Genomic DNA, 65,860 nt, shown 5'->3' on the forward strand with positions numbered 1-65,860 from the left:
CTTTGGCAATCAACCACCTATATAAAATATTATAAACAAAATATAATAATGCTTACTATATTAAGGTTATTGAGCCGGTGGTTGAAATTTTTTTCTAATAAACAAAAAAAAGTTTAAGTTTAAATAGTTTAAGTCTTTATCTCTCGTATTGTGAAGTTTCGATCAAAATTCAAAAATTATAACATTTGTTGGCTGTCTTACGAGAAAGTAAGACCCTACCAACTTTTCTTGAATTATACTACCAGTTATCGATTAAAAGGAGTGAAAATTAGTTTTTCGAGATATTCAGATATCTTTTTGCACTAAAATATATAATTAACCGTGAAATATATTGAGTTAAATTTTCAATTTTATGGCAAGAAAGCGTGTTTATTTTGCCGAAATATATTTTTTTGTGGCTCTTTATTAGCAAAATCAACATTTTGAAGTGCTTTTTCAATTCCAAAAATTAGTAAAAATACCAATTAAAAGTTAAATATAACTCATGATTTATTGTAAATTTTATAAGATAAGAGCGCTGCAGTTGATTTAGATGCCCCTTCCACCTACTATGCTCCCTGCCAATAGATAGTTTCGTTAAACATAAAATGACAACAAAAACAATACAATTGGCTAGTGGCTGCTGTTGCTATAATAGGTAGTCACTCTATCTATATTTATAGTAAAATGTCATTTTAAATATTTTTGTTTGACATTAGTTTAAATAGCACAGCTGTCATTTGCATAATGTTCTCTCATATAGAATAATAAATATTTTTATATTTAGTCACTGTCATTTTATATGTAGAGAAAGTTATCTTGGAAAGCCGTTCTCATCCGGTCGACAAATTCCATTTTTTTCCGTTTAGCTATTAGTGGAGTAAATGAACCGGATTTTGATAATCAATTCGGAAAATTTTGGGAGAAGGCTACAGAGAATAGGAGGTTTGGGTTCCAGAGTTTCCAAGTTAGTTATGAATTTTGCATCATCTTGCCTGCTAACGAGCCCTGAACAAAGCATAATAGCCTCAAGAAAATGGCACTAATCTCATATTTTCTGGCACTAATCTTCATAGTTTTTAATTTTTTCAATTGAATTTTACTGTTATTCATTCATTATCCAACCAATTTCGGGAAATACTTCTTTTCCCCAGACCGTTGCAGTAATATGAAAAACGAAAACTATGGAGAAAATTGGGGCCGACCTTGACTACTGTCCCATGCATACTATTTCATTTTATATTTATTTTTGAATATATTTCATTTTATAACAAATTTTGATATTGTTAATTTTTATTGTTAATAATATTAATGCAGTCCATATAAATAATTTTCCAATGAATGATGTGCGGTATTCTAGTAAAAGCTAAAACGAGAATATGGGCCACAAAATATGGATCCTATGTGGAGCTATAGCTCTGTTTCTATTACAATACTTTTAGGGGCGAAGAAAATCTATTCTAGATAGAAGAACACTTTAATTAGCAAAAGTAATATTCATAAAAATACTGTACAACAATATAGCTCAAACATCAGAATAACACATGAGCTGTAATTTATAAATTATACTGCTCCATCTATGATCATAATTTTGAACCATAAATAAAAGATTTCAATAAAAATTTAAAGTAGCAAATGTAAAACAATTCATGGCCATCTTTCTGATATACTCAATGAATTATGATTATTTTACTCTTAAAAAAATTGAAAACTGTGCATATATTTTAGCTCTGTAAAACAATTCCTTCGAGTGTTTATGGCAGGGGAATAGGTGGAGATTAAGAGAGGTGAAGGTGGGTATAAAGCGGTGATTTTAAATTTGAAGCCCAGTGAAGCGGGCGGTTATCAAGCTAGTAAAATATAATTATATCAAAAGTTATAATACGAAAACTGTAAAGATTGAAATTTTCGTATATAAAATAAAATATTTGATACTTGAAATATAAATGATTATATTCTAAGCTGGTACTAACATATACATACATACCTACATTTATCTTTCTTTTTATACTTGAATAGTTGTAGACAAGTATTTATACGATTCAATATTTTATCTTTATATATAAAAATCTCATGTCACGATGTTCGTTTTCGCTAAACTCCGAAACCACTTAAAACCGATTTTTAAAAATTTTTGTTGGTATGTAGATTTTGAGCTTGGAAAAAATGATTGAGTCAAAATTTTTCAAGGATAATCGAGGTTCTGAAATTCTAGTTTAAAGTCATTTGACCTTGATCTTCAAAGGATCTTGAAAATTTACCTGGGCTTGAAATAAACTTGAACAAGTGGAGTGGAATCATGGAATTTGATAATGGAAAAAGAAAGATAAGGTTAGGACAGAAAACCACTTGCTAAAGTAATATATAATATATTCATTGATTGTATACAGCAATGCGTGACTGGGTCAGCTAGTTATATGTAAAAGGGAATTATATTTAGTGTATATAAATCCGGAAAAAAGTTATTTTTTTTAATCTATATTTTGAATAATTTAATATCCTGTCAATATTTAGATCTTCATTTATAAAGAAAGCACGTGAAATATTGATCTGAATTCTGAATTATATTACTTATTATATTAATCACTATCACTGGTCAAGTTGTTTGATTCAACTCCTATTAAAATTTCATTTCATCAAAATTTTAAAAGAACTACAAAATGTTTTTTTAATTTAATTTAAATTTAAACTTTTCTTTTACACAGCTTTTTAAGTAGTCCCCCTTTCTGTACGATATGGTTCTACGTCTTCAAAATCTACGACGGTCTAACGTAGGTTTTACACAATTTTTTAAGTAGTCCCCTTTCTGTAGGTACGATGATTTTACGATTTCGAAATCTACGACGGTTTAACGTATGTCCAAACTAAATACATATCTTCTTTACTCAACCAAATACGCAACTTTTAATAAACAATAATATTTTCTTAATCATAAATTTTAAAGTTCTAGCTTTCTCCATCAATATTAATGAATACATCTAACGTGTGTAATGTATAAAATTATAATTTATAATATTATTATTATTATTATTAATATTATGTATCTATATTTATCGTTCCTAATGCAGATAAGTTAAATTAAAATTATAAAGTGATTATAAACTTTAAATTATATCATAATTGTAAATGAATAGTAGAAAGTGTTGTACCTATGCGATACTCCAATCGTCTTAGGGATTCACTTCTTAATCTTTTATTTTGATAGTACAAATGTTGTCTCAAAAGTCACATATGGTCACGTGTGTGCGGCCTTAGGTATTCCAGGTCAAAGGTAGTAATAATTAGAATTTTGATAATGTCTCGTTTCCTTTGAATTCAATCATAGTTCATTGATTATCAAAGTTGTAGAAGATAAAATTGTCTACAAATTTTATCTGAAAATTTTTTTTACCATTTTTTTACCTCACAATTGGAAGTTAAGGTAATGGGTCCGATTTTCGTCCGTAGACAGTTTTTTCGTCGTCGTCATTCACTTTGTGGAGGTACCGATCGAAGCGTATTAACGGCAACATGATCCGAAACGAATTTCATAACATTCGATTGAGTCGTTTCGACCCGGTCGAATGTTTATTTTTTTTTGTATATCTTTTTAATATGCTGAGAAGTTTGAGAAGTATTTGTGTGAACCTCAAGGGTCACACCAGACTCTATCAGACTCTATCCTCTAGATACATTGTATTCGGGGTGTTACACATTACCTTTTCGTAACAAGATGATGTTTGAATTATAAATGTTATAAAATACTTATTTTATATTAATGCATAGAGTATATTAAGGATGTACAAGCGCCAGGACAATTTAAATAAAAAGTTTGATTTTTTTATATGAAGATGTGGGGACACAAATTTAAGAAAAAATTTATTAAGCTACATAGCTCTAAGATTAAAAATATTCTGTAAAGATCTTCACATCATAAATTTTACCTTTGTTCAATATATTTCTTTGCCGTAGGTGTTTAGTCAACATTTATTTTCAGAAGAAAATAATATATAATTTTCACTATTCGATATATTTTTAACATGTTATCTTGTTATAGAAAAAGTTATAAAAAGACTCTATAGAAAAAGCATGATTTAGCTTCTAAGTACGAACGGAAGAAATATAGAAAGAGTCTTTGTTTGAATGTCGTATTTTTTTCTCTTTGTAAATATTGTTGATTCATCTTTAATTGACAGATATATTATTAAGCGGAAATATATATATATATATATATATATATATATATATATATATATATATATATATATATATATATATATATATTTTTTTTTTTTTTTTTTTTTTCATTATTCATTTTTTCACAATATAAAAAAGAAAATGTATTTTTTAAACATTTATCATGAATATTGTGTAATCATAGAAAATGATTTATTTCCCTCAGGACGATGTGGTGTACTACAGGCTCGTACGCAGAAATTATCCAAGGGAGGGGATTAAACTTTTGTTCGCCATGCCAGGTCATTAAGACAATAAAAACAAGAGATTCTTTTTTCGAGAAAGAGAACATTTAATTAGGTCATATTCAGACACTATTTTTAAGTTAATTCTGCAAGCTATAGAAAAATCTTTTCCAAAACTCTGTATCGGATAAATTCTGTTTAGCCGATTTTCAGACGTTGTCTATATTCTAAGGTATGTTCTGAGGCAACGCAAGGTTGAAGAGAAGCTTCCATTCGTCGCTGTTCTCACAGGCAAAGCTGCCAGAACGTGAAGTATTTGGTAGACATTCGGAAACGCATCTTTGTTGCAAATATCGAGTGCTTCGAATGAATTTTTGGCACTCAAAAATTGAGACAAGCAAAATTTTAGAAAATATTATTATCTTCAACTGAATCAGCCAGTGCATTAGAGCGTAGAGTCTGTTATGACATGAACCTTGGTTTCCGCAATTCTATGTCGAATTCATCGCAGATATCGATCATGGTTTCGAAAATTTGCTTGAACTTTTCTCCAGCGTTTCCTCTTCTTTCAATCAAAATATGTTTCGCACCTTTTGAGAGTTCGATAGCTTCGCTGAGATCCAGATTTTCTGTTAGAAGTACTCGAGTGTTTTTTAGTGTTCTTAGCTATCTTGCAGTGCTAGTTTAAGGTTTCGTACTCGGTACAATTAAAAAATAGGCCTTGATCCTCAAAGTTGGCTCAATTTGGAGAAGACTCTAAAGAAAAAGGTAATTTAATGAAGACTGTTCTTAAATATGTTTCAAATTCGAGTTTAGGGTTCCTTACCCGAAAAATTAATCGGGGGTTTCTTAAAATTTTGTAAATTTGACTAGTTTTTTTAAATTTTTTTTTTTAAATTGTAATTTTTGTTACAATACGTTTGTGTAATTATTGATTCTGGTAATATAAAAATATACAATGATAATTGATTTGAATATTTAATAAAATTTGTTTTAAATAATATATAAAATATGCAAAATAAAAGAAAATATAAATGTATTATTATTTATTATTCATTTATTACAATTTATTCATTTTAAAATGAAAACTCACGTTGTGGTGTTAATCAAACATTTATATTATGTTTGTATATATCAAGCCAAGCCAGGGAATGATTGATAGATACATTTTATCCATATTAATACATGATACACATAGTGCATTATAAATGTGGATCAAATAATATAACTTGTCATATATGTATTACATAAACCTTTTTAAATGCATGTATAGGGAACTACAGAACTTATATAGGTAGGACCAGTTTAATCTATATTGGCTAATAGCTTGTTTTGTAGTTAACCAATCAAAAAATCATCAGAGGGGGACATCATCACAAAATAAGAACCTAGTTCTCTTGGCTAGGCTTGGCTTGGATAGTTGATGACTGTAAAAAGATGTTTTTTCCCTGTCATTGACAGTTTGTAAAACATTGTTAATTTTTTTCTGTCACTATCAGACAGTCTTTGAACGCTTAGGCCTGGCAGTGTATCACGACTACTGCAGGAGCTGTCACAGTGGTGACAAGGAGGAAACAATGCCTCATCTTCTCTGTCACTGCATAGCTCTTACCATGTGGAGATGGACTTACTTGAGCCAGCCTCTCTTTGATGACCTCTCCGACCTGGAATCCGTCGACGTCAAAGCTCTCCTGCTGTTCTTAAACAGCTCCAATTGGTTCATGGAGTAGTGGCTGAGGATCACAACGGACCCTATGGTCTAAATGTGTCTCACCTCAGGACAGCCACTCCAACTTAACCTAACCTAACCTAGCCATCAGGCAGTCTTATTGTTGAGATACGCTGAGATTGGCATTGTAAGCCAACATTATTGGTTGTTGTTTTGACATTAAATTTATTGATCGTCCTACTTTATAATACATAACCTGTACTTGATGATTACGTGACCTAAACGTGAGCATAAGATTTTAGTCGCATTAACCACCCAATGTGTGTGTGTTTGTGTGCATGTATGTATCCTATTATTATTTAATGTTACAAATGCGAAAGTTTGTGAGGATGTATGGACATTTTTTTACTCTTTCACGCAAAAACTACTAAACAGATTTTAATGAAACTTTGGTAATATACCACATATATTAAAATTAGCACAAAGGATATAATTTATAAACATACTAGCAGTTACTTACCCATTTCAATTTTTCAATTTTAAAAGCAAAATAATTTGGTGTCTTCATAAAAAGTAACATATATTTCGATTGTAATGAATGGGGAGGGGGTGAAGGACAAAGGAGGTTCAACGAAGCGGGCGAATAGCTGCTAGTTTTATATAAAATTATTATATTAAAATATATAATATACATATTTTGAGTAAAATCTATATAATTTGAATTATAAAATATTTGTTTCTAGCAGCTACACTAGTCCCTACTACTATTCAAACTATTACCTACAACTAACTCGAACTATAACAAAAAGCGTCCTCCCATTTCATTACATGTATTATTTTAATGAAAGCACTAAAAGTTTTCTGGGTTAAGAGATTAATTCAAGTATGCATGAAAACATTTATAAATATATGTACCCAGAACAAGATATGTACCCACTCACTGTTTGTTATGGATGCCATTAACATTACTTGCAAGGGAGCAGATCATATTATTACTATTATTACACGTATAATACGAAAAACTTGTTGAAATATCAACGATACTTTTTTTAAGGCGTTCTTGTAAAACGTTAGAGGTAGAACAAAAATATATTTAGATATTTTTTCGTAAACACCATTGTTTACCCAATAAGAGTGCAAATTATGGCAAAACTTTGATGTTTTGGTAACTCGGATGATTCTAAGTCGAAAAAACGAAGGAATAAAGTTCGAAAAATTTAAGCAGAAAGTCGGATTTGAATGCGGTTTGCGGCATTCGATTCGTTTGTTATATAATCAGTCTAAACTCGTTATACGAGTGTTTTTGGGGTACCTGGTGCAACGATATCCCAGTCGCCTCCTGGTGTTTTCGAGAAATTCGTCCTATAATCAGTTAAAACTCGTTACATGGGGGTTGTTTTTGAGGTCCCTGAACACGAATTAAAAGAAATTGATTTGCCCAAAATACCATAGATTTTGTAAAACGATATATTTAGTAAAAAACGTGTTTAAAATCTCTAACAACTTTATAAAAAGTTAATATTCTTTAATGAAACATTTTTTGGCACCGTGCAAGAGATTTGCAGATAATGGGTGCCTCGTGAATCATTCTGTACATGTTAGTAAAATTTTTATTAAAAACTATATTTCTTTCTGAATATAAAAAGATCGTGCATGCATCCGTCTATCTTTTAATATAAAACTCTGAAAAGAGTTTACAATGTCTTTTAATGAAAAGTATTTGAAATATGTGTTAGTTTTATAATGAAAATTTGCGCCAGATAAAAATAGAACAAAAAAATTTTACATGATAATTTATGCAAAAAATGTGAAAAACATTCAACTATGTGCATCTTGTAAGTTATATAAACTTTTTAGTTTTTTTAAAAGTAGTTAGCTCGTCAAGATTCGCTTCAACCCTCCTGCACATGCGTCCAATATTTCGCGCGTTAAATATTCTTTATCTTTTTCAATAATAACCTCTACATAATTATATACAGCGTGTCCATGGATAGAGGTAACTACTATACTGATAAATTTTCTTATTTTGTATTTTATGAAAAAAGGTCATTTCTTATAAAAAATTTTGAGATAGGCATATTTAAAACAAGTAAAAACAAACAATTGACTGAGTTAATTGTTGAACTACCATGCATAGACAGTATTGATTACTCTGCCACATTACACATACATACATATCACACATATATATAACTGATATTCCCATATAATACATACTATACAATTTGCGCCCTTACGGGTAAACATTGATGTTTACGAAAAAATGTTTCAAACAGAAGTTGTTTATTTTTTTATAAGGAACATTTTTTACATTTAAAATTTTGTTCTAATTAGGTGATTTTATGAAATATTGGTGTTATTCATAGCAACAATATTTTTAAGCGTTACAAACTTGCGACTAAACTTAGTATACCTTGATATATTTCATATACTTGGTATACAAATCTAGATATAATAAGCTTGAAAATATAGGATAATACATGGAATTTGATAAAGGAATAAGGAAGATTAGGGATAGGACAGAAAAAACCTGCTAGAGTTATAATATATAGAGTAAATCGAACACGAAACTATATTAAACATCGAACACTGGACTTTTCTCCACTTTTGTAAGTTGTATAAGTATCTATATGATAAAAGTAAGTAAATACGTAATTTTAGAACTTTTGTGTGTATTTTAAAATATCTACGTTTGTTTGTATTTGTAGGTGTTTTTAGAAATTAAAATAGTGAGATTTTGCTCTCATTATTATGTGAGACATTTATTTTATAAAAGGATGAATTTAATTATCTCTATACCTTTATCTTTATACATTTGTGTTTTCTAGGTCCTTTATGTTTATAGTACAGTATGGACAGTGCAAAATACTATGGCACGCCATTTTACTATTTAATAGACTAATTTTTATCGAGAAAAAAATTAATTAATTATTTTTTTTCAATCAGAAATTTTATATTTTATATTTTATATTTTGTAAAATAAATCCTAGTAAAAGAGAGATTGATATAAGATAAGATGAGAAAAGAGAGACGAGAATTAAAATTATGATGATAACATAATAAAAATGTATTATTATTATGTATCATCATAATAATAATGTATTATTATTATGATGATACATAATAATAATACATTTTTATTATGTTATCATCATAATAAAAATGTATTATTATTATGATGATACATAATAATAAATCAGTTAATTTTATTTGAATTAGATTAAAAAAAAATAATTGAATTAAAATTATGTACATAATGGAAATAGAGAATTAAAATTATGTACATAATAAAAATGATTGAATTAAAATTATGTACATAATGGAAATAGAGAATTAAAATTATGTACATAATAAAAATGATTGAATTAAAATTATGTACATAATGGAAATATAGCGCACGCCGTTTTACTATTTAATATGAATTAAAATTATGTACATAATAAAAATGATTGAATTAAAATTATGTACATAATAAAAATGATTGAATTAAAATTATGTACATAATGAAAATGATTATTATTATGATGTTAACATAATAATAATGTATTATTATTACGATCATTTTTTTTCGGACATTAAATAGTAAAATGGCGTGCCATAAAATACTTCAGTATTGAAAAAGGAATAATAATTAGGAAAAAATAGCAGTGTTGGACGTTATTTACAATTTTGATAAACCAAGTATGGAATTATACTAAATTTGGGTCATACTTTTCAAATTTTTGATCAAAATTAACCTAGCTATAATAGGTTTTGAGAATGTGGTGTCCTGGTCTCAATTATTAGCACATAGATGAATGGTAGTGAAAAAATTCCATCACAGGTGAAAAGTTTGTCCCAAAATTAGTGGGTTTCAAAAAAAATTCCAATAAGATCGGATCAAAATTGCCTGTGTTATTAAAAAAATCGAATTTTTGAACTTGATGACGTCATCAAAATTCAAAATATTTAATTTTGCTCTATAACATCGAAATTTTATCCAATTTTGATAAACAAAGTATGTAATCCTACTAAATTTGGGCCAAATTTTTCAAATTTATGATCAAAATTAACCTAGCTCCATTAGATTTCAAGAATGTGGAGATCTGGTCCCGGAATTAAGCACATAAGTGATAACTAGCGAAAAACTGACATCACAGCTGAAAAGAATAACCCAAAATTAGTGGGTTTCAAAAAAAATTCCAATAAGATCGGATCAAAATTGCATGTGTTATTAAAAAAATCGAATTTTTGAACTTGATGACGTCATCAAAATTCAAAATATTTAATTTTGCTCTATAACATCGAAATTTTATTCAATTTTGATAAACAAAGTATGTAATCCTACTAAATTTGGGCCAAATTTTTCAAATTTATGATCAAAATTAACCTAGCTCCATTAGATTTCAAGAATGTGGAGGTCTGGTCCCGGAATTAAGCACATAAATGATAACTAGCGAAAAACTGGCATCACAGCTGAAAAGAATGACCCAAAATTAGTGGGTTTCAAAAAAAATTCCAATAAGATCGGATCAAAATTGCCTGTGTTACTAAAAAAATCGAATTTTTGAACTTGATGACGTCATCAAAATTCAAAATATTTAATTTTGCTCTATTACATCGAAATTTTATCCAATTTTGACAAACCAAGTATGTTATTCTACTAAATTTGGGCCATACTTTTTAAATTTGTGGTCAAAATTAACCTAGCACTAATACGTTTCAAGAATGTGGAGGTCTGGTTTCGGAATTAAGCACATTAGTGATAACTAGCGAAAAACTGACATCACAGCTGAAAAGAATGACCCAAAATTAGTGGGTTTCAAAAAAAATTCCAATTAGATCGGATCAAAATTGCCTGTGTTATTAAAAAAATTGAATTTTTGAACTTGATGACGTCATCAAAATTCAAAATATTTAATTTTGCTCTATTACATCGAAATTTTATCCAATTTTGATCAACAAAGTATGTAATCCTACAAAATTTGGGCCATACTTTTCAAATTTATGATCAAAATTAACCTAGCACTAATAGGTTTCAAGAATGTGGTGGTCTGGTTTCGGAATTAAGCACATAAGTGATAACTAGCGACAAACTGACATCACAGCTGAAAAGAATGACCCTAAATTAGAGGGTTTCAAAAAAAATTTCATGAAGATCGGTAAAAATTTGCCTTTGTTAACAAGAAAATCGATTTTTTGAACTTGATGACGTCATCAAAATCCAAAAAAATTTATTTTGCTCTATCATCTACGAATTTCGTCCAATTTTGATAAACCAAGTATGGAATCCTATTAAATTTGGGCCATACTTTTCACATTTTTTATCCAAATTAATCTAGCTATAATAGGTTTCGAGAATATGGAGTCCTGGTCTTAGTATTTAGCACATAGAAGAATGGCATCGGAAAACTTTCAACCACAGATGAAAAGTTTGACCCAAAATTAGTGGGTTTAAAAAAAATTCCATTAGGATTGAATGAAATTTGCCAGTGTTATCATAAGAATCAATTTTTTTAACTTAATATCACACTTTTTAAATAATTTTTTTATGTAAATTAATACATAGCAAATACGAAAGAATAATGTTTTGAGTTATAATTTAAAAAAGTAAACGAATACGATCTCAATATAAAACTTATTTAATAACAAAAGTTTTATTAATCTTTAAATATTAATTTTGAAGATGTTTTTATAGGTAAATAAGTTGAGTAGATAAATAAGTTGTATCAAAATATAAATTTAAAAGTTATAATAATGTTTATTACATTCAACAGACGGATCAAGTTCATTTATAAATAAATAATTTTAATCGATTCTTAAATATAAATGTAATTTATAATTATAATTAACTGGTTAAGATAACAACCAGGTCCGTGTGCACCAGAGTGGAGAGGGGGGCTTGTAAAATTTTTATCAATAAAATTTAAAAATATAGTATTTTTCAGTGAAGAAAAGTAGTTACTTGATGTAGGCATCTTATGATATCATTTTAGTTAGCGTAAGTCAATGTTGGTCTGTTAACCAACCGAAATTTGTATCAGAAGAGAGATAATTTAACTAAAAAATTAACAATATATAATTGCCTGCAAAAAACTATTATGAAAAATGATTTTTAGTGAATCTGAAGTACACTTACTAATTTGTCACTAAAACAAGAATCATCGAAATCGGTTGGCGTGATATTGATTTACCCATTCATTTGTCGCGCCCATACTTAATACAAATGTAAGACTTATATGGTTTTCTCATGGATACCATTGTCAGAACTGGACAAAATTGATATGAAACCACACGGAAAACACCATATTTCAAAGAACAATCGGTTTACTCAGTGGCAAGTTCCGAGGTAACAAATATTTAAAAAAAAAATACAATCGAATTGAGAACGTCCTGCCAATTTCATAAAAAAATATGTCTCATCGGGTTATCAGATGGGTGAAGGTCGGTCTTGTACCCTCTCTTAGACTATAAGTGAATTTACCATATAATTAGAAAATCGAAAAAGTAGATTGTTTGTCTGTTTTAATTCAATGTCTGGAACTGACATAAAAATGTATTGCAATATATAAACATAATATACTTCTCCACAATGTCTTCATCTAAACTTATAAATTTGTTCTTATTTTTGTTGTTGTTCTTGGGTTGCTTTTAACTTCCTGCTGTCAAGTTATGGTTTTTAATCGAGATCGAAAATTTTATGATAATTTCACGTTTTAATTATCTATGCCTGTGTCTGTCGCAAAATTTTCTTGTGAGACAACTGCCGAATGAAATTATCAAATCATTTTGAACTTGATAGTAAAAAGAGGAATCACATTAGTAGCAAAGAAGAGGTTTTATAAGACGGAAAGTAAAAATTTAATATATAAAATTTCAGACCAATTTAACGTTAAACTTGCCGAATAAATGCGCCTGGTGATAGTTATATATATTAAAAGGTGTTTAAACTATTAAAAAGAAATTGGACAAAATTTTGTAGAAGTTCTTTGATGGAATTAGTATAACTCGGATAGATTTTGATGGCCATATGATTCTTTATTACTCGCTCGACCCGTGCGGAATTTCGCTACTGTATTTACGGTAACACGTGGATACCCTGTACCTGTGACTAAAAACGAATTAGATTTTTTAAGAAGATATTGATTTGGTCTCTAATGGCCTTGTTCACCTCGCCTCGGATTTTTTTTGTTTTTATGTTTCATTTTACTATTCTCCAATGTACGTGTATCAGATCAAGGAGTTGTAGTTTTACGATAAAACTGTTGACGGACGAACTTATAAAACATACACTTGATGCAAAATGCTTATTTATTATATGAACAAAATATTTTATGAGAAGTACTATAAAGTGACCTGAATTATTTTCAAGATGTGATATCCAATTCTAAAACAGAAGATAGATGATGCGTTATGGGAGTTGGATAATATAGTTTGGATGTAAGATACATTATATATTATGTTTTTGTTTGATAGAATCCGTAGACGAGAATACCTTTAACGTTATAGATTCCTTTATTTATATTTTACATTTAAAGGTACTTTTAGAAGAAAATGATTATACGCGCGACGAAATAAAAATTAAATATTCTTAGTTAATCTTATATATTATTTACTCTAGCAAGTTTTTTTCTGTCCTATTCATATCTTCTTAATTCCTTTTCAATTTCAAGCTTATTATGTCTAGGTTTGACGAAAAATATACTCACAGTCTGAAAATGTACTGCTTAGGAAAAAACACGCTAGACAAATAATTGAACGAAAAAATAAAGACTAATTAAACATCTTTTTGTATGAAATATTTTTTTACTATATCGATAGATTAATCGAATTAATTTCGAAATTGGAATAAAAAGTAAGAGAGTAGATGGAGAGATATATATAATCATATTTTTCCACTTTTTCTAACGATATTATTTCCAAATAAATACGGAATACAATGCATCTCTTATGGGACTTCTAGCGTATATATCAATAATGAACCATAGTAGAAAATAGTAGAGAAATTCAATGTAGAGGCTCCTATTCGTTTGTGGTATGGTTGGCATAAAACTTACCTTCGTTGTTCCCCTTTTTCAGGTTCCTTAGCGATTATGTGGGCCCTTATTGAAAACGTTTGATACATAATCACATTTTAACCATTTATAGATCGTAATTTAAATGTTACTGATCTTACCTTAAAAACAATGGTGGAATGTATTTTAAGAAAGGGTAAGGCCCTTTCAAAGGCTTATTGTTTGAAAATTATTGTAACTACGTAATTGTCGAAGACATTTTAAAACCATTGTAAACATTTTAAATGCGAATTTAATATTAAAACTCGAATGATACAATTGAATTGAGGCCTGTCCTCAATCCCGAGTATGAATCCTTCCGAAAATCAATTTATTTCGCAGGGCAGCACATCACTGACTTTGTGAATAAATCATTCCCTGTCAGCACTCAGATTAACCGGTAATCTTCAGTCGCGTGATGAGATATTTTCTCGCGCGTTAAATATTTTTTTAAAATGCATAAAAGCTCCTCTAATAAATTTTAACTTTAGAGACTTCAATTTGTAAGTTTCCTATGATTAATAATTTAAAAATAATTTTCATAATAAATGGATAAATTTAAAATTCTATTCGATATATTAGAAGTAGAACCATGTATGAGAGTTTCATATCCCCCACATAACACTATATTATACTTTTCTTCATATTCTCTCCGGTCGCGTCTAGGTCTGTATTGTATCAATTTGTTATTTATTGTTCAAACATTTCTGTAAAATACAATATTTATGATTCGTATCCGTATGCACATGCACATGCTTTTTATTAAATTGATAAAAATTATTGCTATGAATTCACTTAAAATGTAATTTTTATCTACTCTCCTGTAAAAAATGAAAAATTCAATTGAATTGACTGTCCACTGTTAGATCGGAGAGTTTGATTATTCTTATAGGGGAGTTTATATAGAGAGTTTTCTCATTCCCGGTCATAACTTCATGAACCATTTGGAGCTGTTTAGGAACAGCGGGAGTGATCTGACGCCAACGGATTTCGAGTCGGAGAGATCGGCAAAGAAAGGCTGGCTTAAGTGAGTCCACCTTCTCGTGACAAGAGGTGAACAGTGACAGAGAAGATGGGTCATCGTTTCTTTTTCCTTTTTACGGTGACAGCTCCTGCAGTGGTTATGGTACAGTGTCAGGTCCAGGCGATACAGAATCGTAACTTATCATGTTCTAAGCTACATAGCACCTGTAGTTATAAGGTCCATGAAGAATTGTACACAATTTTTTTTTATCACGTTACAAAAAAACTGTGTATCTGATAAAAATTGGAGGTTTCAATTAATTTTTGATAAATTGGTTCTGCGTCAGATATCATTCTGCTAAATATGATTACCATAATTACAACCAAAGCTTATATTGGCACAATGCATGGTTTTTGTTTCAGGCGTTTCCATGATAACAATAGACTACTTTCTTCATATAATTGTATGGATGGACATATAAGTTTATAGTTTGTAATGAAACTTCATATAAATGGTCTGCAAACATCGTCTATTTTTCCAAAGATAAAATCATCCTTTATATTGATGTAGAGTTATTTATTCATAAAAGTAAAGCAGACGTTAAGACTATTTTTACATATAAAAAGCAAAAGAAAATAAACAACTGATTGAGTTAATTGTTTAAATATGTAGACAGTATTAATATTTTCTGTACTTAAACTATTGTTAAATCTCTTACGGTTTAAGATCAGTCCTACGGATTCATGACCCATTTGACCTGCGTTTCTTATTTACGAACTCGAACTGGCTTTTTACGTCCTGAGTACGCTTTAAAAATTTGAATTCGATATCTCATTTCGATTTGAAGTTATCGTGCCGACAGACGGACAAACGAAAATGGACTAACTAAAGATGATTTCATGAACATCTATACCAAAATTATGTTTGTAGTATCAATATGATTAAGCTTTAGTTACAAACTTGGGACTAAACTGAATATACTTTGATTTATTCCATATATATACAGAGTATAAAAAGAACGCAGACGTTGCACTATCAATATCTAGAACGTAAGGTAAGCTACCTCAATGCTTGAATGAAATATAAGAATATATTTTCTTTCTTTTATATTATGATAATATTATACATATAATATAATATAATATAATAGTTTTCTACCATCATTTGTGTGTTTAACCGAACAAGAAATGCATTTTCTTTTATAAAATATTATTTTAAATAAATAAATTGAAATACAAACACTGTGTTCTCAGTTCTTAGTACAAGCAATATGGAATTTAGACTCAAATTTCTTTTCGCATTCGTTTAAAATATGTTTCATGCAAAACAGAACTAACTATCGCCATAGGTAACAATCTAAGGGGCTGTTTACACTATCCAAGAAATTATTATAAAAATAATGTAAACCTTGATCCAATAAATGGATGACAGATTCTCCTTTCACAAAAGAATTCGACGTTGACGGACAAATATACCATTCTTGAGAATGTAGTCACAATAAGTGCGGAAAATGTTCTCTCTCAAAAGCAATTCTCGACCATGTGTTTCCACCGCAGATTCTAAACTATTCCGAACATCTCTTACGTTATCCCTCCCACAATTTTTACTTTTAGTTCTGGTTCTCCTGAATATAATTCGCTTTGCCCATCGATTTAATTTTGATCTTAGAATGTGTCATATCCAGCTCCATTTTAACTTTTTAGCATTCGAATTCGTAGTTCGAAAATGTTTATAAAAAGTTTAAAGACGGGTTTGACTAAAAAATGAAACCGAATTAGTTCACCTCACCCAACACTTTGCTTATACTAATTTTAAAACTTGTGTAATATTATCTTTATTTTATCCATAAATATAAAATTTAAGTCACGTATAATCATTGATTTTTTTTCGTTAATATTACTCGACAATCTATCATATTGTTAATAAAAACAACACATGTTTAACAATAAACCTTGTTTTTTAAAATTGAAGATGAATACTATGGCAGTATTCGTTAGGTGCATGGTAGGGACAATCAAATCGACGCCAGCGCTTCCAGTGGATCATTTTGACATGTAGATAGTAGATTAAATATCAAATTAAAGTTATTGAAAAATCAAAATTAAATAAACTTGCTTGCATTAGAAATTGTGAAAATAAGAGACGAAATGTAAATTATCATAATTACTTATTTAAGTTTGTTAAATAAAAAATTATTAAATTTTCAATGTAAAACATATATGCAATCCATTGTCTTACATCTCCATTCTTAAAATTATATTCATAAAGTAGTGTATCGTTACCATGGAACCGTTTCAAATAAAGCTCATGCACGGTGCGAATAGTATATCGTCTTTTTTTTTTTTCTTTATAAAATTTAGATACAATAAGTTTGTTTGGAAGATGCAGGCATCACACAATGCTTCCTTCTCTAATGATGATTGATTATTATATTAAATTATGTATCCATAATAAAAGGAACAAGCTTTGCTGTTGCCGAGTTTTTGAAATATGAAAATTAATAAAGTTAAATTTAATAAAAACTGATGTTACAAAATAATTTCTCATGAAAGATCAATCATTAAGTTAACCTGATTTTTATTCTTTTCGGATCGAAATTACCCGATCCACCGAGTTTCATCAAATTCCAAAACGAATTTTTTTGCGTTTTTCTTGATTTTTTCAAAGGGAAAAAATTGCAAAAATTCGAGACAATTTTCTTATCTTCAATTTCGATAAAACTCAGTATATAAGGTAATTTTGACCCAAAAAGTACAAAAATCGGGTGCATTTGATGACTGGTCGAATAGTTTTTGAGATATGGACTAAAATCGATCAAAATATTGCGATATCTCAGAAACTCGGCATCCAATCATGAAATTAACCTGATTTTTATTATTTTTAGATCAAACTTACCCCATCCACCGATTTTCATCAAATTCCAAGATAAAATTTTTTTTGCGATTTTCTCGATTTTTTCCAAAGGGGTACCCCTTAAAAAAATTGCAAAAAATCGAAAAATTTTTGTTATCTCCAATTTCGATAAAACTCAGTATATAAGGTAATTTTGACCCAAAAAGTACAAAAATCGGGTGCATTTGATGACTGGTCGAATAGTTTTTAAGATATGGACTAAAATCGATCAAAATATTGCGATATCTCAGAAATTTGGCATCCAACCATTAAATTAACCTGATTTTTATTATTTTTGGACCAAAATTACCCCATGAACCGAGTTTCATCAAATTCCAACACAAAAATTTTTTTTCGAATTTCTCGATTTTTCCAAAGGGGTACCCCTTAAAAAAATTGCAAAAAATCGAGAAATTTTTTTAATCTCCAATTTCGATAAAACTCAGTATATAAGGTTATTTTGACCCACAAAGTACAAAAATCGGGTGCATTTGATGACTGGTCGAATCTTTTTTGAGATACGGACGAAAATTGAACCAAACATTGCGATTGCGATAAGAAACGTGTGTACAAAATTTCAGGCTTCTAGATCCAGCTGTGCGTTGATCGATCTGCCAGCTTGAATTCTTATAATATATATTAATAGACGTATTAAATATTCGTAAATTTTAACAAAAAATTTCAGTTTTTTTGGTAACAATATCGTTTTGGTATCGAAACACCTTAATTTAAATGTTTACGACTACATTTGTCTCTATAAAACAATCATCAATCATTTCAACAATCATTTACAACAAAACATAATGAGACAACTATTAGATAGAAAAAAATACTTGTTTATTTTTTGTCATATCAAACACAAAACGGAAAAACCAAATATTAAAAACAGTGAAAAATTATGATATAAATAATATTAAAAAAAAAAAAAGAATAAAAAATGGAACCGAAAATTTGATGTTGATATTAAGCATTTATATATTATAAATGCGAAAGTAAGCATGTTTGTTTGTTTGTTTGTTTGTTTGTCACGCTAAAACTAGCGAATGATTTTTAATGAAACTGTACAGCAATATAGCTGATATATCAGAATAACACATGAGATATAATTTATAAAGATATATTAATAAAAAAATTTAAAAATTAATTTAATTTGACATTACCATAAATTACAGATTTCTATAAAAATAGTCCAAATGAAATATTTCAAGGCCATCTTCTCTGATATAATCAATGTAAATAATTTTACTACTATCCATTTAAAAAAAATAGAAAACCATACATATATTTTACCTGTGTAAAACAATCCCTACCATTATTTCGAGTGTTATAGAAAAGGAATAAGCGAGAGCAATCTTTATCAATCTTTACTTTCAAATCCAGCGAAGCGGGTGGGTATCACTCTTGTGTAAGCATAATATAATTTTGGCATAAAATTACCGTTTTATAGGCGAAGAAACGAAGCACAAAAAATTAGCAGTAAGTCTAATTTGAATGCGGTTTTTGCAATATGCAATTTGTATAATTAGTATGCATTTTATAATTGCATTATAAACTGACCATTAATATTAAATTCACAATTCGGTTGATAGTGATGAAAATGATATCAAACTGGTAACACGGTGGTTTTTGGGGTCGCTATGCAAAGCTGTCACTTTAACCAACTTTCTATATATAACATTAAAATATAATTAGTGAGCAAAAAATATAAGATAAACAAAATGTTTAAGTTAAAAAAAGGGAATTTGTATCCCTAATTCCTGTAAGTATATGTACATACATGACATCATTGTATCCACAGTTATTTAAAAAATACAAAATAACAAAAAATTTACATTTAAACTGAAAAATAAGGCACATGATAATAGTATAAAAAAAAAAAACAAAAAAAAATGAAGCTTACCATCACTGTTGCAAACATTTTGTTCAAAATAATATGTGTGTGATAAACTCCCAGGAGCAAATGAATCTCAGTAGATTTGAAAACAAAATCCACTATAAAATATATTTTTAAATGTATGATGTACAGCATGAAATTACTCTGAGAGGAATATGACATGGTAGAGAATAATAAATTATGTTTTTGGATTGAATGTCTTGGAGAGCAAAGGAAAATGTTAGCTAGTATGAAAACTAAATAGAAGCGAAAGGGATTTCGAAATTTCGCATATGAATCAATACTCTTTAACGAAGGGTACAATATGGACTATGGACTGCCACGGTTTATCCTGCGGCAGATATATTTTTTATACTTTTAATAATTATAAGTATTTTTCAATTCGATGAAAATTAATTTCATTTCTAAAGTTACTATTAAAGCAATCCGGAGGACTAGTTCCAATCGGAGGTTAGAACATAATGCCCCCTCCCCCATCCAAGTTATTTTTTATTGGCTAATTAAAAAACGAACCAAAAGTCATAATATATTAAAATAGTCTATCCTATATATAATTTAAGTATTAAATATTAGTGATATGTGACCATGATACAACATCATAATGTACCATAGTTCATACCCTAACGTATCTAGAATCAAACTCACTGATTCTAACTGAAGTCGCTTCTTCCAACGTGTAATCGTTATAGTTCACTTCCTCATTAATCCTCATTTTCAGTGAGTGACGAAACTGATACGAAACATAAGTGACTGAAACGTTTATCTGAAGGATGATCTTTCTAAATGTTCGACCAACTTTCGTTGTCTCTCACTGTAGGTACATAATAATTATTATTGAAATCAGAAACATTTTTTAATAAACATTGTATTCAACTTTTGTCGTTTCAAATGAAAGAAAATCCTTTTGTTTACAATTAATCTTTTTTTGTTCAAATACAAAATGCAATTACGGTCATAGAATTTCGAATGTACTTATTTAATTATTTCTTTCTTTTTTGTATTATTCTTGTTATCTCATTACTAGTTGCTACTAAATTAAAGAAATCCCAAAAATAATTAATTTTAAATGATTACATTTAATATAGACTCACAACAAAATCATTTTTACAATATTATAACGAATATTTAATTCTTATCCCGTCAGCACTTTCGTGATGATCATTTTGCTCAAGCTTGATTTAAAACATGGCATACAGGGTGCTCTGTTATTGAATGCAGAACGCCTCACTCTCGTAATAAGTTGATCAAGACGTACGAAAAAGCTCTTTACCAAATTTCGATATGAGACCTAATTTGCGAGTTATGGAGAAAACGGAGGAAATGCTACTTTCAATTTTCTATTCTATCTTTTACTTTTTATTATCTCAATTGACTTTTAAAGCAACCCGATCTAATCTAATGCCAGAACATGATGTCCTCCAATCAATCTCTGGAAATTTTGATTTGAGTTATTTTTTGATTGGCTAACTACAGAACCAATGCATAGCAAATACCTAGGGTAGTAAGTTCGATTCCCGCCATCACAAGAAAAATTAATTTAATTAATAGTTGTGATGACCTGGTGTAGTGCATGATATATGCATGAAGGAAGTGCACTCAGCCTCTGAAATTGAGGAGCTGATAAATGAAATTATCACCGGAAAAGATGGTAACGCACATATATGGTATCACCAATGGGCTCTATAGTCTAAGTGTGTCCTTCGGGTACACCAAATCTGATCTACCTTAACCTAACCCAACTACAAAACGAGTTATTAGCCATAATAGATTCAAATGATTCATTCTTAATATTGCATTTTTAGTGTACTTCTTGAAAGATGTCATAAATGGAGGTTGTTGCTTGGTACTGCTTTTCCTGTGTAAAAAAAAGCAGATATTTCAACAACAAAAATGTTAAAAAACAACTTATAAATTTTCATTGTGGTTTTTCATTAAAGCATTTTCACAATTTGGTTTTTTTTTGTTGTTTTTCATAACCATACACCATCATCCAAATATGAATGGAACATATTTTTTTATTATTAATTTGATCGTTATTGTTTTGTGTGTAGTGTTTTGTATATTTTTTCCATTCTTTATTCATTTATAATTTATTCTATTTTGTGTGGTTGTTTTATTATTATTTTTTATTATTTTTGTTGTTTTCATTTTAATAATTTTTTAATTAAAATTGAAATTGTTGTTTTATTTTTTTATTTATTATTATATTTGATACTGTTGATTTGTTGATCATATATTGTTTATATTGAAAAGATTATGTTGTATTGACAAAAAAGTGTATATTGGTAAAAAAAAGAGTTAATATACTCCTGGCAATGTAGATGAATGCGAAAGTAAACCTGCCTGTCTGCTACGCAATCATGCCTAAACTACTGAACTGATTTAAATGTTTGATAAAGAGATACTCTAGTGCAGGCATGGGCAAATGTGACTTACAGAAGTCCATCAGACCTCTGTAACTAAAATACGAGTAAGACAGTGGCTTCCTAGCTAGTGACAAGCAAAACTAAAACATTTTTTGATACCTATCTCATTACTATTAGAGAAACTGAGATAGATAGAAGAGTCGTATACTCGTCTCGCTTCCTCCTGTATGAGCAATGCGGACTTGGATAAAGAACAACACAATAAAGTTTATAGCTCACAATAAGGCTATAACAATTGTGACTTCGACTTAAAATAACTCGCCCATGCCTGCTCTACAGCCTGAGAAAAGACATAACCTACTTTTTAATGCGAAAGAGCTGTAAGAGGTTGAATAGCGTGTGCCCAACGCAAGGAGATATGGGGAGAGGGGGTAATAGTGGGAAGTCTGATATCAAATAAACGGGCATGATAGGTACATTAAAGTACTGTTATATGAAAGTCAGTCAATCCCTTTAAAAGTTGAGGACTGTTTTATCGGAGTTTATCAAATTTGATAAAAACTAGATACTTCTCATCTATTTCTATGCAACCATAATGTTTTACAGCGAAACATGGCAGAGTACAGCGAGGGCTTTAGCCCTAAAGTTAGGATTCCGCATCAAAATAATAAAATCGACGAATTGTGAACAAAAGGTGGATAAGTGGCGACATATTGAAGTGATAGAGTGAAGGTTGTCCAGCAGAGCGAGTAGTTTACAGCTAGTAATGTAGATGGGTAAAATATACCCGGCCACAACAGCTATGTTCTGTTTGGTCACCACAATGACACCGGGTTGAAGGAAACGTGTTTCCGAATATATTGAAATTCAAAAGATGAACTTTTCACTGAATACATAAATAATAAATATCTATATTTATTTGCTTTTTACATAAAATTTATAATCCTGTGTATGTTTTTGGTTACAACGGTTACAATTCATACCTTTGTTTTTGTTTTCTACAGCAGGCCAGGCTGGTGGATAGTGGACAGGATACCCACATATTCACCCTTGTCAAAGCTCTACGATAAAATATATATTAAATCTATTGTTTTGTTTTGTTACAGTGCTGTGGCTATTCGAGGTTTTTATATGCAGCATCCGATTTAGGTGGACGTTGTAGAAATGATCGTGAATGCCTACAAGCAGTCGACTCAAGTCAATGTAGACAAGGACGATGTATATGTCAACCATTTTACATTCAATTCAACGATACTACATGTTTACAATGTAAGTTATTATTTATTATTGTTTTACAAGAAATTTATTACTTTAATAATTAATAATTATCAAACAAACAAAAAATATAATAAACAAAGCTTGGTTCCTACCCTTATCTTAGTATTTCTGTATCACCATGGTGGTAAATCGAAAAAGCACAAGTTCACATGAATATGACTTTGTTAAATACACTTTCTACCGGCTCCCATAAAAATCTACTGATAAGAAGTCGATTCCTTAGTAAGACGACTTTTTCGGTTTTATTTCCTCGATTAACTATGTAATAAAATACTTTTGTAAAGTATAATATGGTGTTACATTTTTGTATTTTTATCTTGTTACAGCTACACTTCTGGGTTACGATTGTTTAATGGATGAACAGTGTTCTATGAAAGTTGCAAACAGCAGTTGTATCGAAGGTGCATGTAAATGTGTTGAAGGATTCTTACAGTTTCGTAAGCACACATGTTTAGGACGTAAGTATTTTTCTTCAATATATGTTTTTTTTAAAATTCTATGCTTATATTTTTTTAAACTTTTTTATTTTATTTTGTTTCTTGTATATTAGAAATGTATGTATGCAATAAATACAGGGTGGAACTTTTTATTCTAGAATGGCTAATAGCTAGTTTTGCAGTTAACTTAAAAATAACTTAAACAAAAGTTGCAGAGTTTGATGCGGGATATCATGTTCTGACATTAGATTGAACCTAATTCTTCGGGTGGCTTTAATAGTAAATTTAGATCCTGAAAGATAAGAGATAGAATAACACTTTAAAATAGAAAGTTGACCCTCATAAAAAAACAAATATTTTTTATTTAAAACATTTTTTGCGTTAGTTTTCGGAGGAAATGGGACTGAAAACTGTATGATTATTGCTTTTAATCGAAAAAAAAAAATACTCTTAAAGTTTATCGATAATTGAAGGTCAAAGTCATGGATACAGGCAAATGTCCTCTATTGCCTTTGACAATTTTGGCTAAAGCATTTTAACATACTACATAACTTTAACTACATATTTTTAAGTCGCATTTTCTCGGGAAGCTAACGATTTTTGAAAAAATTTTCTAAATAAAAAATATTGGTTTGTTTATGAGGATAAATTTTCTAAAACATTTCGGAGAACTAGGACCAATCTGCTGTTAGCACAAGATGCCCCCCATTAAACTACCCAACTTTCGTTTCTGTTATTTTTTGATTAGTTAATGACAAAACAAGCTACTAGCCATGAAAGATTAAAATGGTCCACCCGATATGTATGTATACTTCAAAAAGAAAATATGTAAGAAATCTTTTTAAAATGCTTTTCTTATTTACTCGTTCAGTGTAGAAAAGAACTATTATTAGAGTTACAAAGTTACCCACAAATAAAATAGTAAAACTAATTCTCTTTGAAGAAAAAATACAACTAAATATAGTTTGAAGTATGTCCGCCAATCCAGTTTACTAAGAGTACAAAAGAAGTTGAAAAGATTTCATTGCTTTCGCTTTCTTTGTGACAGACTTTAAAATTGATTTTGAGAATAGTAAACTTCTTGAAATGTATAAACCCCACCTCCCGTCTAAAATTTTCCGAATTAATTTGACTAGGCCCAATTTCATATAAAAAAAAAATCAAGCTTTTTATTTTCATTGCCTTGGAGTAATTCTCATTTGAATATTAATTATCGATTTGGCATTTTTCACTTGTTTTCGAACTTTGTTATCCTCCTGTAAGTCAATAACATTTCGAAAAACAATAATTTATTTTGAGATAACGTATACATAGAAGATAATTTATTTTAAAATGAATTTCGAATTATTCGGGTATGTGATTAATGATTTATTAGTAATAAATATTAAAGCATTTAGAAATTTATTACAATCGACCTATTCTCTGACACTTTTCGAACCCATTTTTTTTTGTTATACATTTGAGATAATGCAATAATTTTTATTTATCTGTTCATGTTTATCCATGTGCAAAAATAAATTTGTTGTTTTATTATTTTACACAAGCAGTAACTCGCCCACTTTGCTGGACGATATCACTTATCGTCCCATTCTATCACCTATGCAGACTTCTTTTTCTCATTGGGCATTAGCAAACGTAATCGAGAAATATCGGTAGCTGCGCTGGGATTTTGGATTGTGGGGCTGTGATTGGTTACTAAAATACAACGTGACTCTAGTTTATCGCGGAGCTCGGATATTTTGCAGCATTTTATTCTTTTTAAGTAATAAATTGATTAATTAATACCCTCTTTTAGGAATTATTTTACGATAGCACAGTCATCATATACTTTCCATTTGGAGGATAACACTTCAATAACACCTTTTTTTAAACACAAAACCCTTATTATACCTATGATACTGTTATGATAAAGCTTTAAGCTTTTACATCATCAGTGGCTGTTGGCTCTTACCTATGTATAATACTAAGTGAAGCTCGTTGAAGAATTAATGTAATGCTAGCCATACTTGACTATACTTGCAAAATTAGCAAATAAATTTTCTTATGAATTGTTTCGACTAAATATCCAATTATATGAAACTAGTAAATGTTGTCAACCAATTTCCCAAGGCAATTAATTTCTGTCTGTTCCACCAAAATTTGTATGAAATTCAATTTTAATGGATAATACTCGTTGTGCTTTCGCATGCGTACGCTAATAATATTCTTAACTATTATAGTCAACATTAACGGTATCTGTTATTAAAAATATATAAATTTAATTTAAGGTATTTCGATACTTCGAAATATTTATATCGATTCTCTGAACGGTTAAGGAGAAATTAACAATCAGAGTCAGTGTTTTTACCATAAAAGGTTTTTCATTTTTATGCACAGTTCTTAATTTTGGAATAATAGATTAACAGAAAGAGAATCAACTAGAAATTTTTACGGGAGACCTTTGAAATTAACTGACACATAAAATTTCAGATTTTTGGTTAAACTTTCGTTTTGGTATCGAATCACCTTAAGGTGTATATCCCCTGTAAATTTGTGACAAATAATTTGATTTGATATTTATAAAATAAAATATAATCATTTATTTTGGTCGGTGTCTTTTTTTTTTTTGCTGCAACACCACACAATATAGGTTTATAGAGCTTTTTAGGCTTCGTAGAATAAATTTTTGGACATGAAACATTCAATGTAATTATATGATTACTTTTAATAACACTGATACTGATAGTATATGTTTTAGACTGACATTAGCATTGGAGGATTATACGGCTTTCTAGTTTGACGTAAAAATTAATTAATTTTTTTTTAAAATCTTTTAAGAGTGAAAACATAAAAAAAATAAATAAATTATGTAAAAAAGTTTTTATATCATTTTACATTTGGAGAAAAAATGAAGCTGTATATACGAATTTTAATTAAAAACGTAAAAATTTATAGACATTATACTTATACCTATTTTTGAAATATGTAACATTAAAAAAAATTATTCTAGCTTTAAAAGTTTTTAACTAAAAAGAAAGAGAAAGTGAGCCATTTTTTTTATCTAATAAGGCTACAATGATAATACAGGGTGGACAAAATAAAAGTTTGATGAAGGGCATCTTGTTCGCGTATTGTCGAGGGAAATGGAACTATTTTTATTGAACTTATGTTGGAATACTGGGGAAAATTTCATCGATCCTACCTACCAAATGTCGAAAATGACCTTTGTTATAATTTATATAATATTATACTCCTTTTTTGTTTGAAGTCGGTTAATTAATCGAAAATTTGCTAGTTGAGAAGCTCACTAAAATTCAATGTTTTTTAGAATGTTAAATTGATACTTGATTCAAAATTGCAGTTTAATTGAAAATCAATGTAAAATTTAAAATGTTGATTAAATACATTCTGATATATAGTACAAAGCATATAAATATAACTAACTATCTACGAGTATGTGTATAAAATTGAAATGGTTGGCCTGGATGGAATGAATCCATTAATTTTCAATCATTACACATTTTCAATTTAAATTTACCAACGGAAATTAACATTTGATACATCATTATTTGTTATTATGAATAAATATTATCATCAATGTTGAAAGAATCTATTGGGTGATATCTCGAATAATTCATCTAAACGATATTTAAGTTTTTATACCATGCATATATGTAATATACATAGTATACTAAGTTTAGTCCCAAGTTTGTAACACTTAAAAATATTGATGCTACGCACAAAATTTTGCTATAGATGTTCATAGAATCACCTTACTAGTCCATTTTTGGTTGTCCGTTCGTCCGTCCGTCTGTGGACACGATAATTCAAAAACGAAAAAAGATATGGAGCTGAAATTTTTTACAGTGTACTCAGAACGTAAAAAGTCGAGTTCGTAAATAGGTCAATTGGGTCTTGGATCCGTAGGACCCATCTTGCACACCGTTAGAGATAGAACAAAAGTTTAAATGTAAAAAATGGTCCTTATCAAAAAGTAAACAACTTTTGTTTGAAACATTTTTTTCTTCAAAACTATAATAAAAGTGTGTTAATTTTTTTTCAGGTTAACTATAGTGGTTTTGTGAAAATTCTAGAAAAACAAACAAAAAATGTTCCTGAAAATATTTTGGAATTTTTTGCTTATTCAATCAAGTGAAAAAAAAAAACCTTTTTAGGGAAGCACTCAGTATTTATTTTTGTAAACATAAATCATATTTCACGTCATAACATAATAAATACATGTTAATCCATAGCGGAAATTAAAACTTATAAAAATGTACGTTTTGAAGTGTTACCAGATATCTATTATATAATGATGACGGAAGATTTTTTTTCCATTAAATGTTATATTATATAATATGTGATTTATTTGAATAATCGAAATTCGATGTCTCATATTCGGTCCCTATGTCAACTCCAAAATACCTCAAAAAAATTATGAGTAGAATTTATTAGTGATTTATATATCTAAAGATTTATGTGCTGGATGGTAGCAGGTTGATTTTAGAATTTAAAATAAGCAAAAGATGTGCTATATTGTGCTAGGGTTGCACTATAATGTACCGTCGAGAAAATTGTAAAATTTGGAAAAATAGAAAAATAGCAACCAAAAATGAAATTTCTAGTCGTGTGATAAACAAATTTTTTACAAATTAGTTGAAGGGATTGAATGTAATAAACCTACATTGAATATATTAACTTAATATAAAATGTAATAAATGTAGGAAATGTACGCATATTTCATTTTCAGAAAAACGAAAGCAGAACTATATTTTTTCATTAAGAACGAAAAAAAAAATATATTAAGAAAAATAAAAAGAAAACGGTATAGGCACGATACTTGATGACGATGCTGGTATATTTTTTATTTGTTTTCACACATTAATAAACATTTTCTTTTTATTAAGCACGAGTATTAATAATAATAATCATATTTGTAAAGACTACCGGAAAAAAAAGAGAATATTAATTTTTATATATTAGTCGCTTTTTTTATATCATTGTAGATGTCACCCGTCAGAACTCTAATGAGAGATTTGCTCACGCTTTCTACAATAATTTAATATAAATTTATGAATTATGTTATAACTAATAAATAATGCCTGAAACCATCTAAATATGATATTGATAAAATACATTATTATGTGTAGCTGTGGATATTGATTTTAACACTCCCAGACAGTGCTACTGACTGCAGGTGAAGAAGGTGTTGCTTTATTCAGTTGTAATGAATTACAAAAAAGAAGAAAATTAAAATAAGATAACCTTAGGTAATATTCCTTCCAAATGACAAAAACTTTTGTTTGCATCATGTTTCTTTAAATTAATACCGTTTAAAGTTTATTTTATCGTTCTGTTTTGCTTGCTGGTTGGGAGGTTAAACCAAAAAAAACCGACCATTTTCACCTAGGCCACCTGCGAACCCAAAAAATATTTTTATAATTTGCCTCACCTCAAACGTCCATTCGACTCAAAAAAAGGCAACCGAAGAAGCTGTAAACAATTCCTTGGATTTTCGCCTGATAATATAATGATCTTTGTGCAAGGATACGAACCCATACCCTTTCAATAAAATAAATGAATACTATTAATGAGTTTTTAATTATTATTATTTTCTAAGGGTAAGTGAAGGAAAGAAACAATCGTTTATTATATTATAATAATTCTCAGAAACATTTGTTTTACTCTTAATACAAACTTTCATCCATATATTCGCTCCATGCATGAGTTTTATTCAGATAGTTGCCATGGTAACAACGCATAACTTTATTAATATAATTGTATGGATTCACATACCAGTCAATGGATTTACAATTCTAAAAAATTGAAATAAGTAATTATGTTAATTTACATTTTAAAATATTATTTATGCAATTTCGTCTCTTATTTTCACAATTTCAATACCTTCAATATGACATTTACTATATCCTTTACATGTAAATATTTGAAAATTAAATCATATTTGAAATAAAACGCATGGTTTATTGTAAATTTTATAAGATAACAGCGCTGCGATCGATTTAACTGCCGTCTCCACCTACTGTGGTGCTCCCTGCTAATACTTAATCTATAATTAATGTTGTTATTGTTTTATCATTATAAATATAGGTATTCTTAGATTTATTTACCTTCTGCACGAGATGAAGACATTCAACTACTAAATCCAGTAACACCACATTTTAGATTATATGTGTTTTGAACGCAATTAACAGCTTTTATACAGTGTGCCCATAAATTATGGAAGAATTCGGATAACTTGACATATATACATTTATTTAATTATCCAGCATTTTTTACCCGGCTTGCTTACCTTCACCGCTGGGATATGACAGAGATCCACTTTGAATTAAACACATCATGCCTTTTTATTTGATATTGGACTTGGGTATATTTGAAAATATTCCTTGTAGCTGGTTGCATATCGTGTTAAAATTTGAGTTTAATCGATTCAGAACTTTTTAAGATTTAGAAGCACACTCCCATCAATCCTTTTTCCACCCATTACAGCCCTTATTTGCATTAAAAAGTAAGCTATGTCTTTTCTCCGGGTCTAGACTACTTCTGTACCAAATTTCCTTTAAATCGGTATAGTAGTTTAGGCGTGATTTCGTAACATACTTACATATAGACAGACAGGCAGAGTTACTTTCGCATTTATATTATAAGTAAGGGTTGTAATTAGATAAACGATATAATCTTCGCCGTATATTCGGTTCAGAGGTTCAGAATAGAATTCGCAATAAGAACAGCACTTATAAATTATTGTAATATCTCTTGAGATAAATGTAAAACAAATATGTAAAACTTTTGCTTGTCTATCATTCAAGAATTGACTGACGTTGATGATATATGTTTGAAATAAATCTCTAAGGTAACATTAACGTATTAATGTGTCATTTTCTTATAATTTTCATCAAATATAAATATGTTACAACGAAAATTACGGGAAAGAGCTTTAAATTTTATCTATAGTCATTTTATTCGCACAATGCATGAGTTTTATTGGAGACGATTCCACGGTAACGATACACTTCTTTATTAATATAATTGTATGGATTTTTACAATTTCTAATGCAACAAGTTTAATTGTTATTTTTCAATTATTTTAATTTGACATTTACTATAGCATTTACATGTAAACAATTAAAAAATAGTTATAATCAATCCCCTTTAACACCAAAATTATCTGGAAGTGCTGGTGTCGATTTGATTGTCCCTACCTTGACTACGTACCCAACGAATTGAAACTCGATTAGATTGAAATTCATAACATTATAATAGCTTAGAGCTTTTATACAATGTGTATATCATTAATGTAATAATATTGCCTGTATTTTTAAATAATTATATTATTATATAAATTATGAAATCATTGTGTGAAAGCTCCATTGTTCCAAATTATTAATTATAAAGTAATTTTATCTCATGCAATTTCACATAAGCTGAATTACATGTTTATTTTAAATAATACAAAAAATTTTCTGTCGTTTTGTACCAAGCAAAGATTGTCGATCGGATCATATACTTTTTGTATGCATTTTTATCATGCTCGATTACGCTGAACTCCAAAACTACTCAACCGATTTCAATGAAATTTTATAGATGTGTTTTTTTTAGTCCAACCTATAGTATATAATAGTCTTTATCTCTGAAATATGAATTTATGTTAAGGTTGGTTTTTTTTTTTTTTGTTAAGAAAGGGTTTAAATCAATGCTAAGTTCTATAAATTTTCAATAGATGACGTCGACAGTTATAAAATTTCCAAGTAATCTTATTTTGATTTAACATACGTATTCAATAGATGGCACTATGAGATAATTTGAACCGATGCCGAATACAAATTTACACAGGTATTTCTTGAGCAAGTATAAGAATGTAAATAACATATTCTTGAACTAACTTTATGAAAAGGAGTGAGTTCTTATAGACATGCAGTCTCTAGTGTTTCTTATCCGACATACAGAGAGTGAAGCTATATTTTCTATACTTATACGATAGTGTCTACACATGTTTCACAAATTTTCTTCCAACAATATCATTCAACCAGAAAGGGATTTCTCTTTCACTTTGCTCTTTTAATGGGACCGATTTTGAAAATCTCGTGTTTTACATATTTCGGATTGTTTCGCCTTGATTATCTCGTGAACCAGTTATACCATTAACATGTAACTGGGCTTATTCTATAAGTAATCGCGTATTTAAGACCTGAAAGAGTTTTCAGCAGAATTAGTTGAACCACATCATTTATCTATGGAAATAACGATCGTTCCAGTATAAGCTGCTGTACATGTTCGAAGAATAATCTATGAAGGCTAACAAGACCTTTTTTTAATGTTTTTTCCCTCTCTGGGAAGTTAGTCATGTGGACTTCAGGGGTCGCACTCACAAGACTTCAGTACCTACCACACCGACTATGTACGTCCAATTTATTTGTATACATATGATTTTAAGTATTTACTTCCAGGTTCTCTATATTTGGTAAAATAACGCAACAAAAATATTAACTATTACGGTACTGTTGTTGTCTATAACAACATTTAATTATGTGTTTCTGTAGTCGAATCATTTCAACTTTGTTTTACTTACATTTACGATTTTTTTACGAACTTAATTTGCTCGAAAATTACAAGGAAAAGTTAATAATAGAAGTCATAGTGAATATAATTTTAAGTAGTCAGATCAATAACCTTCTGATCATTTATTTTTAATATCTTAAAGATCAATTTTGATGGTGAATTATATAACTTGACGATATAAGATGAAAAGCTAGAATTAAAATTTTTCGATATCTGGTTTAATTTTCAAAATATTGAAAATTGAAAATAAGATAAAAATAATTTCAACCATAAATCTAACCTGCTCGTTCATCCCTTATATGGATGGAGAGACTAGGTCAATTGGGTCTTGGATCCTTAGGACCCATCTTGTACACCGTCAGAGAAAAGTTTATGTAAAAAAAGACTCTTGTTTGAGAAATTTTGTTCATAAACCTGACTGTTTATCCGTGAGGTCGCGAATTCGATTAGAACATGATAGTATGTATTATATGAAAATATCAGTTATGTATGTGTGACCCCACAGTCGTGTTAGATTTACACAACTGTGGCTACCTGAGAGTGACTATCTTCCTTTACTTACATGATGTAAAAAGCAAACGATTTCGTAATCAATACTGTCTGTACATGGTATTTCAACAATTAACTCAGACAATTGTTTGTTTTTACTTAAAATTAGCTCACGAATAAATTTTATAATAGCTAAAACTGCCATAAACATAATAATTTACGTTAATACTTGAATAATTTTCTTATGTGCAAATAATTTTGCAATGGACTTTTCATCGGTAATTTATTGCATTCGAATAAAAGATAATCCCGGTGAAAAAACTTCACTTGGATGTTTTTTAAACAGGATAAACCTTAATTTTCGTTTGGGTTATTAGTACAGTAAAGGGATGTTTTCTTAAATCTGTTATTTTTGAAAGATTTTCTCGTAAAGAGTATTAGTAACATTTTTGGTAATAAGAAAATAACTGAATTATACTTTGAGCTTAACATATAAATTTTTATAATGCATAAAATGTTTTTCATTATTAACAACTCAAATCTTTGTAATTCTAACAACAACAACAACAACAATAACATTAACAACAAAGACATGAGAGTAGCAAGCAGCAAACAGCAGATAGACAAAGTATTATATAAATATAAATAAATAAACAATTTTATTGTTATGTAGTTTAGTTACATTTAATGTGTGTTGTAGGTAATCTTTGTATCTACCTACCATACTGTGGATTACATACATACAATTTTTAGTTCAGTCGACAGATAATTTCTGATAGAAGAAGTGAAATTTAAAAAATTTAAATTCCCTCGATAAATTTTTCGTGTACGGAATCCTAAACTCACCCTTTAAACATATCTTTGAATACTCTCAATTAAATTACCTTATTTTCTTAAAGCCTTCTCCAAGCAGAACGGATTTTGAGGATCATCGTCAATTTTTTGCATTTTCCCGGGGAACCCAAAACTTGCGCTTCCCCATTAAATTACCTTTTTAAAGGAAACAAAAAAAACAAAATCGGTTCATCCGTTTTGGTGCTATGATGCTACAGACAGACACACAGACACAGACAGACAGACATAGCGGTAAAAGTTATAACACCCCTTTTTGGGTCGGAAATTATGGCAGTATTTTGGACGTAAGACTTTTAAGAATGTGTTTTTAAACGGATATTTCAAAATTCGAATTATTTTTGGAGATACAGTGTATTTTCTGGTAACGAAGTTCGAATTGACCACTTTGAACTGCGAGTTTTTCCTTCTTCAAGATAATCCAACTGCTCGATTAGCACAAATAACTTTACAAGACATTACATATGAAGTAAACCATCTCTCTGAACCACATCTCAAAGAGTCATTAACTTTCGATCTTTTTCCAACCCAATCACACTTTTTCGAACATGTCGACTGGCCTATATCTATCTATCTATCTATCAAGGAACAAAAAGTAATAGTTAAATACATAAACAGACTAATAAACCAACCAAGTTATACTACTAACTTATATAGACAATGGTATTTTACTGGTTATATCTGTGTATACTTACTTATAGTGTCTATTTTACTTGGGACAGGGCAGGGTTGTAGCTCAAAGACCAATTATCTTATAAAACAAGTTGAAAACAAACAATTGATTGAGTTAATTGATGAAATTGATGTCAGTGCTTGCATTAATTTTAATAAATTTGTGAAAAATTCATATCGATTCTCTAAACAGTTTTGGTGAAATTAGCTATCAAAGTCAGTTTTTTTACCAAGAAAAGTTTTTCATTTTTAACCGACTTCAAACAAAAACGGAGGAGGTTATCAATTCGACTGTATTTTTTTTTTTAATGTTTGTTACCTCAGAACTTTTGACTGGGTGAACCGATTTTGATGATTCTTTATCTATTTGAAAGCTGGTGCTTCCCGTGTGGTCCCATTTTATTTTGGTCTAGTTCTGACAACGGCATCCATGAGAAAACCATAAAAGTCGCATTAACTATGCACGAAAAGAGAACGAATAACTCAATATCAAGCCTTCCGATTTCGATGCTTCTTTTTTTAGTAACAAACTAGTTAGTATATTCACTAAAAATCACAAAATAAAAAAAACTTTTAACAAAACGAAAACTGACTTCAAAAGAAAAACTTTTCCAAAACAAATTAATATGCATTAAAAAGTAAAAAAATAACGATTAAAATTATTGTTATTTTAAGTCGGTGTCAGCCAAGGAAACAACTCTGACAGAACAGTTTGCTACATTAGTTTGGCTGACACCGACTCCAAAAGTAACAATAATTTTAACTACATTATATTATTAATCATTATTTTTTTACTACATACAGAGAATTGATTTGAAATTTATACAGAAGGCGTTTTCATTAATTGACACACAGAATTTCAAAATTGTTTTGGTATCACTAATGTTTTGATATCGAAATCCTTTAAGTTCACCATTTCAGCTCGGCTCTATATCAGAGTAAAAATTTTTCATAAACTTTTGTTTCTTATATATTTTCACACGTTTAATTTTCTTCGGATATGAATTATTGCAAAGCATTTTATCTAAAGTTATATATATTTGTTGCAACAACCAACCACCAGACACAATCGTCAAAAATAAAATATAAAATATAGCAAGAAACATTTTATAAATTTTAGTATTGATTATATTGAGTTATGGCGTTGATGGATAATTGAATTTAAACCGTGACAATATTTTAAATGTAGTTTCTTTTCTAGCATTCAATGTTATATATTTTTTTTAAAGTCATATAAATGCTTTTAGAAAACTTTTTTTTTTTCATTTTCAACTCCGTATTCTTATTTGCCATTTATATATTGACAATGTTAAATGACTTTAAAGCCTTTGAAAAATTTCATATGTAAACACAAATTACAGAAAAAATGAACGAATGCTAAAGTTTTCGACGCTAGACTCATTTCTGGGAAAATCACAATCGAAATTCAACTATTTTTTGATAGCAAAACATGTGTATATAAAATTAATCCATGGACACGTTATATACCATTTGGAGACCCAAAATTAGTTTGAAAAAGTTCGAGTATGGCGTATCAAACATTTGAATATACGATTTATAAGTTAAATGCGAAAACTTCAGCTCAAATTTATTAATTTAACACCGTAAGGGGTGTAAAAATTTACCTGCCTTAGGGGCTTTTTTTTTTAATTTTTATAAATTGTACTTCTGTTATTCTATCAATAATAAACTATTGTAGTTAATTATGGCGAATATAATTTAGGAACAATAATAAAAAATTGATTGAAGTTCATTAAATAATAATACCTTTTTGGGGTTCTACTTACAGGTAAGTTAGTGAAATAAAAATCTTAACAATGTGTTCTTTGTGTACCTGTAACCCTGTAACCTGTAACCTGTAACATTATATATGGTATACATATTTTATTTAATATCGGTTACGTTAGATTCCCCCAAAGGTATTTCTTTGTTCAAATATTCAAATGTTCCTACATGTAGGTATTATACTCATATACTATTACCATAGTCTAGCTAACGAAGCAAAACACCTAGGGTTTCTTATTATTACACGTCAGAGCTTTAACGTATCCGGATGGAATGTGTTGTTTGGAATCCATTTTCGTAAATGAGCAGCATAAATCAATTGGGTCTTGATCATCATGTAAACCTGTAGAGATAGGAACAAAAGTTAATGTTAAAAATGCTCTTTATAAAAAAATAAACAACTTTTGTTTTAAACATTTTTTCGTAAACGTCACTGATTTAACCGTGAGAGTTTGGACAACACTTTGGTGTCCATTTTCTCCAAAACTATAAAAGATACGGAGTTTGCAGATATCTTCAACTAGTAGTCTTGTTGAGTAGTAGTAACTTATAATAAATATGGTTTTCGAATGGGGAGCGGGGAGCTAAAAAGGTATTGAGTCCCGAAACACCTCCAAACAACACGTATTTCACCCGGTTTCATTAAAACTGTGACGTGTATAGGCATAGACAAATAATTATAATATAGATATGCCACTCCAACATGTTTTATCATATGAGCTCTAAAAAGTTTACACTCTATTCACTAGATGGCACTACAGTAGATAATTTTTAAATTATTATCTATGTGTATAGGTAATAAAAAATCCAAGCATTTGATTGTTTTCCGTACTTTATTAGCTATACTATAGAGTTAGTATGAGACACATGTAACATTTACAGCATACAAAACCATTTTCATGATAGTCTATTTACAATAACTGCAAATTGAGTTTTGTAAACGAATATAAATTTGTGTATTGAACATGCTCTACAGTCAATATATCTATCCATTATTAATAATCATCGATACAATAATAAAATCAATTCGAAATAACACAATACACCTTATTCAATTAACTGATATTATTTAATTAACAATAGTATTAAAATAATATGACATTATTTTCAATTACAAATAAATTATTCATATCTCTATACATAACTGGTTGATTTGTGCAACTTCACCTGCGTAAAACGAGGTGGGCGTGTAACTGCTGTCTTTATAAGTTAAAGGTTATATATTATTATGATATGTATGAGCTATATTACTGTAAAGTTTCATTAAAATCCATTCAGTATTTTTCAAAATATATTATTATTATATTGAACTAGGTACAATCTGATATCAGAACATGATGTCCCCCAACAAACTCTACAATTTTTGTTCAAGTTATTTTTTGATTGGTTAACTACAAAAATAGCTATTAGCCATTATTGATTAAAATGATTGGAATTTGAATGTTTTTTTAATACAATACTTTACATTTTTTTATTGAGATACTTAAGATACTAAAAGCTAAAAGTACTGCAAGTTTTGGAACCATGCTAAAGTATTTAGCATCAAAAAAAGTATTTTATACCATAATTTTTTCCATTCATGGTATACTTTTTCATGGAATCATCCGACTGAACATTATTACACCTTTACGTCACGCACTCGGGTAAAAATAGAAGCTGATTCTGACCCTACGGACCTTAAAAATAAAAAATAAAGATATAGTTTTTGTCATTACGATGGTGACAATGTGTATACAAAATTTGTATGTATGGATATCTTATATTTTATTACTCTAGCAAGTTATTTTCTGTCCTACCCTTATCTTTCTTATTCCTTTATCAAATTCCATGATTCACTCTTCATTTTCAAGGTTTGACGAAAAATATACTCACAGTCTAAAAATGTACCACTTAGGAAAAAACACACTAGACAAATAATTTGAATGAAAATATGCTCCCCTAATACTCCAGACATATAATTACTAAATTTAATACATGTTCTCTTAATATTAATTCAAGAATTTTTGATATTTTGTTGTTTGTTTTGTTCTTAGCCACGGGAACAGGGTAGCCACAGACTACAGTAACGACGGGAGCTTAATTCTTCACGGTTCGAACTAGTTTTACAGAATCATATAACCCAAATTGATCAAAGCATTGTTATATATAACATGTTCTATAATATAGTCTATAAAGCAAGCACCTCTCTTTAATAGAGTACTTCTATAACAACAGTATATGTATGTATGTTTACAAAATGTCGAGTTAGTTATTGTATATGCAAATGCCTTTTTCTCAGTATATATTATTTTGAGTTCAAAAGAAAATTGACATCAAAAACAAAATGAAGTCCCATTTATATGGAGAAAGGTAAAATATCTGTTTTACTTTTTCATATCAATAGCTCTGAATAATATCATATTTATACATACCTTCATGTTCAATACGACACAAAAGTTCTATTTAACAACAACTGACTGAATTAATTGTTGAAATAACCTGTCTAGAAAGTGTTGAATGCCAAAGCTTGCATTATTTTTTTTTTATAAATTAGAACAGTTTAAAAAACCAACACAATTATGGCGACCTTTCGAAAATTTTTGAAAGTATTTTCTTGTTTTTTTTTTTCTTTTTTCGTGAATATTTCACAAGATTACCAGTTGAAGCTACCTGAGAAATTTTCAACTGCCCATATTTTATAGTTTTGTTAAAAATGGACATCAAAGTTTTGTCCTAATTTGCGCTCCCACGAATAAACAGTGATGTTTACAAAAAAATGTTTCAATCAAAAGTTGTTTATTTTTTATAAGTAACATTTTTTACATTTAAAATTTTGTTTTATATCTCTAATGGTTTACAAGATGAGTCAATCCTACCCAGTTGACCTTTGTGGCTTATTTACGATACTTACTTTTAACGTCCTGAGCAACACTTTAAAAATTTCAACTTGATATCCATCTTTTCTTTTGAGTTAACGTATCGAAGAATAGACGTAAACCATAATTTTGTTCGTATCATCAATATTTCTAAGCGTTACAAACTAGGGACTTAAATTAGTATACCTTGATATATCCTACTAATATAATGAATGTAAAAGTTTGTGATAATGTATGGATGTATGGATATTTGTTACTATTTTACCCAAAAACTACTGAACGGATTTGGATGAAATCTGAAACACAGTTTATAAAGTGGATTAACACATAATAAACTTTTTATCCCGAAAGTTTGTTCCCGTGGGACAACTATTGCTGACCTTTTTTGTTTATCTATGATATTTAATTTTTTTTTTTAGTGTATTGAATCGATAGATTGAGATGATAGTCGTATGAGTATTTCAACACCAAATTTTTATGTATTTTATTTTGTCAGTGTTATAATAAATTTTTCATATATAATACACTTTTGGTTGATGTTGCTATGTATGTATACATGTATAATGTGGATGGTTCTGGGGGTTGAATTCAATGTAATGTATTTTTTTTGTTGCTTGCTTCTATTTATGTATATAAATCAAAACATATAGAAAAGAAAAACTTTAATGATAATACAACATAACTTTCCTGTTTTTGAAACATTCTTCTTTTTTTTTAAATTATAAACTAAAGTCAACAGTTTTTGAGCAATCAGCTAACGTACTTCACCACCAAGTCTGTCAGAAAACGGTGCACTGACGATTTATTATCTGCTAATTTACCTATTTCATCTTTTATAAACTAAATCAACATGCGTTCAACGAAAAGTAATTTTAAAAAATTGTCTAACATTTTTATAATATCTTCAAGAAAAGAATTCCGAAAGTAAATTTAATAAAAGCACTTTTTCTTTTATCATGACATATCCTGTGTATAAAAAAGATAAAAAAAGCATGTTGATATATTTACCAATTTGTCTATTGTGTATGTAACGCCTCAGTCTCAAGAGGCTCTAGATAAATTTTTTATATATATAGTACATCGACAAGTAGCTTATCACAGTGGCGTAGCAAGGGATGGGTCAGAGAGGGTGTATCATGCCCTTGGCGCTAGTCACAAATGGGCGCCAAATGCGAAAACATATTTTAAGTTTAGTGTCTGTGTAATATAAGAAATGTCTAAATCAAACTGTAATAATATAATCATAATAGAAATGGCACATCTTTTCTACTGGCAGGGCTGATTCGACCTGTGTCTGTCAGCACTTCCTTATGGCATCTACGCTGTGTGGTTACATAAATTATATCTTTCTTGATTTGCCTGATAAAATATTATGTTAAATATGATCTTGAAGCGATTGAACTAGCCGAAATTCGAGACAAGCTCTTTGAAGAGGCAATAGAAAACTGAAAAAGTGGATTCTTTTTGTGAAAAGAGGGAAATGAATAAAACAATACGTGTAAGAAGACGCCGAAAAATGCCTGGAGAACTGGCTAGAGATGAATAATAGGTATTTTTCTGAACTAATTCTAGACGATCATACATTTCAAAATCTAGTCGACTACATTTTTGGTCTTAAATTTAAAGCCTAGCTTGAACCTATGACAACATATTTATTAATTTGCGAATATATTATACATATCATATTATATAATGACAGGAGTCCCCTAAAAAGTTATTGTGTTCCGCACTCGAGTTAAGCTCCTTACGCCACTGAGCTTATGTTCAAATATTTCCACCCACCCACGACAAAAAACTATTGTGTAAATAATAAATTACAAGCAAAAATGTTTCATACAGTTGAAAGTATTTTGTAAAGGAATTTTTTGTTTGTAAGTATTTCAAATTTTAAGAATATTGACAAATCAATTTGTTTTCCTCTAAGAATCAAATATGTATTGATGAAATATAGGTATTAGGTATTGTATAAAATATGTATTCATGAAATATAAATTGATGGAATATTTTGTGAATACTATTGCACGAGGTTAGTGTATTATAAGACATTCGTAATTGGAAAATTCGATTAATAATATTCGAATAATTTCTACGCATAATGCATAATAAAATTGAGTTGCAAAAACAAGAAAATGAGCTCACATTCTAATTGTGTTATGCGGGAATTCTCACTTTCTCAGTATTAGTACAGTAAAATATGTTACAAAAATCAGCTAATAAAGAAAAATGAAAGAAACCGCTCGCATTTTGCTTAAATCTCATGGAATGTGTTTCTTAGGTGTCAAATATCATCAGTAACGCATGAGTTAATGAAGCAAATGTTTCTTTTCAATTCAAATGTTACATTTCACTTAAAAAATTAGTAGTTAGGCAACTTGTATGACATAAATGTTAAGTGTTTGTCAAATAATCAAAAACTATTATGCATGCATAACGTATACGCAATTCAAGTTGCCTATTTATTAATTTTGTAAGTGAATTGACAATTGAATTAACAATTTATTGTTTGAAATAGAATTTATGAAATAGAAACATTTGCAACATTAACTCATGCCTAACTAATGATTTTTCACATCTAAGAAACACATTCCATGAGGTTTTAGTAAAATGCAAGCGGTTTCTTTTATTTTTCCTTTATTTGTAAAATCTTTCATTGTATTTTATGTTTAATGAATATAAATTTTATCAATTTTAAATTAATTATAATAATATATAAGTGGTTTGGATTCGATACTGGTGGCGTTGCTATGTAGCAGTTTTGACAACTAATTCGTACATCAATAATGAAACATATGTTCCTAATGCATTTTATATAGAGTTAACGGACTTGTTTCTATAAGAATGTGATTGGAAGCAACAAAATAAAATTTATACGTACAAAAAAACTTTGTAAAGGATTTTTCTCAATTGAACTCGAAACCTATATTATCTTAAAACTTAACTACTTATCAGGATTAAATAAAATATAGGTATATATTGAATGTGTTATGAATTTCAATAAGTATTTTAAACTGCTGCATTGAATGAGAAATAGAAACCTATTTTAAACACTCCTGAATTCTCTTAGCTCAAATCCATATAAAATTCATTTTATGTAAAATATATACGGTCTTGTTGTTAATAAAGGAACGTGTCTACACTCAAATCAATTTTATACAAAACAGTAATAGAGTCTCATATACAAAACAGTAATAGAGTCTCATCAAAACATCGCTAGGAAAAGACATTTTTATTCTAACATTATATAAAAGCACTAAATTATTGGAAAATGTTAGTTTTTTTCGTTATACATTTCTTTCAAATTCATTCCGAAGACACAGCCATAATAGTTTTAAAAAAACATAAACGAAAAAGTGCGTTCTTAGGTTTGTTCCAAGTCGAATTGGCGATTGTTTTCCAAATCATCTCAGTTTGGAAATGGCTTTCTGGAAAAGGCAATTTAATGGACAGTGTTCTTAGATATGTGGGAGGTTTTTTAAATTTTGTAAATTTCACTTGTTATTCAATAACCCAATAACCAACAACAAAAGCATTTTGTGTGTTTCATTATGAAAATATTGAATCCACAAGTAACTCTCTCGAGTCCCATAAAGGAACAAACATAGGTACATACAACGATACACATAGACTACTAAAGACATGACCACTTCTTTACGTTGCGCAGTCGGGTAATAATAAAGTTTGGTTGTTGTTTTTGCTAAAATCTAAATATCCATTTCATTCACAACATAATACATTTGTATGTTTTACAAGTAAAGTATTGTAGTTTGTTGTTACGTGTTTTGTAGATAGATGTATTTTAAATTTAAATGATGTTCTCTGCACACATAGAATTAGTCGCGGAAACAAAGAACTAAAAACGGTCAAAGTTCGAAAAAAAAGATGGATTTGAATACGGTTTTGTGCATTCGATTCGCTAGAAATAAAATGCAATTTAAATTAATCGTAAATATACTAAATTCACAATTCGGTTAAAAGTGATGAAAATGATTTTAAACTCGTTATGCGAGGGGTTTTTGTGGTCGCTGAACACGAATATCGTGACAGAATTGGTTTCCAAGGTACCTGCGGTGCCCAGGGTGAACGGTATCGTAGTGGTCTTCTGGAGTTTTCGTGAAATTCGAAATCTAATCAGTCCAAATTCGTTACTCCAGAAGAAAATGGGGATTCCGTTCATCCTGGGCCCCAGGTACTTCGGAGATCCATTCTGTACGCGATATTCGTGTTCAGCGACCCCAAAAAAATCCCGATTTACGATCAATTTCTGAAGCTCCAACGAATCGAATCCACAAAACCACATTCTAGTCCGCCTTATTGTGCTGAAATTTTTCGAATTTCAGTTCTTCGTTTCCGTGATTAAATGATATTTTGATGTTCAGGTTTTCAATACCACAAAACCGCATTGATGTAAAGTATGTAATGTAGCAAGTTAGGTATGTTATGTAGCAAATGTCTAGGAAGGTATAAGTCTATGTGCATACTTTATCCAACTCATCCACCAGCCACACAGTTTGTGGGGGCATCTCTATAGAAATACTTACTCGTACAATGCTGTGTCAAAGACAACATTTAATTTTATCCATTTCAATTTCAAATCGACAAATAGTCGACTGATCAAAAATTATACTTTATAATAAAATTTTGTAAGGAAACGTTTATTTCTAAGGTAGTCCGAATGTTTGATCAAATACCAGTGAATGTTCATTTTTCTTTTTTACTTGTAGATGATAGTTTAAAGTCCCTTGATCACAATAAACACAGTTTTAAGGCTTCTTTCGGAGCCTTAAAGTTTTGAATTATTTCATTTTAAAATTGTAATTTTTAACACAGTACTTTATGGAGGAACTTACAATAATGTTAATTGTACAAAAATGAATCGGTGAATGAGCTTCAAAAAAGTTTTTATCTTGAAGAAAATTTATCAAAGATTCCAAAAAGTAACTTAAAAAAACTTTGGTTTTTGACGCTTTTACGATACTTTTATACCATTTTATTACATTTACGTCATACATTTACGTTCGAAAATGAGCAATATAAGTCAGTTGGATCTTGAGTGCGTGGGACTTTTTAAACTGTTAGAAGATATAGAACAAAACAGTTTAGATGTAAAAAGTTCCTTATAGAAAAATAAACAACTTTGACTGTCATTGTCTACCCGTGAAGGTGCGGAATTGTGACAAACTTTGGTGTCCATTTTCTCCAAAACTATAAAAGATACAGTTAAAAATTTATATGGAAGATTCTCGTAAAAAAATATTATAGAAAATACTTTCGAAAATTTCGAAATCTTCGAAAATGAACTGGAACATTCAGTAAATAATCAAAAACACAGCATTGATAAATGTTAGGTGATCAAATACAACAGAGTTCTGTATAGATGTTAACTATTACCTGTAAGTGTGTGTAATGTATGTATAAAGGTCATATCAGGGACTGACTAACTCATTCACTCACAGACTCATCATGATTTCTTCGATTCAAACCTTTTCAACTGAAATAAAATAGACATATAGTGAAATAAAATAGTAAAAAATATGTGAAATAGTAAAAGACTTTTGTCATTCATAGAAATCTTAAGGTTGGAAATACATGCAAACATAGAATTGTCCAGCGAAGCGAGCAGGTAGCAGCTAGTACATACTACCACATAAATACTGAATGTTTGTTTAGTTGTTTAGTTTGTTATTGTTGTTGTTGTTGTTGTTGTTGTTGTTGTATATTAGTTAGTTGTTAATGGCCAATGTTTTAAATTGTTCCTTTTCTGTTCTGTTAGAACTGTTAGAAGTATCTGGGATTATTCATGATTAAAACGTACATGCATGTAAAGAGAGCTTTCAAAATAATGAAGAGGATATATAGGGTGTAACATTGAAGATGTAGACAACCTCATATTTTTGTTATTTATAGGAATGTCGATTTGAAATTTCGCACGCAGTCGCACAGTTGAGTGATGGGCTACATTTTTTTAGATACTTAACTGAAGTCTAAACTTTTAACTTCTAGCCTACTACAAATGGACAAATAGGGTCGATTCTTAATATTTTGCCGAGCGTCAGAAATGGTTAGAGATATCGGGAAAAATTATTAGAAAAATTTGCTTAGAATAGTTTCTTATATCCATATAACGATAATTTTTCATGACAATTTTTTCATTATTCACTTGATGATCTTCAAATGGCTGAAAAGGATTCAGGCCCGAGAAGTGCATTGTCCAGGGACCCCGGCACGGTTAATCCAGCTCTGCTTCTGGTGCTATAGTTTTAGGTTACCCATGTATTCAAAATAATATATTGCACTGCCATTATTTTTTTTCCTATAAATTATACATTTGCAGTAAATATTTAGTTATACAAACTACAGAGTGATGTAATTACTTGATGAATTCAGAAATAAATACTTCTGCACTTACTCAGACTTCTATAACTCGTCAGCGTCAAATATTTCGTACGTTAACTATTCAATTAACTTAAGTTAATTAAAGAAAAGTTTGATCTAAATAGACCGTATACGGTCTATTTAGACGCGGTATGAAATTATTTTTGCCCTTTTATACCGTGGGGCCCTTATACCGTGCATGGTATACTTTTTCACGGTATACTCTTTATGCCGTCGAGCCCTTATACCGTGTGCGGTATAGTCTCGTCCACGGTATACACAATATAGATTGGAAGGCTTATTTGAAGCAAATGAAATATACCGTATAATTTTAATATTGTTTACACATTTATTCTCGTAATGAGAGAAATTTTCACAATTTCTCGTGATGTTGTTGAAGAATACTAACGGGTTAGTACTCTTGTAAACCTCCTACCCTACATTACAGACTATTGTGTATTGATTAATGTATTCTTTCAGTTGTACCTACCGATTTTAATGCCCTATAAGCTTCTACTCCGATATGTTTATATTTATTCCATTCTCACCAGAAATACTTCACTATCTACACTATTAACAAAAACACGTAATTTTCCATTTTCCATATTCTTTGTTTTATAAAATGCTGATTCATTAATAAAAGCTTGCAAATGTTATTTATTTATATAACATTTCAAATATTTCATATTATTTACGAAAATGTGTATGCACGTACGAATTCACTCCTAAATTATACTAAAATTATACAAATAACATTCTACACAGGGTCGGATTAACTATATCGGGGACCCTAAGCAATGCAATTCTCAAAAAACAATATCAAAACAGACCATTTTCACGTAGGTCATCTAAGATATTAAAACTTTTTCAAACGATTCGGAACGGAGTCTTTAGCTGTTGTGGGGACTCTAGACAGTTGCCTACTTTGCCTAATGGTTAATACCGCCCTGGTTATACATGACTGTCTCTTGATGACCTTTTATTCAAAAATCGGATAAAATATGAACACAAATTATGCGGTACAAGATTCTGTTGCATTTTATGAAGAAGTAGTTTTTCAAGAAGATGCCATTTATGGCTATTAACACAATCAGAACCATTGAATAGTAAAAAAAACTCAAAAAAGTACCCAAAAAGTACTCCTTTAATTTTTCTAACCATTTTCTCCTAGCCATTGTGCGAATTACTAGGCAGCTACGAAAAAAAGGACTCATAAAATGGTTTAGTTAAAAAGACCATGATAATTGTAGCAAATTTAACTAAATTTTGTGGCACAAATTACTCAAAAAATATTAAAAATATCTGTAATGAGCTTGTAATAGTTCAAGCAATATTATGACATAAACCAGCGAGGTCCTGGGATATATTAGCAAGCTTTTTTGTTGCATTTCATTGTTGATATAAAATATATGCCTTGTTTTGGGCAAAATATTGCTAGAACTATTATGATCAAACAGTTTTCCACAGAACCGAAAAAAGATCCCCCGACTGTAATGACGATTTTAGTAATCATTACAATTCCAGATGAAAATATTGACTTGTTTTCATACTTTTTAAGAGCGCGATTGTGTAATGGTCAGGGTTTTAATTTTCGAACTTTATTTTATGAAATGATACGGAACCTTAATAAATAGCAGTATCATTTATTTCAAAAGCCATTATTATAATAACCTTTGGTTAATTACTTAACTAAATATTTTATTCATACAAAAGTTCTCTCCGTGTTATGTTTTGTATTGTTTTAATAATAATCATAATAATAATAATTAGAGTAAAGTATAAAATGAATTAAATAACCAGAGTTGGTGTATACTTATTTTGATACAAATAAATTGCAAGGTACTTCTACCTATTTTTAAATTGTATTTAATATAGGTCACTATTTATAGTCCTTATATATATTATAAATGTGAAAGTAAGGATGTTTGTTTGTTTGTTTATTTGTTTGTTACGCTTTCAAGAAAAAAATATAGCTCACACATCAGAATAACACATGAACTATAATTTATAAAGATATATTTAAAAGAAAAATTAATTAAATTAAATTTAATCTGACATTATACTGCTCTATCTATGATCATCATTTTGAACCATTTTGAATTCAATTCAAATCCATCTTTTCTGATATAGGTACTCAGTGAATTTTCTTATTTAAAAGGAGGGGATACATCTTTTCTAAATTTCTTTTAGGTGGGTCATTTTATTTGGAAATGGTTATACATAGAAGCGTATTCACATAATGTACATTTTTAAGAAACAATTTTTTCTTATATTTTATCTACTTCCGCAATATTGTTGGTACTTCTTCTATTCATGTGTAAACAGACGATGAATTTTTTTTATACCATGCATAAATGTAATCTGCAAGGTATACAAAGTTTAGTCCCAAGTTTGTAACGCTTAAAAATATTGATGCTACGCACAAAATTTTTTGGTATAGGTGTTCATAGAATCACCTAATTAGTCCATTTCCGGTTGTCCGTCCGTCCGTCTGTGGGCAGGATAACTCAAAAACGAAAAAAGATATCAAGCTTTACAGCGTACTCAGGACGTAAAAAGTGAGGTCGAGTTCGTAAATGAGCAACATAGGTCAATTAGGTTTTGACCTATGGTCCGAAAAATCCATCTTGTAAACCGTTAGAGATAGAACAAAAGTTTAAATGTAAAAAATGTTACTTATCAAAAAATAAACAACTTTTGTTTGAAACATTTTTTCGTAAATATCACTGTTTACCCGTGAGGGCGCAAATTAGGCGTAAATTGAATAGTATGTATTATATAAATTGTATATGTATGTGCAATGTGATAGAGTAATGGCATTTCAGCGCCAGAGATGGTTAGAGATATCGAAAAACATTATTAGAAAAAGTTGCTTAGAATATTTTTTTTATCCCTATATACCGGTTTTCATGACAAAATTCGCATTTATAATTTTTTTTATTACTTCCGAAAGTTTAACCACTTTAATGAGAATCAACTTTCTAATTTAAAAGTTTTATTTCTTACCTTTTAGGATCTAAATTTACTATTAAAGGAACCTTTAGAACTAGATCCAACCTGATGTCAAAACATAATTTTTCTTCATCAAACTCAGCAACTTTTGCTTAAGTTTTTTTTTTTTTTTCGAATTAGCCATCATAGATTAAAATGTTGCACCCTGTATATATCTAATTTCTTAAAAATATTAATTATGAATAAATATTTGTGCGAACTTTGTATAATTTGTTTGAAGGTTAGTGTCCGGTATGAATGTAATGCTTCAGACAGTTAGTTAACTTCTGACTACACTATCATTATTAAAATTGCTATTATAAGACCAACAAAAAAATGTGTAGACAACGTGCAAACAAATGGAACGTGTTTGGGATACTACGAACATTGAATTTTTAATACATTTCCGATCATTGAAATTAAGAACTCAAATTGAGTCATGACGACTTATTGACTGCTTACTTGACTGATTGTGACATGTGGCTTTATATGAATATTGATTAGGAAAAGGAAATAGCAATGAAACATGAATAAAACACCAAGCCAAGATGGATGTGACCATAGGAGATCAGGCCAATAACTTTCTAATTAAGATTTGCATTGCCTTTAAGGTAATACGACCGCCAAGACGAGTTAAGACTTGTAGTTGAAATTATTTGTACCCTATTTTCAATTTTGATGATAAATTTTGTTATTCATCACAAGACCGGTAGTTGAAGCTACCTGAAAATTTCCGACTTCCTCATCTCTGATAATTTTGGATAAAATGGACACTCTAGTTTTGTCCTAATTTGCACCTTCACTGGTAAACAGTGATGTCAACGAAAAAATGTTTCAAACAAAAGTTGTTTATTTTTTATTTTTAAACTTTTGTTCTATCTTTTCTAACGGTTTGAAAATGGATTCTACGAACTGAACATCCAATTGACGTATGTTGCTCATTTACGAATCCAAACTCACATTTTTCACCCCCGAGCACGCTATAAAAATTGATATATCTTTTCGTTTTTGAGTTGTGTCCACAGACAGACGGACAAATCACCGGAAATGGACTAATTAGGTGATTTAACATCTATACCAAAAATTTTTTTGGTAGCATCAACATTTTAAGCGTTACAAACATGGGTCTAAACTTAGTATACCTTGATATATATTTCATATATACGGAGTATAAAAAACTTGATATAGTTTAAACGTTGACTGACCTCTTTGATAAAATAAAGTATAATAATGGTTTTGTGTTCATTTTCGGTTTAGTGAGTTTTTAGCATGTTTCAATCGATATGACACGTGTTCAGTGAATCATAATTATATCAATATTGAAATTTTACTCGAACGAGTAAAATATATACGTACTTTTTTTTATTCTTTTCGATGTATCTGAATCTCTATTTATATTATAAATGTGAAAATAAGGATGTTTGTTTGTTTGTTTGTTATGCTTTCACACATAAACTATCGAATGGATGAAACTGTACAATAATGTAGCTCATACATCATAATAACACATGAGCTATAATTTAATTTAAAAATTTAACTTAATCTGTCATTTTACTGCTCCATTTATGATCATCATTTTGAACCATAAATTAAACATTTCTGTAAAGATTTTAAATAGTTTAAATGTAAAACAATTCATGGCCATCTTTTCTGTAATTGATAAATGTGCATATATTGTAGCTGTGTAAAACAATCTCTTCGATTGTTATGGAAGAAGGATGAATAAGATTAAGAGGCTATAAAGCGGTGGTTTTTAATTTTGAGCCCAGTGAAGCGGACGGGTATCAAACTAGTACATAAATAAGTATGTGAATGAAAAACAAATTCAAATATATTTTACAATCCTTTATCAAACTTTCGATGTTTTTATAATGAAAATTTTTTAGGATAATATTCCAAAATAGTTGTTTACGATAGATACAATTGGGATAAGAGCATTATTAACTTATACATGTGGTTGAAAAAGATGTAACTCCTTTTTAAATTAGTTTGATTGGTTGAAAATGAGGGTGGTAGTAATGAATGCACTAAAAATGAGTGAGAAAATTAATTCTTATCTCACGTATCAAAAAAGTGGCTTTGGGACATGGAGACTATGGACACATAAGTCTATCAAAGCTCAAAATTGCTACAAAACATAAATTTTTTTCTACAATCAAACGTATCCACGTATCCGGGCGTTATACGAAACTTGTAATAAATTCCAGGTAAAAAAAGAATTTTCTAATAAAAACAGAAACTTTCCTGTCACTAACTGTCCCAAACGTAAACGTTTTGCTACGAAAATGTAAATTACGATATCCTTGATAAAACAGTTTCATTCTCACTTATCTGTAGAATGTTTTTTTGTATATTTACGTTATAGCTGTAATGTGAAACAAGAATTTTAATGTGTTTTTACTTCTGTACACAGAATTCAAAATAAAATAATAGAAAACCTTCCTAAAACCTTTCTGAAATATTTTGGTCACAGCAAATTATTCTCGGGATATTGTATTAATTAATTATAGTGTATTAAAACCATACACACTAGTCAAATTTAAGTCATAAGAAATTTTAATGGTTGGTAAGAAATACCCCCAGAACACCTCACTAAAGTTTCCTTTCGGATTCCAAAAAAGGTAGACGCTGCCTTCATTTTTATACCTCGAAAAATACTGAAAATCGACTATGAATAAAATTATTGAGAGTAATATTTCTTTTCAATTTTGCTTGAATTTTTCTCTTAAAGTTTGCATATTTAAAAAAGTATACCTTTTTCAACCAAGACACTTCAGAACCAGCAAAGTTTCATTGGCATGCGTGTAAAATTAATATTTCCCAACTCAAATTTAAGATTAAAAAATCAGTACTACACTAGTTACGTATACAAACTTCTATATATAGAGGTTGAATGGCGTTCACACTAGACTTTTTCATAAAAAAATAGAAAATCAATCTTTTCAAATATATAATGAAAAACAATGGAATTTTTTTTTTTTTAGAAAATAGGAAAACAAATATTTAAATATTACAATCAATAAAAATATGTAAATTTTACATTTTATCTATTTGCAATTTTCCAACCATTATATAACGGTTTTATATAAAACGAGAAATAAAATCGATATCTAATAGTTATTTGATTTTTTTGTTGAAATTTTCTTTTCAAACAGACTGTTTTATATTGAATACATAAATTTGTTTTTGATTTCTTTTTTTTCGAATTTCTTCGAGGAAAAATAAGAATTGTATATCAGCTTAGTCAAAGAAAGTTTAATTTGTAAACTACTCGTCAGCACTCGCGGAAAACAAAAATAACTTTGTTTGCAAATATCTCATCACGCGACTAATGATTACCGAACGGTTGAACGCGGGCCAGTGGGTCAGTGGAAAACCATCTAAGTATAATAATGATTGGTTATTGTATTGAGGTACAGAACCCTTAAAACAAATCACGTCTGCTCAAGTGTGAGTAGGATGGATCCATGGTTCAAATTCCAATGCATTTTTTAATCACATTAGAAATACGTGGAATTATTACCAATCATTATTGAAGAACTAACAACACCTCGTTATCATTTATTTTATCATATCTTATATATTATTACTCTAGCAAGTTTTTTTCTGTCCTACCCTTAGCTTCCTTATTCCTTTATCAAACTCCATGATTCAACACTCATTTTCAAACTTATCATGTCTAATTTTGACGAAAAATATACTCACGGTCTAAAAATGTACCTAAATAATTTGAACGAAAAACTATCCATAAGTTTAAATAATAAGATTATTAGGCAAACATGTTAGTTTTTACAGATGCGCTCCTAAAACTCTAGACATATAATTGCTATTTTTAATGTATGTTCTGCTAATATTGATTTAAGAACTTTTCTACGAAATTTGATTGTGAGTTTTAGCCACGAGTCACGGTAACAACAGAAGCGGAATTCTTCACTGGTCCAGCTAGTGTTTTTGATTACTATAAATGTAAAAATATACCGAACAGCTGCTAATTACAATTTTATTATTTAAAAAAAATGTTATTACTGTTATCATATTAATAATAATTATTACGGTAATTATTTTGTAATTAACACTGACTATTCACTTGTCAATCATAATAATCGATTAGAAGATTTATGATTTATAATTTTTTTCACAAATTATTTTGTAAAGTTCTTAAGATAGTACGAGAAAAAATATAATAATATCGGGAGAGATTACACGATTGTGGGTTTTTTTGTATTTTTATAGCAATTTATTCTAACTATTTGTGTCATAGTTGTCAAAATAAATCTAGCAAAAGAAATTCGAACAAAAAGCACTGTGATGGAATTTTTATCATTGTAATTTTTCTCGTTTGTAAAAACTTTTTGCCATGAAAACAAAACAAAAAAAATAAAGAAAAAGTTTTTCTTTCTATTTGAAAACACATGTCTACTTCCATCATGAACGAAAAAGAAAGTATTTTAAGAGGAGATAACAACAACCAATCTTATTAGCCACGTTCACGTTACGTTACGTTACGTTGTCTTTGGTTATCTTAATAATAATATACTAGCTCGACCCGTGCGGAATTTCACTCCAGTAGTTACCGTAAACCGTGGCTAAACCCTGTATCAGTGGCTAAAAACAACAGACAACCAGTTTCATAGAAAAATGGTGATAAAAATCAAAAGTTATTAAATTAGTATTAGGAGAACATGTATTTAAAATAGTAATTATATCTCTAATAGAGTATTGGGAGAGCATCTTTAAAAACTAACATGTTTCCTGTTTCCTAAGCGGTACATTTTTAGAACGTGAGTATATTTTTCGTCAAACCTAGAAATAATAAGCTTGAAAATGAGAGGTGCATCATGAAATTTGATCAAGGAATAAGGAAGATAAGAGTAGGGCAGAAAAAAACTTGCTAGAGTAATAAATATATAAGATCCTTTGTAATATAATTTAAAAGAAAACTTTTGTTTTTAGTTTTCTTTCATTTAGTATTTTCGCTACCTTGTATGTGTTTTTTTGTTGTTGTAAATCAGTTTATTTGATAATATATTGGTTATCGAAAAAAAAAGATATATAAAATGGAGCAAGTTCGCAATTCGACTGTATTTTATTAATGTTTGTTACCTCTGAACTTTTGACTTGGTGAACCAATTTTGATGATTTTTTATCTATTTCAAAGCTGGTGCTTCCCTCTTCAATTTGGTCCAGTTCTGACAATAGCAACTATGAGAAAATCATATTAGTCTTAAATTTACAATAAGAATGTTCGCGACAATTAGCCAAATAACTCAATATCACGCCAACCGTAATTGAGATGATTTTTTTGTGTCCGAAATTTGTGTCCTCATTACCGTGCTCATACATTCTGAATTGGTCAGGCAAGTTTTAACTTTAATTTAAATAGTTTTTCTTAAATAATTTCCACCGACTAGTCCACCGATATCATCCATCTATCTCTGAAAATTTTTCGACTTACAACAATTGTTTTTCTAATTACAGCGGCAAGACCTGGTGATGTATGTTATAGCAACGCACATTGCCAACTATGGATGAAAAAAAGCCATTGTGAATTTTTAATACCAAATTTATTTGGACGATGTCAATGTAATTCACCCTTACGACAGTTTGGTGATACATGTATGGAACAACCGTTGGCACCAACTCAAGCACCATTTGTTGTAACAACAGCATCCCCAGATGATTTAATACATGAAGAAGGTTCACCAATTAAAAATAATGCGATACCAAAGTTACCACCACCGATAACAACTGAATATGTTGTAGCAGATGTAACAAGCAGCACATTAGCATCGTTATTAGCCTCATCACTAGTTGTAAATAAAACTGAACTAGCTACGGATGGGGAAGATGATGTAGAACCATTAATTCTAACCACATCGACATCGACAGTAGTTTATGGAGTTAATGACAATTTAACAACAGCTGTAACTGTTGTTGAATTATCACAAAGAATTACAACAATGGAACCCTCATACTCAACACCAGTCACAATTATTAGTTCAACGGCACCCACTGAAGCAACTTCACCATCGTCAATAATCACATCCGAACCATTTACAACTGTTAAATTTATTCCTGAAGAAGCTGTTACTATCTCTACAAAATGTATGTATTTATTTTGATAAAAGTGTAATTTGAATTGTATTTTCAACTAGCTGTGAACTACCCGCTTTGCTGGGCAACATCCCCACTTGCACCCCTCCCTCCACATTTCCTTGCGTGGGATAACAGTTTTGTAATGTACACGTCATGCTCTTTTATTTGATACCCCACTTAGGTATATTTGTAAATATTCGATAATTCCTTCCCACTTTCTCGCTACACCTTTCTACCCTCCGAAGGTTAAAAGTAGATAAAAACAATAGATCTTTGAAGCTGGTTGTATATCGTGTCAATATTTGAGCTTAATCGATGCACAACTTTTTTATTTTTTGAAGCATACCCCTTTCAACCCCTATTTCAACCCCTTACTCTACTATAATATGGATGTATTATACATAAAAACCTTCCTCTTGAATCACTCTATCTAATAAAAAAAACCGCATCAAAATCCGTTGCGTAGTTTCAAAGATTTAAGCGTACAAAAGGACATAGGGACATAGGAACATAGGGACAGAAAAAGCGACTTTGTTTTATAATATGTAGTGACTAGCACGACCCGTGAAGATTTCCACAGTGGAGTACCCATGTCGAAAATAGACTAAACAAATAATATACAGGTGAACCGGTGGGATAGTTAGGGGGGCTACTCACGAAGGGGGTCAAATGGTCCACAAAACAAAAAATTGCTAAATAATTTTTATTTTTATTATGATTGATTTCTGGAAACATATAAACTAAAAAGGTATTGTGCCCCGGGTGCGAGTTAACCTCACTACGCCTCTGAGGTGGACTATTTTAATTTTCTTAGTTAACTAATAAAAAAATAACTTAAACAAAAGTTGCAAACTTTGATGGGTGCATCATGTTCTGACATCAAATACGCAATTGAAAAGAACACTTTAAATTAGAAAGTTAGCTACAGGAAAATGTTTTAGCCAAAGGGAAGACATTCGCTTGTCTCCATGACTTTAACCTGAAATTCTAGTTTCACTGGCATTTGACATTGATATTCAAATTATATAATTTATTTTCAGCACCAGTTCGAACCCGGGTAGAGCATAGTAGTAATGCAGTAAGTTTAGGTCTGCCATGCGTCACGGATCAACAATGTCAAGCGTCAGATCCAAATTCTGAATGTAGAAATAGTATTTGTGATTGCTTAATATTGAATGGAACGGATAGATGTTCAGCTAAAAATAGAGGATGCCATGAGGGTACATTCCAGGTAAGTTTACTTATGCACTTCTACTTCAGATTTATTCTAAAAATGTTAATTAAAAAATTTATTCCAAATTTAGTGTCGTGCTTCTGGCATGTGTATTAGTTGGTTCTTTGTATGTGATGGTCGTCAAGATTGTAGTGATGGTTCTGATGAGGAATGTGATGAAAATCGTTGTCCTGCCGAGTCATTCCGTTGTAAATCAAGCGGGAAATGTATATCGAAAGCGAATCGATGTAATGGCGAACAAGATTGTCCAAGTGGTGAAGATGAGATCGATTGTAAAGCAGTGGAACGACACAGTTGTCCGGATCATACGTTCCAATGTAAAGATGGTAAATGTTTACCAGAATTTGAATTTTGTAATGCAATTGTATCGTGTGCGGATGGTAGCGACGAACCAGCACATTTATGTAAAGGTATCAAAACACGACGGCGTACAAATGGCTATTGTCCATTTCGATGTGGTAATGGACGATGCCGTTCAACAGCGATTACATGTTCAGGACGTGATGGATGTGGTGATTTTTCAGATGAGAATAAATGTCGTGTTTGTAGTAAGTTGAATTTATTTTTATTTTTATTTTATTTATTATATACTGTTTTTTATTTTTATTCTGCTTTCTCAATCGAATGACCAAATCTATTCAATTGACTTTTAGGTAAAAATATATTTCATTTCTTGTCATTGCAAAAGTGTTCATTTTATACTTAGTTTTTCATCAAAAAATGGATGTCATTCTAAATAAAATCAGGAGCATTAATTGAAAATTGCCACTCGAGGGAACAATTAAAAGTAATTATGTTGGATGTCTACTTAAGTTGGCTACATATTACGAAAAATAGTTATTTTTTATAAAAAAACTTTAATTCGTTTTTTCCTCAACGTTGCCTGGCTGGGCGGCAAGCATGCTGAACGCTTAGGCCTGGCAGTGTATCACGACTACTGCAGGAGCTGTCACAGTGGTGACGAAGAGGAGGCAATGTCTCATCTTCTCTGTCACTGCCCAGCTCTTATCATGAGGAGATGGACTTGCTTGAACCAGCCTGTCTTTGACGACCTCTCCTTTACTTGCAACTTTATTTTCGTAAATATTTCACAAAACAGAACGCGAAAACTAAAACACAAAAAGAAATTTTACTTTGAAATTTGTCTTAGCGTAGATCAAAAGCAATCAAATTAATATTTTTGCTACCTAAGATCAAATTGGTTTACATCGCCATAATTCTTCATTCCAGGATTAATATGATCACATTTACTTTGGTACCACTTTCCCCTATAATTGCATTTACTCTGTAGATAAAAATTCGATAAAATAAATGAAACAAAAAGAATAATACATAAAGATTACTTGTAGTATAGAAATAAATGGCCTAAAGCAATTCTTCAATTGAATGATAAAGAGAAAATTGTCATTGAGAAAAAATATATATAAACAAAAATGTACTGAGAATAAAAACAAATGTCGTTGCCATTATTAGATTATTTCTAAATAATAGGATAGGAATACTACAGGCATTCTGTGATTGTATTGTTCACCCTGTGATCTACGGGTTGGCAATACCTTTTAATAGGATTGTGTTAGCACGGGTCTATCGGTTTTTTGACACCTATGATTGCATTACCCGATAAAATCAACTAAATTCTCTCATCAATGCATTTATATTTAGCTAAAAACTAAAATTTCTACTTCTGATTTCGAAAACACACGCGTTTTTTTTATTAAATTATTACAATTATTATAAATATTGCAGTTATGTTATTTTAATATTTTTTTATTTTATTTTCAGAATGTCCAGCAATAAATAATTCACAGCAGAGGCGAATTTAATTAACATAATCATCAACCAATGTGTATAGAAAACATTCCAGTCTGGAATTTCCAATTTCCAATCACCAAAGTTGACATTAATTATTAGTTATTGTGCAATAATTTGAAATAAATGATTACATTTTTATCAATAAATAAAAATGCTAATATTTACTTCGAAATAATAAAAATAATAATAGAAGCAAATGGAAAAATACAAATTTTAATAAATAATTTTTTTCTAATGCGGTATTTTAAAAGAATATTGTTTTTAACAACGTTCATCATCTTGTGTCTCCCATCAGCTTCCACTAAAATAACAGGCTTCCTTTTTTTCAAATAAAAAACTTTACAAAAATTTAAGTATAAAAAATGATAGTTAACGAAATAAATACCAAAATACCCGAAAAAAAAATTGTATATTAAAAAATTTTATTTAAAACATTTAATTAAAAAACATACAACAGACTTAACAGACTTTACATTTCGCTCAATATGGATATTTCGAATGCAATTCAATCATCGTCAGTAGCTAAATTTATTCATATAACATATTAAAAACATTCTTTACAAAGTTTAAAATTACATTAACACATATTACATAAATAAAAATACAAAATTATAAGCCCTGGGGAGTCCGTGACAGTAAAACAGCACTTACGAAATTTCGAAATCCGTGTAAGTACAGTTTTACTGTCACAAGGTCTTTGATTATATCACAATTCGATAAAATAAATTTTTCATCAAACTTATCTAGGAAAATAGAAAACTTTTAACTTATCTTTTAAACAATAATTGATTTGTCGATGAATTACACTTAAGACTGACAATTTTTCATTAATAAAAATTCTGTGCTAATTAAACTTAACATTAATTAATAAAAAAAAAAGTATTATATTATAATAAAAAAAACTAAAAATAAAATTTTAAATATTTAAAATTAATTTTTGTATTTTCATATTTTAATGTATAATTATTATATTATTCTTAATTATATAATATATTTACTAAATAAATTGGGGAAAAAACATCTTAATTTTTTTATAAAAACATAATATGGGATTTTAATGCTAAGATTTCTTTCTAGATTCAGCTGATTTATTTGTCAAAAATTATTACATTAATCTATTTTATAAATTTATTAATATTGTATGCAATATATAACATTGTAAACAACATTTCCGTTAAATATTATTTATCTATGCGAGCTAATATTTATAGTTTTTTTTTCTAGCGCTAGCGATAGAGTTTTTCTTAGCATTAAAGTCCTATTGGTACTACTACATGGTAGTTATTTATGGAGGTAACCAAAAATATATGTACTTGTACTGATAAAATAAAAATTGGGATTTTTATCAGTATAACTAATATATTATTTTTCTTTTTTTTTAACCAAAATGTGAAAAGTGGTTTGAATTTGCCATTGATAACTGTGAGTTGCATCACCGTCAACGGGTGATAATATTTCGTACTAATTAAAACAGGAAACAGGTCCTTTTCAGTAGTTCCAATTTGGAATACCAGATAGCATTACTTGCACTTACCATTTTTAAAAACCAATAAAAATAGTCAAATTCAAATCAGATAAACACCGCCAACAGGCGATAATAATTCGTACTAATTAAAACAATAGGTAAATCCGTTCTCGGTAGGTCCAAATTAGACAACCAAGTTATTTACCATTTTCCTCAATTGTCTGTCGATGTACAATTTTATGCATGTAAATGAGTTTTCGGCTTTGGTATAAATTTCAAGTGGATTCTTTATACAGTTGTCCAGAAATGTGTTTTTTTTTTTGTTTTAAAACTGACTGATATAAATTCTTGGAATCATTTCCTTTTGTTCGATATCAAAATACCTTAAACATAATCTGCCTGTCTAAAAAAACTTTTAGCAAAATCAAAACTGCCTTAAAAAAAACTATAAAAAGTTTTTTTTATTAAGAACACTAGCTTATTAGTCTCTAAAAAATTTGTCAAAGGATGTATGAGCATGGTAGTGGGGGCACAAATTTAAAAATAGATATTTTCAATTTTGATGATTTTATATTATTACTTGACGATATAAGACGAAAAGTAAGAATAAATTTTTTCGATATCTGGCTTAATTTTCAAAATATCGAAAATTGAAAATTTTGTTTAATTATTTAGCTTTCGATATTTCGAAAACCAAGACACATATCGAAAAATTTTATTCTTATTTTTCGTCTACATTCATGAAGTTATAACAAAATTCATCATCAAAGTTGAAAATAAGATAAAAATAATTTCAACCCTTAATCTACCCTGCTCTTACATCCCTTATAAGGACGGTGACACTTAGTTTTTTTCTTTTCTAATTCATTGCTAATATGTTTACTATCTATTAAAAATTATCAAAAACTTCCAAAATATGTCGTTTTATGAGATTCCTCCATAAAAGCCAATGTATTTTATATCGATTTTTAATGACTTTTTTCTTAAAAATTTGCACGGATACCTAAGCTGAAATTTTAACCACATATTCTTTGAGTAAAAGACTACCTACAAACAAATTTTGAGCCTTTAAATCAAACATTGTTGTCATGCTCATACATCCTTAAGTGAATCTGAAGTGATCTAATTTGTCACTAAAAAAAGAAATATCGAAATCGGTTGGCATGATATTGAGTTATTCGCTTATTTGTCGTGCACATACTTCTCATGAATCTCTCATGAATGTCATTATCAGAACTGGACCAAATTGAATCAGCTTTCAAATATAAATCAACAAAATTTGTTCACCCAGTCGAAATTTGTGAGGTAACAAACATTAAAAAAAACAGTAGAATTGAGAACCTATCCTTTTTTTGAAGTCGGTTAGTAATACGAATGGAATAAAATAAGAACTTATAATAATCTCTTATAATATAAGAGATGAATGAATGATCGCAAAATATGTGTTTTGGTTAAAAAAAAAAAAAGAAAATGTACTTGTATTATTTATTTTTAAAAGGTGATTAGTTCATAGTAATAAGTAACTTGTAAGTAATTATTGTAATTACAATTTTACATTATCTTATAAATGTAGTTAGTTAGATATTTTAGATATTACTTATTCAATAAAATAAATAAATTTATTATTTTTGAATTGAACTCTTACATGTTGTGTATAAAAATAATAAAACAAAAATACAATTCGAACTTAATTAAAGGTATAGATAATTTTTAATTTTACTAAAAAAAAAAAACAAACCGTATTGTAAATTTATACGCAATAAAAACAATTTAATATAATTATCTGTATTCTTCTTTAATTATTTATTTATTATTTTAATTATATAGGCTGTCCCTGAAAAAACCGTGTATATATGTCACTGTCAAAACTCTTAATCGATCAAAAGTACTTTTAAACTGGAAAAATAAGTACCTACTTTTGACTGTAGCCTTTCGACAATTTAGTAATTTTGACTGAAATAACAATCAAATTTGGGTAAGTTGGATAACCGTGATAAAGTGTTTGATAAGTAGGATTTGTAAAATTTAATTTAATAAAATTGAAGTAGTCAAAACATTTCCTTCGTTAATAATTCATTCCTAAACAGTTATCCTCAGTTCGTTTTGCCTCAACGCATTCAACCTCGTGTTCTGTAATAAAATTCTTTAAATACATTCCCTACTTATCTCGGGAGTGATTTCAGGAACCTTTTCCCTTATAATCTGTTCAAGGTCGGTCTACTTTTCGTAACGACTATTCACATTAATATCAAACTTTCTCTATTTTTGAACACCCCGTATATTCGATGTCAAAAGTGAATACCTGAATGTTAAAATTTTTGAAAGCACAGCTTTTTATAAATAATAAATTTTTTTCATAACCCTAACTAGACAAGCTGTATATCAAAGTACACTTACTTAGTCCGCTCATCTGTCCATCTGTCTGTCTTGCGATAGCTTTAAAACGAAAAGAGACATCAAGCTGAAATTTGTATAGCGTGGTCAGGGCGTAAAAAGTTGAGTTTGAAATGAGCAAGATAAGTCAATTGGATCTAATCCTGTAAATCGTTAGAGAGAGAACAAAAGTTTACATGTAAAAAAAAAAGTTGTTTATAAAAAAACTAACAACTTTTGTTTGAAAGATTCTTTTGTAAACATGATTGTTTATCCGTGTAGGCACAAATTGGGACAAAACTTGGTGTCCACTGTCTTCAAAACTATAAAAGATGGGAAGTTGCCTGGAATAAAATTTCCAGGCAACTTCAACTATTGTGAAAGATTCTTGAAATCGAAAAAAAAAATTTAGAAAATACTGTCATAAACTTTCGAAAAGCAATAGAAATGACAGCCGAAAAACTGCTATAATTTTGTAGGTTTTTTAAAAAGTTTTGCAAGCACTTTCATTCAACACTTTCTATATAGAGTATTTCTACTATTTACTCAATCAGTTATTTGTTTTAACTTGTTTTTTATTTTTTTTTAATTTCCTGTTAATATTTCAAATCAATTAATAAAACAATATCAGATAAATTATTTGTTATAAAAATGTAATGAATAAATAATTATTTTAAGATCTTGTAAGGTCTTTATTCTTACGTAAGACTTAAGTAAGATGGATACCACTCATTCAAATTAATCATTGCTAGATAATATTTGTAAATATGGATATAATTATACATCTCCAATCAGAAATATTTGAATAAATTCAAAATAAAAATTTAATTAAAAAATAATTTTTATTATATCAACCACATTTTTAAAAATGGAGTTTGCTTCATCAAAAGAAAGGAAATAGAACAAGCTGAAATTTTTAGAGCGTTTTCAGGATCTAAAGAAGTAAAATTTACAAAATTTAAAACACCCCCGATAAATTTTCGGGTACGGAACCCTAAACTCGACTTGAAATCTATCTAAAAACACGCTCCATTACTTTTTTCCTTAAAGCCATTTCCAAACTAAGCCGGATACAGAATACTCAACTCTTTCTTGAAAGCTAAGAACACTCTACACTAAATTGCCTTTCAAACGAAACAAAAAATATAAAAATCGGTTCATTCGTTTAATCGCTACGATGCCACAGACAGAAAGACTGACACACGCACATAGCGGTCAAACTCAAACACTCATATTTTTTTTAGTTCGGGGGTTCAAAATGACTTCAAGTTTGAAAATATTGCTCAATTGGATCATAAATCTATAGGTCCATTGATCATAAGTTCATAATTGTCATTTTTTACATTTTTTTTTTATATATACCTTAAAATCTTTTGATACGGCTCAATTTTTTAGATTTGGTTTTTATTTATTTAGGTCTAGGTACTGACTGAATGTACCTATTAGATCATCTTTAAACGCTTCTTGATTTTGTTCATAAATTTTATTTTATTTACAAAATACTATCATTCAGTAATTACTAATTAGTTAGTAATGTAAGTATTTTCATTATTTTTTTTTTAAATAAATTTACATGTATTAATGATTTCATATACTTACTTAAACTATTATTTTTTTATCAGAGTACCTACATCTATGGTCGATCTGTGCCTTATACCAATTATTTAATAATACAATGACATCATTTCCTTTTGTTAAGGATGTATGAGCATGACAACAATGTTTGATTTAAAAGCTCAAAATTTGTTTGTAGGTAGTCTTTTACTCAAAGAATATGTGGTTAAAATTTCAGCTTAGGTATCCGTGCAAATTTTTAAGAAAAAAGTCATTAAAAATCGATATAAAATACATTGGCTCTTATGGAGGAATCTCAAAAAACGACATATTTTGGAAGTTTTTGATAATTTTCATTTGGAATGAATGAAAACAAATTAAAAAAAAACTTTTTAATAGAAAGTAAACATATTAGCAATGAATTAGAAAAGAAAAAAACTAAGTGTCACCGTCCATATAAGGGATGTAAGAGCAGGGTAGTTTAAGGGTTGAAGTTATTTTTATCTTATTTTCAACTTTGATGATGAATTTTGTTATAACTTCATGAATGTAGACGAAAAATAAGAATAAAATTTTTCGATATGTGTCTTGGTTTTCGAAATATCGAAAGCTAAATAATTAAACAAAATTTTCAATTTTCGATATTTTGAAAATTAAGCCAGATATCGAAAAATTTTATTCTTACTTTTCGTCTTATATCGTCAAGTAATAATATAAATTTATCATCAAAATTGAAAATATCTATTTGTAAATTTGTGCCCCCACTACCATGCTCATACATCCTTTAAGTTTAGTTCGTAACATACCTATGTGGTGTATATACGTAGATACATCTATGTATGCAGCATTGAAGCAAGCGTATTCGAAAAATGTTGAATTCTATAATTTTATTTGTGCTATTAAACGCTGAAAACTGTTCATTAAACGCTATAATAACCAACATTAATATTGAAACGTACAGTGCATCGCATTTGAGATGAAGACACTCTCTCATTTTTTCTTTATTTATAGGAATATCGATCTGAAATTTTACACAGTCATGGGTCTCATTTTTTAACATACTTAACCGAAATCTGAACTTTAAACTCAGACTTCTAAAAAGTGACAAATAGGGTTGATTCCTCAGTGATGGTTAAAGATATCGAAACAAATTATAAGGAAAGATTGTTTAGAACATTTTTTTTTGTACTCATGTAAAGATTTTCATCACAAAATTCACATTTTTTTAACCGACTTCAAACAAAAACGGAGGAGGTTATCAATTCGACTGTTTGTTTTTTTTTATGTTTGTTACCGCATAACTTTTGACTGAGTGAACCGATTTTTATAATTCTTTATCTGTTTGAAAGCTGGTGCTTCCCGTGTGGTCCCATTTCATCATTTTCGTCCAGTTCTGACAACGTCATCTAAGAGAAAACCATAAAAATCTTAAATTTGCATTAAGTATGCACGACAAGAGGACGAATAACTCAATATCAAGCCAACCGATTTCAATGATTCTTTTTTAAGTGATAAATTAGTTAGGGTACTTCAGATTCACTGAAAATCACAAAATAAAAAAAACTTTTAACCAAAAGAAAATCTTTTCCAAAACAAATTAATATGCACTAAAAAGTAAAAAAATAACGATAATATAATGTAGTTAAAATTATTGTTATTTTTGGAGTCGGTGTCAGCCAAGGAAACAACTCTGACAGAACAGTTTGCTACATTAGCTTGGCTGACACTGACTCCAAAAATAACAATAATTTTAACTACATTGTATTATCGTTATTTTTTTACTTTTTAGTGCATATTAATTTGTTCTGGAAAAGTTTTTCCTTTGAAGTCGGTTTTCTTTTTTGTTAAAAGTTTTTTTTTAACTTTCTACCATAGGAAATTATTGTAATGGGTCCGATTTTCGAAATTGAAATTTTCAACATATCTTTACGTTTCATGATTAGCACAAGGCATTAACTCTAATTTGGAGAAGAAGTATGTGAGTGTTTTTGTTTATGTATGTACGTGCGTACACTTTTGGTGCGTTTTGCATGGGTCCTTTTCATTGGTCTTAACCCACTTGTATCGTGAATAACTATTATTTAATTATAAATATTTTATCAAAAATAAAGTGCATACTGTCGTTATTGTTTCAAAGGTTATCGACACGTATCTAATAAAATAAAAGTTTATGTCATCAAGAAATGAACACCTAATTAGCATTTCAACTATAATTTGTTTAGACTGGATGCAATTGATAAAAAAAAAGTATATGTAACTTATATATGCGCGCTCTATCAACCGAAACAAATTATCAATTTGTTCCGCTGCTAATTTAAAAAACTTTTATTAAATTGTTGATTTGTTTATAGAATATTATCATAGGCATGTTTCAATAAATAAATTCAAGAGAATCTAATATAATTACAAAATCAAGATAAGCTGGAAAATTTATCATATTAAGAAGATGCGTTCGAATTTAATTTGTCAAAAAATGTGCATCAATGAATAGGAAACTAAAACTTTTTTAACCAAATATTTAATCAAATTTTATAATAGTTAAAACTGCCATAAACTTAATAGCTTACGAGATATTTGAAAAAAAAAACCTATTTTCGCGACCTTTGGCCTTGATTAATTGACTTTATATAGGTCATTTCTGGCATCCAAATAAACATAATCCCGTTGAAAAAACTTCATTTAGATTTTTTAAGCAGAAAAACATAAATTTTTCTGGGTTACTGCTGCATAAAATAAGGGCAGTGATTGCAAGCCAAACACATTGTATATAATATATAATATAATACAGTGTATCCACGGATAAAGGTAACTATACTCGTAAATTTTCTTATTTTGCATTTCA

The 65,860-nt window shown here is 29.2% G+C and overlaps 1 protein-coding gene across 1 annotated transcript; it reads left to right on the forward strand.

The window, feature by feature from the left end:
• The first annotated feature begins 22,792 nt into the window (after positions 1-22,792).
• LOC123296356 lies at positions 22,793-57,707 on the forward strand. Its single transcript, XM_044877818.1, has 7 exons — positions 22,793-22,891; positions 23,304-23,466; positions 23,802-23,933; positions 53,963-54,589; positions 55,621-55,811; positions 55,885-56,362; positions 57,597-57,707. Exons 1-7 carry the CDS (start codon positions 22,793-22,795, stop codon positions 57,635-57,637), a joined length of 1,731 nt encoding a protein of 576 aa, XP_044733753.1. The 3' UTR covers positions 57,638-57,707.
• Positions 57,708-65,860: the final 8,153 nt, after the last annotated feature.

The sequence above is a fragment of the Chrysoperla carnea genome, chromosome 3 (assembly GCF_905475395.1).
Source record: "Chrysoperla carnea chromosome 3, inChrCarn1.1, whole genome shotgun sequence".
Taxonomy (NCBI): Eukaryota; Metazoa; Arthropoda; class Insecta; order Neuroptera; family Chrysopidae; genus Chrysoperla; species Chrysoperla carnea.

Excerpts from the sequence above, each read along its gene's own strand:
- LOC123296356 (XM_044877818.1), top strand. The coding sequence starts at position 22,793 with ATGTTTTACAGCGAAACATGGCAGAGTACAGCGAGGGCTTTAGCCCTA. Across the intron at positions 23,934-53,962 it reads TAAGCACACATGTTTAGGAC|CGGCAAGACCTGGTGATGTA; the intron begins GTAAGTATTTTT and ends TTCTAATTACAG. Across the intron at positions 54,590-55,620 it reads TGTTACTATCTCTACAAAAT|CACCAGTTCGAACCCGGGTA; the intron begins GTATGTATTTAT and ends ATTTATTTTCAG.